The sequence below is a fragment of the Pelobates fuscus genome, chromosome 7 (assembly GCF_036172605.1).
Source record: "Pelobates fuscus isolate aPelFus1 chromosome 7, aPelFus1.pri, whole genome shotgun sequence".
In the NCBI taxonomy this organism is placed as follows: domain Eukaryota; kingdom Metazoa; phylum Chordata; class Amphibia; order Anura; family Pelobatidae; genus Pelobates; species Pelobates fuscus.
The window spans coordinates 77,173,060-77,233,256 of NC_086323.1; the positions used below are offsets into that span (position 1 = coordinate 77,173,060).

General features: G+C 40.2%; 1 protein-coding gene across 1 annotated transcript; it reads left to right on the forward strand.

Annotated features, from left to right (window-relative positions):
* Positions 1-20,985: 20,985 nt before the first annotated feature.
* Positions 20,986-53,179, forward strand: SLC25A24 (solute carrier family 25 member 24). The gene is made up of 10 exons (XM_063426089.1): positions 20,986-21,181; positions 37,495-37,621; positions 40,736-40,823; positions 41,631-41,742; positions 42,417-42,575; positions 43,397-43,546; positions 44,963-45,070; positions 47,723-47,890; positions 48,630-48,780; positions 52,712-53,179. Exons 1-10 carry the CDS (start codon positions 20,999-21,001, stop codon positions 52,885-52,887), a joined length of 1,422 nt encoding a protein of 473 aa, XP_063282159.1. The 5' UTR covers positions 20,986-20,998; the 3' UTR covers positions 52,888-53,179.
* Positions 53,180-60,197: the final 7,018 nt, after the last annotated feature.

The following is a 60,197-nucleotide window of genomic DNA, read 5'->3' on the forward strand; positions in this document are numbered from 1 at the left end:
AAGACCCCCTCCTTGCTACATAGAATATTCCCGGGATCTTCAGACGCATGTTGGAGATGCGAATCCCACACAGGCACAATAAGACACATTTGGTGGGACTGCGCACGGATTAAGCCGTTTTGGGAGGATATACAACGAGAGATGAAGACCATACTGGGAGACCTACCTGACTTCACCATAGAAATGGCCTTACTCCATCACACCGAGGGCTCAATTGCCCAATACAAGAGGTCGATAGTTCGACACCTACTAAATGCGGCTAAAGCATCCATTCCCGCTAAATGGAAGCAAACACAACCACCGACTGTGACGGACTGGCTTCAGAGGGTAGAAGACATCCACACGGCTGAGGCGCGATATGCAGAATTGCTAGGAAGGAGTACCAAACATGTAGAGGCCTGGACCCCGTGGTATGTATACCTCTCACGACCAGGAGCAGGGAGACCATGAAACACACCATTTCATACGGTCTTGGAGAGACCGAGCGTGCGCTGATGTCTGGTGCCATATCTAAACCCAACCCCTCCCCCCCTCCCCCCCCCCCTCATCCACCCCCCCCCCCTCTTCTTCTCCTTCCAACAATATACGAGGTTTCTTACTCATCCCCACGCGACCCATTTCTGGGACTCAGTGGTGGCGGCTCGGACTGCCCCAGGGAGGCCGGACCGGGGGTACCTGACTGTGAGGATGCGTGAGCTGTAGGAGAACTTTGTAGTAGAAACCAGAGAGGCGCTCCAGTGCCATCACCCCCCAAAACATTAAATAAAAAACAAAAAACTGACTACAAGGACGACTAGGACACTGAACGAACTGAACAACGACTCCACAGTATGACTCAATAGACCGACGAGGGGAAGGGAACATAACATACGCCCTGCGACACTCCAAGGCACCCCATCAGGCGTCTGACTGACGGACTTACGAAGTGGACAGACTCACCTAAACCACTCCTGTAACATGGGTAGCCACTGGAGGTTCTCCCCCAGGGGACCCTAGACTAGGACGAGGATTTGAGGGTTACACCTTTAGTGGTGCACTGTATGTGCTTGACAATCACACTCTCAATTGCTACACAATGCACTTAGCTCATCGATAAATACTCACATGTCCTCGACACTGCTCCCACTCAGGATTACGCAGGGGCCCTCAGTCCTGTATGTTGCATCTCGTTATGACTACAAATATGAATACTGCCTTCTCTCCCGGCTATTAGACTTAAAACCGGGCCACCTGAAGGTGCCACGGAATAGGGGCCCTAAGTTATCCCATTATTTAGCTTTCATTGAGAGGTTTTTGATGTTACTGGAATGGCATTAGCTTTTAACGATGCATCTATCTATATTTGTTCGCTTGTCACTTTGCTTGAGTTGCCTACGCTTTATTGGCTAATGAACAACCATATGACGCTTGTTGCATATCAGATGATCAGAAGATAAAAATGCTTACTTTTGATGTTAATTTTCGAACTGACTTGCCGTATATACACTGTTGTGGTGTATGACTGTTTGTTTCTGTACTCACCTGTTCGTCATAATAAAGAATTTACAAAAAAAAAAAAAACATTTCTGCCTTTTCTTGGTCTTTATTAAGTAACAGACCCATCTCTGTTTCCAGTGTACCTACACTTTCATCTTTTGTTTTTTTAGAATTAATGTACTTGAAATTTATTGGGGGGTTGGTTAGTATATCTGTTTCGAGTGTACCTACACTTTCATTTTTTGTTTTTTTTTAATTAATATACTTGAAAAATGTTGGGGGGTTGGTTAGTATAGTATCTCATTGCAGGCTTTTTACTGTATACACTGCCTTTGACCCCATCATCTCTGTCTTTCACAGTCTGAGTTAAAAAGTTCCCTGTTGAAAACCAGAACCATTCTCAGTTTCCCACCCACCACTCACCACCCCACCCCAAGCTCTTTATTCCATTTATAGATAGAATCTCACATACAATTTTAGATAATTAGAAATGACAGCTGCAAACACTACCTGCAATCAGAACACTCCTACAATCACTTAACCACTAACACTCAGTCATCATTCTCCTTACTTCTGCTCGTTCTGCTTTTCTGAAAGTACTTACTCATCTGAGCAATGCTCTATCTTCTCCTCTTCTCATATTCTCTCCTGTCCCTCAGCATCAAAAAATCTCCTTACACCCACTTCCCTGAGCACCACAATTACCATAACATTAATCCTTCTCTGCTACACCCCCCCCTTCTCTCATCTCATGCCCTGCACTCATTTCTCTATTCTTTCTCTCCTGCTCCCACCCAATCTCATCCTAGACCCCGCCCATGTAAAACCCATTCACACCTCCTGTCTCTATCTCCCCTACTACTTCTAGCAACTGGTGATGTCTCTCCCAACCCAGGGCCCCTCACCTCGTCTGTATACACTAAAACAACTAGAAACCACGCAAACCTCATCCAAATACCCTGCAGTTTATCATCCTCTACCAACCTTCAGTGTGCACTCTAGAACACCCGTTCAATCTGAAGCAATATTAAATCAACAGCCATACACGACCTCTTCTTCTCTAATTCCCTCACACTTCTTGCACTCACCAAAACCTAGCTGTCCCCCTCTGATACCACTACTTCAGCTTCTTTATGTTTCGGTGGACTACAATTTTCCCACACTCCCAGACTCAACTGTAAAGGCGGCAGTGTAGGCATCCTTCTCTCCCCTCAATGTACTTTTCAACCTATCCTCCCTGCCGCTGCCCTATCCTTTACTTTCTTTGAAGTTCACACTGTCCACATATTTAACCCCTTAAGGACCAAACTTCTGGAATAAAAAGGAATCATGACATGTCACACATGTCATGTGTCCTTAAGGGGTTAAACCCACTCCTTTAACCCCTTAAGTTCACATGACATGTGTGACATGTCATGATTCCCTTTTATTCCAGAAGTTTGGTCCTTAAGGGGTTGAGAATTGCCATCATCTACCCCCCGATCATCCTAGGCTATTCATTGAACACTTTCTTCCTGGCTCCCCCACTTTCTCTCCTCTAGCACTCTTCCCTCATACTTGGAGACTTACTTGCGGCCTCACACAGTGGTCTACTTCAGCAACTCATACAGCAGGAAATACTCTTGACCTCATCTTCACCAATCGCTGTACCACCTCCAATCTCTCCACTGTTCCATTTCCTTCATCTGACCACCATGTGCTGACCTTTGACATCAGCATACCTCATACCCAAATTTCACCACTCTTGACTATTTCACCCTTTTAATGCTCTCCTTCGCCCTGTTGCTCCCCCTCCTCCTACCAGCCTGTCCGCATCAAACTTTGCAACTCACTTCACTGAGAAGATTTCTACAATCAGGGAAGAGATCTCTAACCTCTCTCCCTACATCACCCAATCACCCACTCCCTCAGCAATTCTATGCTCATTTGCCCCTATTATAACAGAAGAGGTTTCTGCTCTTCTCCGGTCCTCCCGCCCCACCACCTGTTCCCTCGATCCTATTCCCTCATATTTCATCCGCACTCTGTCTCCCTCTCTTGCTCTACCTCTCACTAAAATTTTCAATCTTTCCACATTTCCCTCACCCTTCAAGCATGCAACCATAATGCCAATTATGAAAAAGCCCAACCTTGACCCCAACTCTCCATCCAACTACCGCCCTATATCGCTACTGCCATTTGCCTCCAAGATCCTTGAGAGAGTTGTGTATGCGATATTGACAGACTTCCTCGAATCCAAATCTCTGCTTCACCCACTTCAGTATGGATTCCACGCTCGTCACTCTGTTCAAACAGCTGTGATCAAAATTTTCAACAATTTAATCGCTGCTAAATCTCGCGGCCATTACTCTATCCTAATTCTCCTTGATCTTTCTGCTGCCTTTGACACTGTTCATCATCAACAGCTTCTTCTCAGTCTCCATAATCTCGGTCTATGGGATACTGCTCTCCCCTGGTGCTCCTCCTACCTCTCCCAATGCTTTTTCAGTATTTCTTTCTCTAGCTCTGCCTCTTCTCCCAAACCCCTCTCCGTTGGCGTTCCCCAAGGTGCTGTCCTTTGTCCCCTACTGTTCTCTATCTATACTGCCTCCCTTGATAAACTCATCAGCTCCTTTGGCTTCCATTATCATTTATATGCAGATGACACACAAATTTACCTGTCCTCTCTTGATCTCTCTCCGCCCATCTTGACTCGTGTCTCTGACTGCCTCTCCACAATTTCCAACTGGATGGCTGCTCACTTCCTTAAACTCAAACTGTCCAAAACAGAACTTCTGGTCTTTCTTCCCTCAAGTGTTGCTACTCCTGTGTCTGTCTCCCTCCAAGTCAACAGCGCCACCATCACCTCTACCTCGCAGGCTCGCTTTCTAGGTGTTCTCTTTAACTCCGACATCTCTTGCACCCCTCATGTCCAGTCGATCGCCAAATCCTGCCGCTTCCATCTCAAAAACATAGCTTGCAGCCGCCCTTATTTAACACCAGACACAGCAACAGTGCTGGTCCATGCCGTTGTTCTTTCTCGCCATGACTACTGCAATCCCCTCCTCAGTGGTCTTACGTGTTCCCACCTCTGCAATCTATAATGAATACAGCGGCGAGGCTCATTTTGATGCCCGGCCGCACCTCCCACACCTCCCCCCTCTGTCAGTCCCTACATTGGCTTCCAGTTAGATATAGGGCTCAATTTAAGATTCTGGTGCTTGCTTACAACAATTTAAGATTCATAATGCTGCTCCAACCTGCCTATCCTACCTAATACACAAATATGTCCTGCGCTCTGCCAAAGACCAACACCTATCCTCTGTACTCCCACATCTGATGCTCGCCTCCAAGACTTCTCCAGGACTGCACTTTTTCTGTGGAACTTCCTTCCCTTCTCCGTTAGACTTTCACCCAGTCTCCACTCCTTCAAAAAATCTTTGAAAACACACTTCTTCAGGAGGGCATAGTGGGTTCCCATCTCACCTCCCATTTCCCCCCCGATGATTCCTCTCCTGCAACTGTCAAAAATAACCTACTAAGTTCTCAGTGATTATTATTCTAGCAACCTATTTCATTACCTCTACTTCTCAGTGATTATTTTTCTAGCAACTTATTTCATTACCCCTACATATACCCTTTGTGTCACTCTACCCCACTCTCTCTACCATGTAAGCTCATTGAGCAGGGCCCTCAACCCCTCTGTTCCTGTGCGTCCATTTGCCTGGTTACCATTACGTGTCTGTTAGTCCACCCATTGTACAGTGCTACGGAATTTGCTGGCGCTAATATAAATAATAAATAATAAAATAATAATACATTACCTGTATGAGGCAGAAAAAGAAAGCTATCAATGCCTGCAACTAGGTTTCTGAGATGCCAACAGGCACAAAAGTTTCAGTGAGCACAGTAAGGCGCCTACTAAACACAGACGGTTTCCATGCCAGAACTCCATGACATTATATATATATATATGCTGGGGCCAAAATATACAAAATGCAGAATCCAGCGCACTCGCTTATTAACTAAACAGTGATTTTAAATCTTAGAGATTGTAATAGTTTTATTTAAAAACACCTCACCTAGGCAAAAAATGATGGGGGTTTAGTTACATTATATGATCATACATTGCATAAGCCTGCCAACTACGTCAAAGTACCCCATATTCGTCAGGTCCTATCCTAATAGCAGCCTAATGCTTGCTCTTATGAGATTAATCCACTTACTTGGTAAATACTTCCTTACTGGGACTCTCTGCAAGTCAAGGCTAAATAGGGTCCTGGAATGAGGCACCTGTAACAGGGAGGGGTGCAAAACCAAGGAGTTGGCCTGGGACTCCCAAATATATAAAAGAAACCAAGAGGGCTGCACTCACCTAAACATGCATACATTATAGGGTGCTGCTTGGGCCAAAATATACAAAATACAGAATCCAGCGCACTCGCTTATTAACTAAACAGTGATTTCAAATCTTAGAAATTGTAATAGTTTTATTTAAAAACACCTCACCTAGGCAAAAAATTATGGGGGTTTAGTTACATTATATGATCATACATTGCATAAGCCTGCCAACTACGTCAAAGTACCCCATATTCGGCATATATATTTTAAAAAAAGGTCCCATGACTAGTGATGTCCCGAACAGTTCGCCAGGAACCGTTCGCTAGCGAACATAGCGTGTTTGCAGTCGAGAACACGCGCGATGTTCGGTCCGCCCCTATTCGTCATGGAGGTGGGAGGGTCTGGGAGGGAGGGTCTGCTGCTGATTGGCTGGAATGTGTCTGCTGACTGTGAGGTACAGGGTAAAAGTTTACTCAATGATGATGAATAGGGGGCGGACCGAACATCGCGCGTGTTCGCGACCACGAACACGCTATGTTCGCCGGCGAACGGTTCCTGGCGAACTGTTCGGGACATCACTACCCATGTGAATCAACTGATTCTGGTGAAGCAATTGTCTTTCAGTTATAGATTTTTTTTTAAACCTGCAGATGCTGAAAAGTAATTTACATTTATAGTGAGAAATTTGGAGAGGGGTGGTAATTAAAAAGGGATCGTTTGTGATTTATTGTAGATACTAACAGGGTTATTTACTAAAGTTAGAATTCAAAGTGAATTTCAAATTTACATTGAGATAAAAAGATGAACTGATAGCAAAATTGTCTTAGAGATTTTTTTAAGTTCTGCTATATTGGCCCTCAGTTTTAAATTCAAATTAATTTCTCCCTTTAGTGAATAACTCTATAGCAAACCATGTCTGAGACAAGCTCAACCTGTAACAGACAGGGATGAATAACCTGCCCTATAGTACCATACACATAGGAGGGCTGGCAAGGAATCAGTTGCCCTCTGAGCCATTAGTATAGAAGAGCTGACTAGCGGGATGTAGGCTGCAGCCTCAAACCATTCTTCAGAACGGTTAAAACAGCAAAGGTGCGTTTGTTGGAATGCCTGTTGCCATGGTACTGCTGGAATGAGTCAACAGGTAGGAATTGCTAGCCCAACACTTCATGAGCTGGTGGCCTATGCTCTTAAAGGGACACTCCAGACACCCAGACCACTTCTGCCCATTGGAGTGGTGTGGGTGCCAACTCCCACTACCCTTAACCCTGCAAGTGTAATTATTGCAGTTTTCATAAACTGCAATAATTACCTTGCAGGGTTAAGTCCTCCTCTACAGCCACTAGAGGGACTTCCGTGTTCTTAGAACACGAAAAGTGTTTTAAGCGACGCTGGGCGTCCTCACGCTATGTGAGGACCTCCAGCGTTGCCTAAATCTCCACAGGAAAGCATTGAAAAATGCTTTCCTATGGGGAGGTCTAATGTGCGTGCACGGCCATTGCCGCGCATGCGCATTAGGTCTCCCCCACCAACTGACGTCGGCGGTGGAGGAGAGTAGTCAGAGCCTGACACAGCGCCGAGGGACATTGGTGCTGGACTCCGGTAAGCAACTTGGGATGGGGGGTGGGAGGGGAGCACTTCAGGGTCCTGCAGTGCCAGGTAAACTAATATGTTTTCCTTTAATGCTCTCCAGGCTTGGACTGGCCCTCTGAGACGTTTCCAAGTGATATGCTGTATCAGGGGAGACCAGGTTGCCAGTAGAAATTAAGTATGTATGATATATGATTTCCCTGGAGGTGTTTTCCAGTGACCGAAGGGTGAGATAAGACCGAGCTCATAACATTCATAACAACACTAGTTGTTACTGGAGGCAGTGGAGTCATGGGAAATAGTCTGTATCTCTTAGCCACGCACATGTCTCTGTACAGTTCATACTAATGGAGGTGTGGAGGGGTATATGATGTCACAACTCTCATCTCCATCTGTCAAACCAATACATTGCATGCTCCGTGTAGTATGATCATGCAGGCATCCCGAACCATCATGATTTAGGTGAGACAGCCCCAATTTTCAGTTCCAACTTCGTTCCCTGATGTCCCACTTCTTACCCTCCCCCCCCCCCTATGCGGGCCAGGAGATTTGTCTGTGTCAGCGAGTGTGTGAATGAGTATGTGTGTAAGTAATGGAATGTATAAGTGTTTGTGTCAGTGATTGTATGTGTCATTATGTGTTATGCAGTGAGAGTGGGTATGCATTAATGTGCATTCCTTAAATCCTTTGCCATACATCTACTGTTTACCTTTTGAGGACAAAAAAAAATCATATTACTTACTTCATATGTTTCTGAGAGTGGAATGCATATATATACATGCATGATAATATTTGTGTATTTTTTATATACACTAATTAGCCACAACATTAAAACCACAGACAGGTGAAGTGAAGAAAATGTGTTATATTGTTACAATGGCTCTTGTCAAGGGGTGGGTTGTATTAAGCAGCTAGTGAACAACCAGTTTGTGAGTTTGAAGCTGGAATAATTGGCAAGTGAAAAGATCTGAGTGACTTTGACAAGGGCCAAATAGTGATTGTTAGACGACTGGGTCAGAGCATCTTCAAACCAACAAGTCCTGTGAGGCGTTCATGATATGCAATATTTAATACCTACCAAGGAAATACCAAGTAAGTGAACCAGCATCAGAGTCATGCGTACCCAAGACTCATTGATAAATATGTGATGCAAAGGTTAGTATGTCTTGTCCAATTACACAGAAGAGCTATTGTAGTTCAAATTGCTGAAAAACATAATGGAACACTACAGTGTCAGGTAGGGATGTGCATGGGCAAAAACTTTGGTTCGGATTGGTTTGGAAATTCGGGTAAGAAAAATAATTTGTCAGTTCGGTTTGGCACTTCCGAAATTCTGCACGTCGGCAATTCGGTTTGGTTTGACGCTTCCGAAATTCGGGACTTCGGCAATTCGGCACTTCGGAAGCATCCGAATTGCCCGAAATTTGTCCGAATTCACATTCGGAACAAAAGGAATTGCACATGTCTAGTGTCAGGAAACCATGTATTTCTGACACTATAATTCATGCATATATCCACTGAGAATGAGTGCACGTATAGGATTTAATAATAAAATAACAGTCAATATTTCAGCCCTTCTACCGGACTTTAACCAAGACCTTAAGATGATTGAATAGCTCAATGTTGTTTCTCACACTTTTAGTAGATATATCCCAAATATAACATGCATTTAATTCATTTTGCATATTTTCTTTGGAGGTAATACAATTTAGCTTGCAATAGCTGCAGACTCAGTATTTACAGCTACTGCAAGCCCTCCCTTTTTTGACCTGATAAAATGTTCTCATCTGTGCCGGGTAGTAACCAGATACTGCACATGTGCATGGCTGTCCAGTCATAAACCTCCTGGCTGTCTGTTTGACAGCTGGGGGGACGTAACAGGATATAGTAATACAGTTGCTGATATCTATTGAAATTGGCACTTTTATAAAATAAAAGTGAACACACTCTTTACACACATAGCACTTTTGCAAGCCTTTGTATTTTATTTACACCTGTATATCAGCAGCACGATATGCTTGCACAATATATTATAGGGCTGGTATAACGTTTATCCAGGGCTGCCTTTTATTATCAGTACAGCCAGATACAATCTAGCCAGCCCTCCCCTAAAAGTACATTGGAGAATCTCATATGTAATTTCTTCCTACTTGTGTAATTACAGAGTCAATATATCTATATCGGGGGGCGGGGCCTGGCAGCCAAGATGGCCGGCAGCATGATCTCGGAGCTCCTGCTACACCGGATCAAAGAGCTGAGATAATGAGCGATCCGACAGCGCTACCGACTCACGGTGACCAGCAAAGTACACGGGACGACATAAGCCCTATAACGATACCAACCCGGCACCGAAGCGTTGAAAAACGGCTGAAATCGGCCATGCGGCCTATTCCGGAGCGGGACCTGGGGTCCGGGGGGGAGCGGCCGATCCCACGGCCCGGGACACGCTCACCAGCGAGAAAGCTTAGTAGCCCCACCACCCTCCTCCCATGGACCGGCGGGGGATATCCCGGTCCTCGCCGGGGGCGAATACCCCCATAACCCGGAGAACCCAAGCGACGAAATCCGCAAGCACCCAAGGCCTAACCAAGATGGCGGCTGAGCGGCAGACAAAGACAAGGCATACACTCACCAAGCCGCCGAAGCATATCCCGCAATTCTATGACCAGATCTGTACCTACCTCTGGTCGAAGTTGTGTGCACGGAGACAGCTCTTCAGACGGGCAATAAGAGAGGTGGAGGCATGGATCCACCCAGCTACCAGGCGCAGTTTGCGGGACTCTCTCACCCGCGCCTATGGAGCGGCATCTCGAGCGCAACGGAGCTGCCAAACCACAAGGCGGGAAAAGGCGCCATGCTCCCCAGGCAGCAATACTCCTGTTCCTGGGCCCCAAAGCAAGACACACTGCTGCACGCGACATGCCGATCACGCGGCGAACCCTACCACTGCTAAATGGCAAGGCACTAACCCACACGGGGGAACGCGTGGATCACATCGGGACACCGCTCACGACGCAGCGGAGTTGCTGACCAGGAAACCAGAAAAGCAGAGGACCCATCCACGACCAACCAGGGAAGGAGCCAACGGACTCTGGTTACTCAAGGGGACTGGTGCGGTGAGAGTGGCAATAGGGTGACCGGCGCCAGGGTGACTCAGGCTGATGCCACGTTTGTCCCCTGTCACACCTGACAACACAGCCTGGCATGGGATCCGACCGCTAGCCGTTGACATTCACTGCTTATATACTCTACCACACAGATGATGCCTATATTCTCAGAGCTGTTTATATGTTGTTTTTATGTTAGGCTCTGCCTCCTGCCATTTGGAGCCTAAGCATCAGCTGGATTTCTGCTGTGCTCATTGAAGTACCGCAGGGATACAGATGCTGGGGCTATCATGATTATTGCAGAGACATATAGCCTATTAATGTTTACCTTTCTGTTTTTATCAAACGCACTCTTTTTAACTTGCGTAATAGCTCAAACGTAACTGCTCTCAAGCAAAAGCGAGACCAAGCTCACTGGTTACCGTGCATGTTCATTATCATATATAGCTGTAACCAAGTATGTTTAGCATCAAGAGTAGCTATGGCCAGACACACTCAGTATCAAGAGTAATTGTTAGAGAGCTCAGTCGTTGTCACGTGCATTTGTTACCAGACATACTCATTACTGAGCGTATTTGTTACCAAACATATTGCTTAACAAGAGTATCTGATACTAAGCATACTCATAACCAAGCGCAATTGTCATCAAGCACACTCATTTTCATGCGTATATGTTACCGAACACATTCACTATCTAGAACAGCTGTCATCAAGCATATTTAATATAGACGCGTAAATGTTGCCAAGCATATTCAACCCTACGCGTATGTGCCACTACGCAACTTCATTCTCACGCGTATCTGTGGCCAAGCATATTCACTATCATTACCACCCGTATTTGTTGTCCAGCATAATCAATATCACGAGTAACGGTTGCTAAGCATATTCAATAGCTAGTGCATGCATTGCCAAGAATGTTTATCATCAAGCGTATATGATATCAACTGTATGCATCATCAAATCCTACCATTACAAAAACAAAATGTGCAGAATTATCTAATGCCCTATATTGTTATACGATGTATGTTTATTCTTGTGCCACCGCTGTTGGGGCAGTGCACGGGTTTGTATCATCTTAAGCACAACAAAAATAAAGAATTAAAAAAAAAAATTAAAAAAAATATCTATATCGATCAGATCAATCCCAGCCCTAAAGTCAGACAGTCCATCCTTGCCAACAGTCTCAAATTCGGCAAACCAGTCCTGTTTTCTTATTTTTTCCCTCTGGTGTCCCACTTCTAGAAATCCAAAAACAATCTCCATAAAACACAGCACGGGGGGGGGGGGGGAGCCTGGCAATCAGACTGAGCAGTTGTGCTGCACCTCAGCTCCCGCTCTACTCTACACTTTCTGGGGGTAAATCCCCAACAAAAATGGCACAATCGCCCACTGGAAGGAAGCCGTCATGAATGGGAAACCCGGGGGACTCACCCGACACAAGAAACAAGCCTGTAACCCCCCGGGGATCCGACAACACACCCTGAGGCCTGCCGGAGATCGCGCATCGGGGAGACGACCGCTCCCCGGGCTGACTGACCTGGACACTGGTCCCTCGAGGCTGACATCTCCTACCCCCCCCCCCCCCCTGGACCGACGGGGGTCATCTCGGTCCGCACCAAGCGGGCTGACACCACAGTTTGACACACCGCAACACACGGGCAGCCGAGCACATGGTGCAACCAAAATGGCGGCGGCAACTACAGCAGGTGAACCAAACAGTGAACCAGCAAAGGAGACTCACAGCGACATTATGCAGCGTGTGGAAGCTGCGTTTGCCTGATTCTGGCACAACATGTACGAAAAGCTGCACGCACACCCTGCAGCCCAGCACACCACAAAAAAAAGCAAGCCGAGTCGCCCCCATGTGAACATGGGAAAAGCACCACTGCACTGGCGGACGGAGCGCAAATATCGAGCCGTAAACGGAGGGAAGAGACGCTCCATTCCAGGCAAGGCCGCAGCCCCCAAGATACCTGCCCCCAAGATGCCGCAGAGGCTGGGGAGCTGCCGCTGGCGGCAAAGTCGCATCAAGAGCTCCGGCTGTCAAGTACCTCACAGAGACTTAGCCTCAAGACAGAGGGCCCAAGCATGCAGCCTCACGATGTCGGTCATTGATACGACCCAGAACTGGAAGACCTGCGTGCCCGACCCACACCTAGCACTACCCATGGACAGACAGGCACACACAGTCGGCAGGGACGCTCCCCAAGGAGCAGCACGGATCTATACTGGTGAGAGATACAGGCGCAGGGCCCCTCAACGATCTGCCGGAGACAGAAGCTCACTGGGGCATCAAGCCTACCCGCAAACACAGCCTACTAGCCCAACATCCAGGGCCGGCATTGTATGGCTCTGCGGGTTACACTACTCTCCACCTCCTAACCTATATTACTCCCACTGTTATGAGCAACACACTGCCACTGTTTTTATCTTAACTTGTCACTCTCAGAGCAATCCTATCGTGGATAGACAAAAGATAGGTATTGGATCAGCGCTGAGTGATCTAATAGGACTGTGAACAAATCGAAAGCTGCAACCTATGGGTATGAGGTTCCCTCTAATAACCTCAAAGGAAAAATGGCAAAAACACAGTAATAGGTCGCGCTAAATACAAATAGATGTGTAATAACAATGTAAATTAAATAAATAAAAAGATAAAATAGAACAAGAAAGACAAAAAGAATAGGAATAAAATTATTAATATTAATATAAATCCACTTGCACACACTCTAACAGTAAGGAATGGAACAGTTATAATGAATAGTCCCAATACTTAATAGTCTGCTTGTATATTCCAATAAATAGGTGGAAGGCTTGATATATAGGAATTTCCAATGAAGAGAATGGATCTTCTAATTCATGGGGTGTCTTGACTCCGTGGTATACATGGAAAGACAAAGCAAAGAAACTCCAATAGTGCAAACTGAGGACCAATAAGAGCAGGGTGAATATAGGGGAGGTATATTACTCACCTATTATTGAGCATAAACTAGCTCAAGTATAATAAGCATTCAGTGGCGTCTGCCCCCCACTGACGGGATAAGGTGAAGATAATTCCTCGGTATAAAAAAGGGGAAGAAAAACAACCAAATATAGTGCTCACTGTAGATATGATAAAAATAAGTATAAACAGTAGAAAATGCAGGTACTCACATTCGGATGAGCAGGATATACTGCTCAATCTATTCGTTTGGGTGGTATAGTCCCCACCTAGGATTCTTTAGCAGGTATCAGCTTCACAGTAATAAATGACCAGGTAAAATAAATAAATAAATAAAGGATATATGGCAAAATAATTCTAGGTAAAACCAATATTCCTTTAATAAGATAATAAATATATAAAAACAGCCAAAACGCGTTTCGCCACACAGGGCTTTATCAACTGGCAATAGTAAAAATCAGCCTGGTACATAGATGCTTAAATAAGCTAAGAAAAGACATGCTTATTCAAATTTTAGCGCCAAAATGACGTCATCAATACACAGTATAAAATACAAATACATATTAAAACAGAAAAAATTCAAGTCCTTAATGAAAATAATAAGAAAATGAATAAAACCCTTAATTATAACTTTAAAACGAGTGTTATTAAGTGAGAAGGATAAAAATGAAAAAGGGAGTACCCAATCACGTGATCGCGGATAGCCGCGATCACATGGAGTTCCCTAAAGCCTTTTGGGTAATGTAGTGCACAGCCAGGGGCATGGGAGGACCGGATGAGTGGGAAGGACAGATAGACACGTGATCGCGATCCTCCGCGATCACGTGACATACCGCAATGGGCATTGGGCAATGTAGTCTAGACGGAGGTCGGCACAACAAAGCACACCTCCGTCTAGATAAACGAGCAAGCAGCATAAAGGAATGGTAGTTTTGTCGAACTGCATGGTACAGAATGTGCAGGGAAAAATAAAAACGAACATAATGAAAATAAAAAGAGAAAAAGAGGGGAAAAAAACAAACAAACTTTGGAATAGTGAGAAAGGTGAAGAAAGAGAAATGAGTATATGTGGACAGAGTATGAATATGTAAATATGTAAAGTGAGTATGTGTGTGAGTGTAATGGATCTACAGAGGTGACAAGAATATGTACAAACTAGATAATAGCCTTATGAACAAATAGAGACAACTTCTGAGTAAGTAGTGGGAAATTAATATAAAGTTAAAAATAAATATAAATAGAATAGTCATGGAAGAAAAAAAGTAAGAGTAAGAAAAATAGTAACTTATATAGTAACTTATACTGTAACAACAGAATATGAGAAAATAGTATGAGAAAAAATATAATGAGAAAAAATATATATATAGGTAAAAATAATAAAGATAAAAATAAATAAATAATAAAGATAAAAATAAAATTAAAAATAAAATAAAAATAATAAAAAAATAGAGTAAAAAAAAAAAAATAATAATAAAAAATAAATAAAAATAAAAATAAATATAAATATGGAGATAATAATAAAAAAATAATAATAATATATAACGGAAAAATAAGTGGGTACATAAATAAAAAAATAAATAAATAAATATGGAAGAATATATATGAATATGAATGAAGGGATTTGAATATAGAGAGCAGAAAAAAGAGAAATGATGATATAGTATATTATAAAAAGTTAAAAAGATCAAATTCTGCATTGAGTCCTTGTGGGGCAAGGGTTCTGAGTTGAAAGACCCAATACATTTCTCTTTTGCCCAAGATATTGGTAATGTTACCTCCTCTCCATGGGAGAGTAACATGTTCTATCCCAATGACTTTCAGAAGTGTCGGGTCTTTATTGTGTATCATGAAGTGCTTAGAAACTGAGTGGTTGTCATAGCCCCTTTTGATGTTACGGCAGTGTTCTGCCACTCTTACTTTGAGACATCTCTTAGTCATGCCCACGTACTGTAATCCACATGGGCATTCCAATAGGTATATAACCCCTTTAGTGTTACAACCAATGAAGTCTTTAATAGGATAAGAGGTTTTTGTAATATTAGAGGAAAAATTAGTAATTTTAGAATTTGTGGTACCTTTTGTGGTTCTGCATACAATACAGTTGTTACACTTAAAACAACCTTTAGGTTTAGATAACAAATTCTTTTTTTGTTGTACACTTTTTTTTGTATAGTTTTTGGTAAGCATTGTTTTGAAATTCGGCGCTCCTCTAAATATAACATTAGGTCTATCTGGGATGTGGTCTTTTAAAAGGTCGTCTTGTTTCAGAATGTGCCAGTGTTTGTTTATGATTTTTTTTAAGGTTTTATTTTTGTTGTTAAAATCTAAGATAATAGGCAATTGTGGGGGATCAGCTTTTTTCACTTTATATGTTAGGAGCTCTTTTCTTTCTCTTTTACCAACTCCAGAGCTGCATCTATTTTATTTACTTCATAGTTTTTTTCTAAAAACATATTTTTCAATGAGGTAGATTGGGCAATAAAATCGGCTGTAGATGAGCAGTTACGGTGGAGGCGAAGGAATTGGCTTTTTGGGATGCCATCCAACCAGGGTTTATGGTGGCAACTCGTCTGATCTATTATTGTATTTGTACAAACTTCTTTAAAAAAAGTTTTTGTTTGGATGCGTCCGTCTTGGATAAAGATATTTAAATCTAAAAAGTTCACTGACGTATTGCTGAATTCTGAAGTTAAAACAATACCTCTATCATTCACATTTAAATGGTCTAAAAACAGTTTAAGAGACATTTCTGAGCCTTGCCAAATAAAAAATAAGTCATCAATATAACGGAAATAGGAAACCAGGTTTGCCCGCCAGCAGTGATCACCCCAAATAGCATCGGATTCCCAATCCGCCATGAAGAGGTTAGCATAGCTGGGGGCAAACCTGGTTCCCATAGCTGTACCCTTCTTTTGAATATAAAATGAATCTAAAAACCAAAAGTAATTGTTGGTAAGAATTATGTTGATACCTTGTATAATAAAATTGATTTGAGAATCTGGGATGGAGCTGTATTGTTTTAAAATCCTTTCTACTGCCTGGCATCCAATATTGTGTGGGATTATAGTGTATAATGATTGTACATCACAGGTTACCAGTATATAATTATGACACCATTTAACCGTAACTGCTCATCTACAGCCGATTTTATTGCCCAATCTACCTCATTGAAAAATATGTTTTTAGAAAAAAACTATGAAGTAAATAAATTAGATGCAGCTCTGGAGTTGGTAAAAGAGAAAGAAAGAAAAGAGCTCCTAACATATAAAGTGAAAAAAGCTGATCCCCCACAATTGCCTATTATCTTAGATTTTAACAACAAAAATAAAACCTTTAAAAAAATCATAAACAAACACTGGCACATTCTGAAACAAGACGACCTTTTAAAAGACCACATCCCAGATAGACCTAATGTTATATTTAGAGGAGCGCCGAATTTCAAAACAATGCTTACCAAAAACTATACAAAAAAAAGTGTACAACAAAAAAATAATTTTTTATCTAAACCTAAAGGTTGTTTTAAGTGTAACAACTGTATTGTATGCAGAACCACAAAAGGTACCACAAATTCTAAAATTACTAATTTTTCCTCTAATATTACAAAAACCTCTTATCCTATTAAAGACTTCATTGGTTGTAACACTAAAGGGGTTATATACCTATTGGAATGCCCATGTGGATTACAGTACGTGGGCATGACTAAGAGATGTCTCAAAGTAAGAGTGGCAGAACACTGCCGTAACATCAAAAGGGGCTATGACAACCACTCAGTTTCTAAGCACTTCATGATACACAATAAAGACCCGACACTTCTGAAAGTCATTGGGATAGAACATGTTACTCTCCCATGGAGAGGAGGTAACATTACCAATATCTTGGGCAAAAGAGAAATGTATTGGGTCTTTCAACTCAGAACCCTTGCCCCACAAGGACTCAATGCAGAATTTGATCTTTTTAACTTTTTATAATATACTATATCATCATTTCTCTTTTTTCTGCTCTCTATATTCAAATCCCTTCATTCATATTCATATATATTCTTCCATATTTATTTATTTATTTTTTTATTTATGTACCCACTTATTTTTCCGTTATATATTATTATTATTTTTTTATTATTATCTCCATATTTATATTTATTTTTATTTTTATTTATTTTTTATTATTTTTTATTTTTTTTTTTACTCTATTTTTTTATTATTTTTATTTTATTTTTAATTTTATTTTTATCTTTATTATTTATTTATTTTTATCTTTATTATTTTTACCTATATATATATTTTTTCTCATTATATTTTTTCTCATACTATTTTCTCATATTCTGTTGTTACAGTATAAGTTACTATATAAGTTACTATTTTTCTTACTCTTACTTTTTTTCTTCCATGACTATTCTATTTATATTTATTTTTAACTTTATATTCATTTCCCACTACTTACTCAGAAGTTGTCTCTATTTGTTCATAAGGCTATTATCTAGTTTGTACATATTCTTGTCACCTCTGTAGATCCATTACACTCACACACATACTCACTTTACATATTTACATATTCATACTCTGTCCACATATACTCATTTCTCTTTCTTCACCTTTCTCACTATTCCAAAGTTTGTTTGTTTTTTTCCCCTCTTTTTCTCTTTTTATTTTCATTATGTTCGTTTTTATTTTTCCCTGCACATTCTGTACCATGCAGTTCGACAAAACTACCATTCCTTTATGCTGCTTGCTCGTTTATCTAGACGGAGGTGTGCTTTGTTGTGCCGACCTCCGTCTAGACTACATTGCCCAATGCCCATTGCGGTATGTCACGTGATCGCGGAGGATCGCGATCACGTGTCTATCTGTCCTTCCCACTCATCCGGTCCTCCCATGCCCCTGGCTGTGCACTACATTACCCAAAAGGCTTTAGGGAACTCCATGTGATCGCGGCTATCCGCGATCACGTGATTGGGTACTCCCTTTTTCATTTTTATCCTTCTCACTTAATAACACTCGTTTTAAAGTTATAATTAAGGGTTTTATTCATTTTCTTATTATTTTCATTAAGGACTTGAATTTTTTCTGTTTTAATATGTATTTGTATTTTATACTGTGTATTGATGACGTCATTTTGGCGCTAAAATTTGAATAAGCATGTCTTTTCTTAGCTTATTTAAGCATCTATGTACCAGGCTGATTTTTACTATTGCCAGTTGATAAAGCCCTGTGTGGCGAAACGCGTTTTGGCTGTTTTTATATATTTATTATCTTATTAAAGGAATATTGGTTTTACCTAGAATTATTTTGCCATATATCCTTTATTTATTTATTTATTTTACCTGGTCATTTATTACTGTGAAGCTGATACCTGCTAAAGAATCCTAGGTGGGGACTATACCACCCAAACGAATAGATTGAGCAGTATATCCTGCTCATCCGAATGTGAGTACCTGCATTTTCTACTGTTTATACTTATTTTTATCATATCTACAGTGAGCACTATATTTGGTTGTTTTTCTTCCCCTTTTTTATACCGAGGAATTATCTTCACCTTATCCCGTCAGTGGGGGGCAGACGCCACTGAATGCTTATTATACTTGAGCTAGTTTATGCTCAATAATAGGTGAGTAATATACCTCCCCTATATTCACCCTGCTCTTATTGGTCCTCAGTTTGCACTATTGGAGTTTCTTTGCTTTGTCTTTCCATGTATACCACGGAGTCAAGACACCCCATGAATTAGAAGATCCATTCTCTTCATTGGAAATTCCTATATATCAAGCCTTGCACCTATTTATTGGAATATACAAGCAGACTATTAAGTATTGGGACTATTCATTATAACTGTTCCATTCCTTACTGTTAGAGTGTGTGCAAGTGGATTTATATTAATATTAATAATTTTATTCCTATTCTTTTTGTCTTTCTGATCTTGTTCTATTTTATCTTTTTATTTATTTAATTTACATTGTTATTACACATCTATTTGTATTTAGCGCGACCTATTACTGTGTTTTTGCCAATCCTATCGTGGACCTAGTGCTGATACTGATGTCTAGTACCTGCGTGCAGCCCTACGCTGCTCAGTACTACCCCAGCTTGAAAGTCTAACTGTATTATCTTTTTGCATGGTTAAACGTTTGTTAGTATCACTACTTAATTACAATCCTCAGATGAATAAGCATGTATTACTACAAAAAAAAAAAAGAGTGCAACGCTTCTTGACCTCACATGTTTACCTATTGTCATTCCGCATTCTGTCAAATGTCAATGTACAAACCTGTTATTCTCATTGCACTCAAAAAAAATAAAGAATTAAAAAAAAAAAAAAAACACAGCACAACCATGTTATTAAAACACTAAGCAAAGCTTTTCCAAGGTATTTCTCTCTGTACAAGAGAACTTGAATAGTGCTTTACCTATAGTGCTTTGGTTGGCTGCCCTGCAGAGATACCTGCCTTTTTGGTATGCATGTGCACACTTCATATGTGACGCCCAGAGACACTTGTGGGACACAGAGAGGCGGGAGAGAGAGTGTGTGTGTGTATTTGTGTGGAAAGGTTTGTGTATATGTCAGTGTGTGTATATATGTCTGACAAGGTGTGTGCACGTCTCTGTGTTAATAGTAGCAATATATTGTTAAATAAATAGTTGTGTTCCCTCAAAATAAAATGTCATGTCCTTGGTCATACATGTTTGGTGTATATGTGGGAGGGTGTGCATTGGCTGGTGAAGTCACCTCCCTGAAATGAGTTTTTGGATGTTGGGATGTCTTAAAATACAAAAGGGGAAAGGGACAAAATGCATCTGTGTAGCGGAAAATCCTTGCACAGGCCCTCAGTAGACTTATAGGGCAATATAAAGTAAATAAAACAAAGATTGATCTATTTATTTATAAAATATTTTACCAGGAAGGAGACATTGTGATTTCTCTCGTTTGGTAGGGAATGTGGCTATTTTGGACCAAATTTTTTAATTATTATTATTTATTTTTTTAAATCAGATTAAATTCCAGACAATTTCCACATTTTATTGAAAAAAAGAAAAACCCTGGCAATTTAACATTGTCTGGCTTGGAGTTATAAGTGCTGCAGTCCACCTGGGCTTTACCAGCTCTGTACTTTATTCTGCATTGGCAAAGGAAATTTGGGTTTACCCTTTACGTTTGTATATACAGACTGAACATTTCAAACGATGGACATAAACAGGGAGTGGCACACAGACAATTAGAAAGAGGTGTGTGATAGAACGAGGAAGGGCAACACTTATTGGAAAGATGCCAAAACATGCAGAGCGTAGGGCTGAGTTAGTGAGGAAGCAGAGCTCTATTAGTCGTAACAAGTCACCAACCCTCCCACTTTGTACAGGGAATTCCCTGCAGGGTCCTCCCAGATAGTGTAGATCCCTCCTTGTCTCTGGGCGGTGTCCTTCTGTCATACTACTGGCAGGCTTGCAATTCTACATTTCTTTTTTTGGCCTTTCTTTTCCAGCACCCCCAGACTGCCTCTTGCACCCAAGAAACTACTTTACAAGGAAGATCTTGGCAAAGCCAGCCCAGCTAGTGTGCTCTTCCTCCCATTCTAATGGAACATATAAAGAGAATGCTGCTTACCCCAACGTTCTGTGAGAGCGGTTCAGATACCCACTCCAGGTATGCTGAGCTCTTCAATAAACTGGACATTAACAAAGATGGCAAAGTGGACATCACAGAGCTGCAGGAGGGGCTCCGAGCTATGGGGATGCCTACAGGCAAAGGCGCGGAAGAGGTAAGATATACTGGGGTGTTTTCTTGAGTTTCTGCAGATACCCCTGCTGCAGGGAACTTCTGTTTGGGGATACAGGGCTGTGGCCCTGGAAAAGAGCTGATCTACCCCCAGGAGCTTGCACTCAATTCGCAATCCATTCACTTAACTCACAGAGCTGAGAATACATTTGAATCAATTGATCTGAGAGTCAAACCGTTAAAATGTTATATAAGTAAAATAATTTCTCAAAAAGGCAACTGACCTACTACATATTGCATTCCAGAAAATGGCACAAGAGCCCAATCTATTGCAAGAACGTCCGTGAAGCTTTGCCAGCGGTAAGGTTTGCAAAGCATTAGGGGAATGGTAGTTCTGCAACAGCTGGGGCTGCATTTGGGAGGAAATATGTGAAAGGGTTAAATGTAGCTTTGCTCAAGGGGTGTGGCCAGGTTGCAGTTATTGTAATGTGAATCCAGAATGGTGACCTACAGCAATTATAGTGCATACATAAATGTTTATTTTTAAACCTGTGTAATCCACTAAATATCTGGGTTGTCTTGGAGAAGTTGTTATTGTTACACTGGCTTACCAACTAAACTATGAACTGTGTTGAGCTGGCTAAATCTGTGTCAAAGTAACCAAGTTTCGAGATTTTTCCCAACTTGGTTGTTTTGATCTTTTATTTTGCAAACTGACTATAAGTTTACCACAAATAATTTTTAATTTGAGGGGTGTTCCTAGTGTCTTGGCACTGGCTGGCTTGGTTTTTTTTCTTCCCCCAACAGGCGTCTGTTCCTCCACCAACCCATCTGCGTGTTTTTTTTCCCTTTCCCCTCTGTGTGCCTTTTTGCGCCTCCCCTTCAGTCCCTGTTTGCACCTTTTACCCTCGGCCCCTCTGTGTGTGCCTCTTTGTGCATCCCCCTCGGCCCCTCTGTGTGTGCCTCTTTGCGCCTCCCCCTCGGCCCCTCTGTGTGTGCCTCTTTGCGCCTCCCCCTCGGCCCCTCTGTGTGTGCCTCTTTGCGCCTCCCCCTCGGCCCCTCTGTGTGTGCCTCTTTGCGCCTCCCCCTCGGCCCCTCTGTGTGTGCCTCTTTGCGCCTCCCCCTTGGCCCCTCTGTGTGCGCCTCCCCCTCGGCCCCTCTGTGTGTGCCTCTTTGCGCCTCCCCCTCCTCTTCTGCCTGCTCAGCCTCGCCTCCCACTATGTAGCATGGCCGAGTATGCATTGGCTATGGCTTACAGCTCATGAAAACCCCAAATCCACAATCCCCGTAAATTAGAATATTGTGAAAAGGTGCAATATTCTAGGCTCACAGTGTCCCACTCTAATCAGCTAAGTAAGCCATAACACCTGCAAAGGGGTTCTTAGCCTTTAAATGGTGGAGAAGTCTCTGTTTCCTCTACCCGGTCTGACAGGAAGTAGTTTGTTCTCAGTGAGCACTTCCTGTCAGACCGCATAGAGGAAACAGACTCTTCCGCGGTCTGCCTGCTCTGCCACGCTGCATGGAGTGACCGGCAGGAGAGGAGCGCTTTGCAGTATGCTCCCCTCATGCCGATTACCCGGAGATTGCACCGCATGGGCCTCAGTACCAAACATAGTGGCACCCCCCTACTAAGTGCCGTCTTGTGCGGACCACCCTCTTGTTAGTACACCCTACCTACAGCCGTCACTGAGAAGTGACAAGCTTGACAAAAAACACCCCCTTCTGTCAGCTGGAGCAAAATATACTGAGACAAAGTAGTACCTACTCTCTTAGTATGTCTTACTGGGTTGGAATTTCAGTGAAATTATCATACCGAATAAAATAATAAACATAGAAATGGTGCACAAATCCCTATTTTAGTGTTTACTTATACATCACATAGAATTTTCTTGTTCTTTAAAACAAATTTTTAAAACCCCCACAAATAACAGTGCAATTCTGTTAGAAAAATTCCTTCTAAAACCCTGCATTGCTACAACTCACAAGTAATGATTGGCTATATGTACCAGTCAAACAGCACCGCTCTGGGAGGATCAGACTCTTCCTTTTTAGTGGGTTCAGAGCAAAAATCCAACTCTCTCTTTTCCAATGAAATAACTTTCTATTGCAGTATAGACAACTGCTACAAAGTTAGTGCATGGAAATCAGCTGCTCTGTAGGAATACAATGTATCTGGTCACTCGTAAAAATCAGCTACAGTACCAAAATAAAGATACAAAGTATATTTACACTCCCACAGAAAAGCTCAAATGATAAAGATGACAATATTTATTGATATAAGCACTTTTATTAACTGCCAATAATATGACAGATGCCAGACACAAAGCACTCAGCAAGGTAAATGTTCTGGGGTATTCTTTCAGGCCTCCTCATTTAACAGGTGCCCTACCAGAAAAGAAAAAAGGTCTAATTAACTAAAATTAAACTTTGTTTCCCTTAAAGGACCACTTCAGCTCAATGAAGTGGTCTGGGTGCCAGGTCTCTCTAGTTTTAACCCTGCAGCTGAAAACATAGAAGCTTCAGAGAAACTGCTATATGTTTCACTGAGGGTTAATCCAGCGCTTCTGTGATTCTCACTGTGAAAATCACAGTGAGAAGACGCTGGACGTCCATAGGAAAGCATTGAGTAATGCTTTCCTATGGGCGGATTGAATGTGCGCGGCAGGGGGTGGAGAGTTCCCCAGCGTCGAGGGAGACCAGCGCTGGAGAAAGGTAAGTGGCTGAAGGCGTTTTAACCCCTTCAGCCCAGCGGGAGGGGGGCCCTGAGGGTGGGGGGGACCTAATGACCCTATAGTGCCAGGAAAACTTGTTGTTTTTTTTTTGTTTTTTGTTTTCTGGCACTATAATGGTCCTTTAAGTAGAGAAGGTTACTGAAATAGTCATTGAAAGTTGCACTGTCTTTATTTTCTATTTATTGCCTTTTTCTTTTTGCACTGGATCTCTTTATCTGAGTGCAGCCATTTTGAATTACTCTGTCCATGATGTTTGCCCTTGTGGGATTATTTTGACAGATGGTTTATGTGTAAATTAGTTTAGCACCTGAAATTGAATTTTGCTTACGCTCTGCCCATAAATGGGACAATATAGACACCCAGCCAACTTAATCTCAATGAAGTGGTCATGGTGCCATATCCCCTTTGCTTTAAGTGAACGCATTGCCATTCTGCATGAACTGCAATATTTACAGTGCAGGGTTTTAAAACTCTATTTCAATAAGATTATCTCACAGAGACCATCTGATTTGCGCAGTGCAGAGTTTTGCCACGCATGCGGACTAGACTTCCAGTGCTTTGCTATGGGAAAGAATTGGATTGGCTGAGATCCTCAGATTTACTTACCCCATCAATTATCTCAGCCAAAGAGGTGTGTCTGCAAGAGGGAGACTGACGCAGCAAGGGTTGAGGGGTAAGTAAATCTCACCCTCATAGCTAGATTAACACTATAGTGTTGGGCATACAAATCTGTACTGTCAACATTATAGTGTTACTTTAAAGTGGGACTATAGAGTGATAAGTACAGTAGAACGAAAATAAAACAGACCTCGACATCCCGTTCCAACAGTTTGACAAACTCCAGGACACTCAAGCCTTGGTTGTTGGTGATTTTTGTTGTTGTATTTTTTGAAAAAAAAAATTTAAATGCCACACGCACATGCTTACCTGCAGCAATGTCATACCCCATAGTGAAGCATAACAGATAAGCATGAAAGCCAAGCTCATTTGTATCACACACAGTGGCTGTGCTAGTGCAATGTAATATACAGATTATGCAAAAGCCCACATATACAAATAGTTTTAAATTTTATAAGCCTACTTAACCCCTTAAGGACCAAACTTCTGGAATAAAAGGGAATCATGACATGTCACACATGTCATGTGTCCTTAAGGGGTTAAAATCGCCTATCTCTGCAAACAAATGTGGGGATTCAGGTCTACCATATGGCTATATTGTACTAGGCCCACAACTCTGTCACAGTACCCCAATATCGGTGGGTCCTATATTAATCTTCACATGGGAGACAAATTAAATAGTACTAAATAAGCTATAGTGTATTTGAACTTGTAGAATCTCTTTGACCCTTATCTACCTACTACCAGCAATATACTCCCATCCTTACTAAGGAATTAAGTAGCTCTGCTCATCCTTTCTGGTACTTATGGGATAAACTAGCCAGTACACTGAATTGATGGAGAAAACGGATACAATTCTGGTTAGTTAGTTAGTTATTACCCTATCGTGTAATTGTGACCGGTGAATTCTATCCTTATGTCTAACAAAAAGACTTTGCCCAGGTTATAAAACTTTCCCCTACAGTATCAATCAGGAGTAATGAAGATATTATAAAAGTGCATGCATAGCTGCCAGAATATTCAAAACCTTTGTGTACCTGAGAAATTTCACAAAGGCCAATGGTTATCTTAAAGCAGCCCTGTCACTTCCGAGGGGTTCTTCCATATTTTTTATCTTTGCCAATAAGACCAAGTCAGTAATACTTACCTGATGCTGTCCCCCCTCAGGTACATGATCTTCAACTCCTGGTGCTTCATTAGCAAGGAGTCCACGTTCATGCTGTACTGTCGCACAGGCGTGCGAGAGTGCTACACTGATGTCTTATGGTATCTTTCAGTTGTGCTGGAATTTTATTTGCAGACCTGGGTTGGAAAATAAATATATATTTGCCAAAAAAAACTAAAAATTGGTTCAAATGATTACTTTTCAACTTGTTTTTTCCTGCTAAGGGAACTTTTTACATTTGTTAAATAGGCATCTGGAAGAATCTGTCCTGCAAGATGCCAAGATATTTCTTGGCTAATATGCTTGGAAAAGACTGTTTGTACAAACAATGTGTTCATAGATCAAATGTTTGCATTTTCTTACTTTCTCAATACTGATTTAAAGGGACACTGTATTCACCAGAACAACTACAGATGAATGTTGTTTTTCTGGTGAGTATAGTCCATCCCTGAAGGCTTTCTGCTGTAAATACTATCTTTTCAGAGAAACCGCCTAGGAACATCTCCAGTGGCCACTCCTCAGATGGTGTAATACTCTCATGAGAAAATTATTTGAAACTCAACCGCAGGTGAAAAATCTAATTGGATACTGTCACTTTAAGAAAATTATATTTTATTGAAATAAAGAACTTTAACCTCCGCAGTCTTCTGCAGCAATAATGTTTTAAAATTAATAATGCATGAAGAATGGGAATCTTGGTTAAAAGGACACTGTAGGCACCCAGACCACTTTTGCCCATTGGAGTGGTCTGGGTGCCAACTCCCACTACCCTTAACCCTGCAAGTGTAATTATTGCAGTTTTTTATAAACTGCAATAATTACCTTGCAGGGTTAAGTCCTCCCCTAGTGGCTGTCTACTAGACAGCCACTAGAGGGAACTTCCTGCTGTGCTAGAGCGTCGCTGGACGTCCTCACGCTGTGTGAGGACCTCCAGCGTCGCTCAATTCCCCATAGGAAAACATTGAAAATCGTTTTCAATGCTTTCCTATGGGGTGCGCTAATGTGCATGCGCGGCATTGCCGCGCATGCGCATTAGGTCTCCTCGGCCGGTGGGCCCACGCCCACCGGCCGACATAGGCAGAAGGTGGAGCGGCGGGGGAGGAGCATGCAGCGACGTGGGACATGTCGCTGCCTCAGGTAAGTCACTGAAGGGGTTTTCACCCCTTCAGCAACTGGGGATTGGGGGGGGGGGGTGGGAGAGGAATCCTGCAGTGCCAGGAAAACTGATTGTTTTCCTGGCACTGGAGATTCCCTTTAAGTATAACATTGTAAGAAAAATGGTAGATGGTTGCAAATGAAAATGAGGAATGCTTAATTAGCAACAAGCAGTAAAGTCCATTAAACGTCAATATAAAGTACAAAGTAACATTCTTTTAACTTGAAGAAATAAACTTGATAATGAAATATGTCCTGGTATGCAAAGTGGTTGTAGTCGTTAGACTAAAGTAGTAATAATTAACATTTGAGTAATTTGGCAAATGGCATTCAAAAGAGATAGCAAGGAGAATCCCAGAGGGCAGACTTTAGTATTCCTTATCCTCCTCAGATAACTTAAAGTAAGAACCAATGAATAATTGCAATCACTGGAGAACTTATCTTTCCTTTCATGAATGATGGGAGTTGAAGTCCTTTCCAGAGTAGAATGACTTATGGTTCCCTAAAGTAAGTGAAGAGAGGCAGGAATCTGAAGTTAAGTCTGTTCCATGAGAGGGAGAGTGGAGTAGAGCAAAGCCAGAGGTTCGGTACACAGGAAATCCAGGTTAGCAGAGTTCTGTAGCGAAGCGGCAACAATGTAGCGAGAGCACATCAAACCACAAAGATTGCTTGAGCACTTTAGATGCGGTTTGAAGGGAAGCGTGTGACGTCAGACGCATGGGCGGAGACTGATCGGCGAAACCTGGAAGTCATACAGTTAATGCTGATTGGGATGAATTCAATATGGAGGAGTTCCGAGACAATATGGAGGAATCCTGACAGATGGCTACTAGAGGTGCTTTCTGGGTCCGTCCCGGAAGGCTTTCTGCCGTAAATACTGTATTTTCAGAGAAACAGCCTAGGAACATCTCCAGTGGTTGCTCCTCAGATGGCTACTAGAGGTGCTTCCTGGGGCAGTGCTGCCCACTCTGCGGCATTCAGTGTCTCCACCCTCTGCACCTTTGAGATGCTCATTGGCCGGGGTGGAGTTTGGCTGGTCCACCCCTCCCCCCTCAGCCCGCCTTCTTGGCTGAGATAATCAAAATTGACAATCTCAGCCAATCCAATGCTTTCATATGAGAGAGCATTGCGATTTGCTGAGATGATGTCAGCCAAGATTTTACATTTTGGTATATACTGTTCCTTTATTATTTTTCACTTTTGGTTCTCCACTATTCTGTTTGTATACAGCAAATTGGGTTATTCCCAGTGGCAATTTGTAATATTCTTATAATAATAAAACACTTTTTTTATTTTTGACCTTTTGTTTCTATATCAGAGATTTAAGATTCCTCTTTATCTGGAGTAATTCTGATTTACAATTTGCTACTCATCCCAGTTTCCCCGTTTGGTACACTACGTTTCACTCTATATAATATTTTACTATATTTATGGGGATTTCGAGGGGGCTAGATAGTGTTTTTTAATACTATAGGGTCAGGAATACATGATTGTGTTTCTGATGATATAAAATGGCTCTATCACCTTGTAACTCTATGCATATTTTGCAAAGACCGGATGGTGACATTGCCACTTAAAGACCAGTGTGTAGGTCAGGTGATGCTGTCCCCCTCAGGTGCATGATCTTCTACTCCTGGTGCTTCATTCGCAAAGGAGTCCACGTTCGTGCTGTACTGTCGCACATCTTGCCTCTCAATGAGCAAAACAATGGTTTATTCCCATAGCAGTCGTTCCTACTTGGTTTTCTATATATCGACTACTTTTGAATTTAAAAGAATATAACTACTCTTTCTGATCATTTCATAAAGATTTGGGTCGTGGCAGGGGGCGATTGTTAGATTTATATAATTATCATCAAGTATTGATATACATCATCTATAAACAATGGCAAACTAAAATACATAAAAATCAAATACAAGGCTGCTCTGAAATATTAAAGGACCACTATAGTGCCCTGAGGGTGCCCCCAACCTCGGGGTCCCCCTCCCGCCGAGCTCTAGGGGGTGGAAGGGGTTAAATTTATCTATTTTTTTTCCAGCGCCGGGTGGGGGACTCTCCTCCTCCTCTCCTCCTCCTCCTTGTCGTCATCGGCTGAATACGCATGCGCGGCACGAGCCGCACGCGCATTCAGCCAGTCCATAGGAAAGCATTATTAATGCTTTCCTATGGACGCTGGCGTCTTCTCACTGTGAAAACCACAGTGAGAAGCGCCTCTAGCGGCTGTAAATGAGACAGCCACTAGAGGCTGGATTAACCCCATTATAAACATGGCAGTTTCTCTGAAACTGCTATGTTTATAAAATAAAGGGTTAATCCTAGCTGGACCTGGCACCCAGACCACTTCATTAAGCTGAAGTGGTCTGGGTGCCTATAGTGGTCCTTTAAGAAAAGTCATGAAATACCATTTTCAATACATAGGGTATGATCGAGAAAGTCAATGCTGTCTATACATGAATACATCTTCTATCATTTGTGCCTGATGACCATACTGTGCTTTTAGAACATACCCCAATGGATGGGTCACTACTACTGCAGAGGTTGGTTTCTATGAGAGAATTTAACTAGTTCTGCCATGTACCCTTGAGGATTTCCACTTTCAGAGAGATATATATCATAGAAGCATAATCAAATAAAAAGCAATGTATGCTGTTTGGCTAATTTTATGGTTATTTAGAAGGCCCAGCGCATTCACTAAACTGTGAATGCAAACCAGGGTTTCCTCACTGAGTTCTTTACATTTAAGGCAACATGCAGGGGATATCCATTTTATTTATTTGTAGTCTGTTTAGTTCGCTTTACCACTTGAAGCAGGAAGTGGTTCTTTTTATCTGTGTGCGAAATGTTCATGCATATTTGGATATATTTCTATGATTATCATTTCTTGTTCTAAAAACTGCCGAACAGAATAATTAAAAGCAATGGTAAAGAGGGGATACAGACCATTTTAAAAATAATGTTGTTTTTTCTGATGATAGATCCATTTTTAAACTTGTGCTTTAAGATATAGAGATGATGTAAGGCTTTTAAGATACAATTGGCTTATGCTACTTGATTACCTCCTTAAAGTGGATCTAATAATTAAGGCAATCTTTTTCATACTAGAACAAGGACTAAGCTGTTCTTCAAAATACACCTTGATTCACAGTATGGTAGTCTTGCCTGTTCCCACATAATTCACAATATATAATAAATCTAACTTTGTAAGCACAGGTTTACAGTGCTAAGACATGCTTTATGTAAATAGTATCTTGAAACATGGCTTTGTGCAATAGTATAACTTCAATTAATGGATGGCTGTAAATAAATTATTAAACTATTAAATGTATTATCTACACAACTCTAGAGTGATAATCCATGTATCCTCCTCTTTATTTATTTATTTATTTATTTATTTTCTTCTGTAAAGTAATAATTTTTTATTTTATTTTTAAATTTATAGTTTATTGAATTTTTTATTTCAAGAAATAAACAGGGTTCAGAAGGGAAGAAGTGAGGGGTAATATCCATGCACACAATGTGTCAATTTTTGTGTCATATCAAAATATTTTTGTACAATCTTATATTACAATTAGATATCACAATCCTGTATTACAATTATACATCACAATTGCCTTTCTCGTCCTTTGTAATACTGTTATGGTAAGACCCAGGCCTAGGAACCTGACAAATTAGGTAAGTCTGGCTACAGATTGATCATGTCTCGTATTAGTGCAGTGCTTTATTACTGCTATCGTCATCGCCCTGTCTAAAAACCTTAATATTATAGAACTATACAGCCAAAGAACAAGTTTCCGGGTCACCCCTATGTAAAGAACTGGTTCGAGTTGTGGTTCTCTGCTATGGATTGGCCGCTGGTGTGAAGATATCTGTCCACCTCTGCCAATTAGTATGTGTGATCTCTCTATGCTTAGACGTGGTGAAAGACATCCTTTCATATCTTAAAAATTCTTATCTTGTTGTATAGTTGTGTCCGCGTTGGACAATCCCTGTTCTTCCAATAACTCGCTATAAGGTTTCGTGTTGCCAGAGTAATAAGTATAAGTAATTGTTTATCAGATGGGGAGATGTGCTTTGGGAATAACAGAAAAAGGCTCATCTCTAAAGATAAGGGGCTTTGTAGAACATCCAACAAATTGCACAATGTTTGAGATTCTTTCCTCAGGGGTTCGATGTTGGGGCATTGCCATCAGATATGGCTCATTGTACCTCTAGACAATTTGCATCTCCAACACAATGGTGAGGAGAGCGGAAATATCTTTTTCAATCTGTCTGGTGTAAGATACCACCTATATATAAATTTCTTGTGAGCCTCTATGTGGGAGTAACAAGATGTGGAGCCTTTCATGGCTGTGAGCGATTGCAACCATTGATCTTTCTCGATAGGTAGCTGGTGTTCTTTGTGCCATTGATTTATAAACGGAAACTCTGGTTGGTGTGTATTTTGACCAAAGGCTGCATAGCTAAGAGATAAGGACTTAGCCTTGATCGGGTTTTTATTACATGTATCATAAATTTGGAACAAGGCCGTGCCGTGCTCCGGTACTTGTGTAGAGGTATGAAGCACCCTGTCTGAAAATATACTTTTCAATTGAATATATGGAAATATATATGACGGAGGTAATTTATATTTAGTCTGTAGTGCTGGGAAGGATAGAAAGTTCCCCTGTGAGCATAGGTCTGTAAGGCGGGTGATACCCAGTTCTATCCAACCGGTTAATGATAACCATGGTGATAGATTTAAGTGCCGTTAAGGGTGCCCATTTCAGAAACTTGTCACTATTAGCTTGCGGTCGGTGCAATTGGTCCCACATGTGTATTGTCAATTTAGTAAGTGGCAAGAGTGCGCATGGCTTAGTACGTAAGTTTATGGGTGTCCACATATAGGTTATAGCGGAATATGCTGGGTTATATGTGTTCTCCAAATCTGCCCATTGTAACGACCCTTTAGGAGCATGTAGTTTGATAGCGCTTTCTATGATTGTTTGCTTTGTGGTAGTTTAGAATATGCAGGAAGCCCAGTCCCCCTGATTGCGTTGGGGTTTGTAATAGATTGAGTGGGACTCTCTCCCCCCCCCACCACCCCATATGAATGTCGATAGATTTTTTTTGTATTTGTTTACCCAGAGTTGGTGCTAGTGGAAGTGACAACATTCTAAATATATACAACAGTTTCGGTAATATTGTCATTTTGATGGCATTGATTTTACCTAACCATGTAAGTAGTACATCTTTCCACTTGGAAACTAGTTGTTTGCACATCTGTGGCAGTGTTGAGAGATTGTGTGTTGTTATGCCCCTGATGGTGGTTGTGATCTTAACCCCTACGTACGTAAGGTGGGTCTGTCTCCAATCAAAAGTGAATTGGCCTTTAAGTGATTGAATAATGGTGCTTGGTAGTCTTTTATGGGCAGTGCTTGGGTCTTTGATGAAATATTTTTATTTTTTTAACGGATCTCTCAATTTTGTCCCTACATTGTTCTCTTCTACCCGTTGAATAGGATGGAGTGGTGGGATTTGTGTGGTTATTCCTAGATGTAAACTGGCACTGCGTGAGTGCATTGCCTCGAACAATTGGTCCAGGAACTTATTTGTTTTCTATTTGAGCTTTGTGCATTTCTTTGTTTCTTTGTTTTGTTTTTTTTTAACAAAATGCAACACATTAACAAATGCAAAAGTAAAAATACAAAAGTGTTACAATTATTACAATATTAAAAGTTTAAATGTTTACAAATGTTTTTTAATTCAATACACACCACACTGACACACAATTAGACACATCAGATGCATTGGTAGTAGTAGGTCATATATCGGTACATTTTAGTGATCACAGGAAAATACTTTCTCTAACATTATTAAAATACAGATTGTGTTGGAATAGGACAAGCTGTACACTTTATATTGCGCTAGATATGATGTATTTGTCAGAATCTCAAATACCAGTCTCTCTATACTGGCTGTCATGTACTATAACTGACAGGACGCCAACATGGAGGCACTTGGTTTCAGACACTTTTCAACATATTCTTTAATGCAATATAATGGGTAGACAAACAGTTAAAAGTAAGGGGTCAAGTTGGATGAATAGTGTTGTTGTTTTTTTGTTTGTTTTTTACATCTCTGCAGATGGTGTTGTGATTTTAATTTTAAAGTCTCCTTGGAACCTTATACTGCAGTGCCTTTGCTGCTTCAGAAATTAATTTATCCTAGAAGGTTTGTCTATAACCTCTGCTTTAATGTGCTGGCTGGTTTCTTAGAAAGGTGTAGGGGTAGTGTCTTCTTAGAAGAGAGGGAACAAGAATGGTCATGTGCAAAACTACGTATGTGACGTGGATGTCCTTGCAATGTACAAAGCTCTTATTCATGTGATATAGCTAAACAGAAATTAGCACTTTCATGGTACACATTGATCATGCACAAAGAGCCAACTTATATAGTGCAAATATGTTGGTTGTTTTAATGCAAACCGCATTCCTTTTTAAAGGTACTCTCCAGCACTCCAAAAAGAGAAGTTTCTGGTCCCCGATATGCAAACAAGGTCCCTGAAACCCATGCTCTGAGCAAAACTAAGATTGTACTAAAAGAGATTGGAATTTAGAATTTCGCAAAAGTTGTCATACCTTAAGGGGTTACACCACGTCAAATGGTTTAAAGGTGCACTATAGGTCCAGGAACACAAACATGTATTCCTGACCCTATAGGGTTAAAACCACCAACTAGCCACCCTGGTCCCCCCCATGCCTCCCTAAATATAGTAGAATCTTACTTGTATTCAAGTCTGGAGCTGCTGGCTTTGTCACTGTTTCCTTTGACCTGCCCACTGCCTGCTGACATCAGAAGTGGTAGCCTGATCCAATCACAATGCTTCCCCATAGGATTGGCCGAGACTGACGAAGAGGCAGATCAGGGGCAGAGCCAGCATGATTCAAATACAGCCCTGGCCAATCAGCATCTCCTCGTAGAGATGAATTGAATCAGTGCATCTCTATGAGGAAAGTTCAGTGTCTGCATGCAGAGGGTGGAGATACTGAATGTTTGGATGCATTTTAGGCAGCCATGACCCAGTTAGGATCTCTAACAGCCATCTAAGGAGTGTCCAGTAAAGTTATCACTAGGCTGTAATGTGAACACTGCATTTTCTCTGAAAAGACAGTGTTTACAGCAAAAAGCCTGAAGGTAATGATTCTACTCACCAGAACAAATTCAATAAGCTGTAGTTGTTCTGGTGACTATAGTGTCCTTTTAACCCTAAACATGTGCCTGATCACTTTACCCACCTTTTATTGGCCCAAGGCTTCAATTAGGAATCATTGAACTGGTCTCTCAATTCATAAAACTGAGTAAATAAGTTTTTTTTGTTTGTTTGGTTTTTTTTTAGAGGGGGGGGTTGTGTTTTTTTTTTTTGTTTGTTTGTTTGTTTTTGTCTGTGTCTGTGTGTGTGTGGCCAGTAGCTTTTCTTGGCTTATGAATTGAATGTGGGGGCATTAAATGGTGATGGGATAAGGGTTTAGGAATGAGATCTTGCATGGTTGGAAGGCAATTATTGAAGATACCTTATCTGAAGTTATTCATGTTTGTACCAAAGGTTATCTGATGTGGCTCATTGTACTGTGACTCATGCAAATACATTTAACCCCCTTTCTATTCCTTGTGTTTATATTGTTTTTTTGTAACCTTCCCTTTCTGAAAAAGATTACAAAAATTAAACAAAATGCAAACTAAAATTATTTTTATATATCAAAATGACTACAGTAAACGAGAAAACATTCAATGTAATCTATTATAATAACCATGCAGGACTGTATTTGTTTCAGTATAATATCGGATTATAGTCAGTTTGCTTAGTTTATTGCACACTGATAACACATACTATGAGTGAGTCAGCAGATTCTATTAATGAACTGGGCGTGAGTGTGAATAGCAGTTTAGTATTGTCTCTTTAAATTTACATTATATATTTTGTTTTTGTTATAAAGTACATACATTGCTAATCCATTGGCACTCCCTTCTAGAAAGTTAACATATACATTGTAACTGCAGCAGTAACTAATATGCTTACTGTATTCATTCGTCAGTTTATGCAGAGATTCCGTTTTACTTTTTTATGATGTAAAACTACAGTTGTTGGCGATGAGGCTTTATACTGTGGAGACCAGCAGTGATTGACCTCCAGGGATTATGAGGTACATGGAGCAAGTTCTCTCCAATATCCAGAAAGGAAAATTGAAAGCACAGCTCCAATGCTAATAGTACTTTTGATGGTAAAACAAAGCCGTTTTCCTGGCACTATAGAATCCTACAGTGCCCCCCTCCCTCTCGTCCCTCCTCCCATGGTGCTTAAATGGGTTAAACTTATTCAGTCACTTACCTGAATCCAGTGCCAATGTCACTCAGCGCTGGATCAAGCTCCGCCCAAGCTCCTCCCACGTCATCCGGCAGGGGAGACCTAACGCGCTTGCGTGGCAATGGCCGTGCTTGCATTAGGATTTCCCCTGTAGGAAAACCTTAATCAATGCTCTTTTATGGGGAAAAATCTGAAACTGGAGGTCCTCATGTAGAGCGTGAGAATGTCCAGCGTCAGATACCAGACTAAAGGTCCATTTCAAACCAGGAAGCCCTCTAGTGGCTGTCTGGTAGAGGTGGAGTAACCCTGAGAGGTAATTATTGCAGTTTCTCAGAAACTGCAATAATTACCACTGCAGAGTTAAGAGATATGGGACATTGCACCCAGACCAATGCAATGAGCTGAAGTGGTCTGGGTGCCTACAGTGTCCCTTGAATTCCACATCTACTGGTTTTCTTCCACTGGGCTTCAGGGTCCCTAACAGAGTTTTACTCCATTAAATGGCATTGGATATCCTCACACTTTGCCTGCACATCTTCTGTGCTCCCCATAGGAAAGCTTTGATCCAATGCTTTCCTATGAGAAAACTCCATTATGACAATCAGATTTCTCCTTGGATCAACAACCTGCTTACATATATAATGCTTACGTGGATTGATGTTAATCATAAATATTATCCTTTGTAAGCCCCACAATGTTTAGTATTTGGAACGAATGTTAAGCGTCTCTTAAATCTGTGTTTATATTATTCGTATTCATTTGCAGATTATCTCCACCCTTGCCATTACCTTTTAACTCCTCAAATAAAAGTTTTGTTTGTCAAGTAAACAATCATCGTTCCATCATGATAACTTTTTATTATTAAACAAATATACATTTTTGTTTGATATCAGGCAATCAAAATTCTAGGAGAAAGAAGAAACCTGTTTTAAAGTGAAGCATGTAGACTGTTATAAGCTGTGACGAGACCAATCTCGCCACTGTGCATTGGAGGAGCCTGGTTGCTTGCTTGCTGCCTTTTGACTATGGACCGGCATTTAAATACTTTATTTTCCTATGCAGAAAGGTCTATTCATGTATTTCTGCCCGGGCGTTCGGTAGATTCTATCTACCGAACAAACGGCAGTCTATTGGCCTCCCAGGAGCCGCGGTTAGCTGGCAGGCGCCGTTAATTGGTCGCCCAGAAGACCACCGCCAATTGACTGCCCAGAAGCCGCGGTTAACAAGCGTGTGCCGTTAATTGACCACCCAGTAGCTGCGGTTAACCGCAGCTTAAAGGACCACTCTAGGCACCCAGACCACTTCAGCTTAATGAAGTGGTCTGGGTGCCTGGTCCCTCTAGGATTAACCCTTTTTTTTTTTTTATATAAACATAGCAGTTTCACAGAAACTGCTATGTTTATACTGATGGTTAATCCAGCCTCCAGAGCCTCTAGTGGCTGTCTCATTGCTTCTCACTGTGAAAATCCATAGGAAAGCATTGTAAATGCTTTCCTATGCGACCGGCTGAATGCGCGCGGCTCCTGCCGCGCATGCGCATTCAGCCGATAACGTCGCGAGGAAGGAGGAGAGGAGGAGGAAAGCTCCCCGCCCGGCGCTGGAGAAAGGTAAGTGTTTAACCCCCTTCCTCTCTCTAGAGCATGGCGGGATGGGGGTCCCTGAGGGTGGGGGCCCCCTCAGAGCACTATAGTGCCAGGAAAACAAGTATGTTTTCCTGGCACTATAGTGGTCCTTTAAATGGCAGTAGTCTGCAGTTCACACACGGCTGGTTCATTCACGGATTTACTGAATGAACTCATTTAACCCAGATCGCTATGCCATGGAGCCTATTCGTGTAATAAGACTTTGGCTCCATGGCAATTGAACTGTATGTGTGTGTGGTCTGAGCACCATTCAGTAATAATGTGCGCTCAGACCTAAGCTATCTGGGGATATGTTGCATGTCTGTCTTTTATGTAATAAATGTAACCTTGTGTTTTTGTCCTCAATAATTTTATTATTATATTTAACATACTACATCAATCCAGTTTTTCCATGTTGATTGCCACTACTGATGTTACAGTAAATGGACACATTCTCCATTATAGTCTCTAGCGCACATATACAATCAACAAGCAAAGTGGCCTTTTCATTTTTTTTATTGTAACACAGGGCTACTAAATGGAAAGTTAAGCATATAACCATAAATAAGAAAGCTAATCAAATATTCTGCTAGCTTTCATCAATCACTATTTTAATTTAGGATTAAAGTAAATGTAAAAAAAAAAATATTTTTATGGTGAGGAATCCGTAGGAACGTGATAACCTCTATATAATGGTTTTGCTTTTTCTGTTTCACGTTTCAGAAAATAGTGGCTGCAGGAGATACCAACAAGGATGGACAATTGGATTTTGGGGAGTTTATCAAATACTTGGAAGAACATGAGAAAAAAATGAAAATCGCTTTTACAAGCCTCGACAAAAACAAAGATGGTAAGAGAACCATGAGATAGATGTCTGGGCCAGGGCTATATAATGCATAGGTTATGGCTATTCTCATAACTGTTTACTTCCCATCATATTTACAGACCATGCAAATATAGAATACAGTCTATATAATTACTGAAAACCAGCTACGAAAAATACTGCATGACTAATATTTTAAATCTATAAGATTTCTGTGAACGTTTTACATTTCAGATGTAAAAAAAAGAAATTTGCTGCCAACTGCTCAACTATATTTGCCATAGCTTTATCTCCCATATGTATATAAGATGAGTTTAGGCATTCTTGAACAGAAAGGACAGGTGTTTGTGTTTTGTTTTTTTTTTTACTTGGAATTCGAACTAGAGATTTAGACATTTAAGAGCACAAACAATATATATATTTTTTGTTGTTTTGCTTATTTTTAATCCAATATCTATAGAATGCAGTAGAAAAATAATGGTGAATTCCAGCCTGCATTATCCCTTTAAGTTGGGCCACTAATCCATAGGTGATTGGTCAACATTTTATGAATTCGAAACAAACCCCTTTTCCATGGGGTCTCGTGGAGTTTGTGGCTGTTGTTTCATTTAACACTAATATCACCAAGTGACGTCACACCAGTACCTTGTATTTTTGCACTCCAGGCTGTGATGAAATCCTTGCCACCAATGAGGCACCATCCAAAATCAGCAATCCACAGACTGCAGAATTTATACTCCTGAACTGCAGTATATCAGTGCAACCAATCTAATGGCTATTATTCACTGCCTACAATAAGTCATATCTTGCTTTTCCTTGGATCTTGTTGACTACGGTTATGGATGACATTTTCTTGTGTAAACAAAGTATTTCTTTCACTTCCTGGGATGTTTTTGTGCCGTTGGCAAAGTTTAGATCTCCCAAAAGGCCTTCAAGAGAGTAAAATGCTTAATGAGCAGTGGATGAAAAAAAAAGCGTATTTTCTGTGCTCTTATTCTTGAAGTATAAGCAATGGTCCAGGCACTCAAGATGAAAACCAAGTGGCAGTTTTATTGGAGCAAGAAACGACAACGTTTTGATCCAACGGGACCTTTGTCAAACTTCCACTTTGGTTTTCACCTTGAGTGTCTGTACCACTGCTTATTCTTCATATTCATAAAGTGAGGTTTGGCAACCTCTGGTCTAGTTGCACCTTGGGGACCAGGAGAGTGCGTTATCCTTTACTTTATTGATGCTTCTAATTCTTGAAGGCATGGGAGGAAGAGTAGTGCTTGTGGTGAGCCAGTGAGTTTAAGTGTTTTCCTAAAATTGTACATTAAAAACAATAAAACATAAGTGCAATTCTCAAGTACGACCCAAATGGTTTTATCATTCTTATTACTTCTACACCTACAACAATGAAAATCATTAAAGCCGCTCTGTCACTAAAAGTAAACTTTTTCTAATCTGTTTATATATAGCTCCCTGGGTCTGAATCCTTTTTGGAATTTTTTAAATTTAATTTACCTATTTAATTTTCTTGCGCGCTCTAGTTGTCAAAGAATACATTAAGAAAAGTAGCTATACTTTTTTTTTTTTTTTTTTTTGTATAGCTGTTAACGTGACAATAGGTGAAGCTTAAAGTAAAGTTCTGATTTGGTTGCCAATTTACCCACAATCCATCAGTAAAACCAGTTCATTAGAAGGCCAAACAGCAGACCTCATGGGCAGAGGAGAACAAAATGGAAGCGTCTACTGTATATATTGAGATGTAGCCCAAGGTAGAAAATATAGTCAATATAAATACAGGCAAGGGGGTAGAGTGTAATCATTATAGAAAGGAAAGGCAAAATGGGGAAAATAATGCATGACTGCTTTAACAGATGACTGCTTTAATTTAGCACTAAGTGCAGAAAGTACTGTGAAAAACAACTTCATATTTAGTGATCCATTTCTAGGTTATAAAACTGTAATGGCATCGCACATGGATCAGACATGGTATTGATCTGGGCCGCATCATTTGCCAAATCCATCTATCTCTCCCAACACAAGTTACATTAAATTTTCCTTTAGTACAGCTAATTTTCACATTTTAAGAGAGGTATGTTTTATATAATTATAATAAGCTGGTACTCAGAAAACCTCAATGAATCCAATTTATAAACAAAAGCCAAATAAAAAGTTAGTGTAAAGCAGAGACGGTAACTATAAATTGGCACCTTTTTAAATGAATCTGGTTACACCTCCCTGGCTGTCAATCAGACAACTGGGGGGAGGCACCTGTTTTGCAAAGACTCCTCACCTGTGGCGGGATAAGAAGGGGAGGGCTTGCAAAGGTTTCAGGCGAGATCTGCAGCTTTTGCAAGCTGGTTTAGTTATAATTCCAATAAAAAAATAAATAAAAATAAAATGGATGGTTAAATGCATGCCTGTCTTTCATCTATCTAATAAAGTGATTTTTCATTTATTTTTTTGCATTGGAGTGTCCCTTTAAATAAAACAGGCATAACATACTTACTATCATAAAGACCCTCAAAGGTTGCTCTTTGTGACTATACCGAAGCAGCAGAGGTGGGTGGAGGATTACAAGTGTAGTGATGGAAAATATCATAAAAAGGACAATTTATGGGGTCAGTGTTAGACTTGTTCAGAATTAATTACAGAGGCTACTATTTTGGTTGGTTGTACTACTTGCTACCACTTGCTAAATTCTACTGTCATTTAAAAATCCTTTTAAATCCACACTCAGTGATTCAATACATGCAATATTTACCTGTCTTAACCTGAGTCGTATTTATGGAGCAACCAAAAAAGTAGCCACTATAATTCAACTCAATGTTCTCATTAATTTAAATATTAGGGTTCTTTGTGCTGTCCTTTTTAGAATATTAGATACTTGAGCCAATAAATAGACCAGTTATATCAATAACGAGATGTACGTACATTTATGATTATATATTTTTAAATTATGTGCTCAAAAGTGAAGGTGCGTATGGTTATGGTGAGTAAACGCTGCTAGTTTGTGGATATTTTCACCATTTGCTAAATAAAGTGTATAATGTGGTGTTCATTTGGTGTTGGCCAATTACAATCTACAGTCGTATGCATTATATTTATTGCAATGTAACCTTTCATGTGGTTTTTTACATTGTTTATTTACAGGAAGGATTGAAGCATCTGAGATAATGAACTCGCTCAAAACCCTGGGGATAAACATTTCTGCAGACCATGCTGGCAAAATTCTACAGAGGTCAGTGATTACAGTGACCTACGTGATTTTGTATTTTCATTCGGCTTATTGCAAACTTATTATGCATTCATATAGAATATCTTCTACATTTTTACTTCATCTAAAGCTGCATGAAACTCTGCTGTAGGTACATTAATAACAGTAAGTAATGCATCAATGATCACAACTGCACACCCAACCCTGGTTTTGCAGCTAAAGCGCCATATATTAAGAACAGTGAAGTGGGCGTATGTCTCTGTAGGGATTCGTTTCAGCATAGATTATACCATTAGTGTGCTGCTAACACAGCACTTTAGAATGTAGATCATATTGAGCATGGTATTATCTTAAAATGTGTTAACGGCGCTGTCCAATTGTATCATTAGATCGCAAGCTAATATCTCACAGACATTGAATAAAATAACATATCTATTAAAATAAATACAATATGAGTGATTGTACCGAAGACATTCAATTGTTTTGTGAGAAGTAGCGGAGGTGGGGTGCGGTGCTTGTCAGACCCCAGGTAAGAAGTCAAACCATTCAAAACTGCTTTGACTACTTCTAACCACTCCTGGTTCCATAATGGGGGCTGTACTTGTGATATTGCTAGGGTGTTCCTTTAATTCAACCTTTTTATAGTATTTTGTTTCACTCCTTAGATTTTATTTTTTATTTTGAAATGTTTTTATTCCATGTGAGCTAAAGTAGCAACGCTTAGTCTATAGTCTTAGTTCTATATGTTCTGTAACACTGGGCTCATCCAGAGTTGCACAGCGAGAAGTCTCGCACCATCCCTCACTCTGTCATATCACTCTCGCCCTACAGTATGGATGCAGATGGAACCCTAACAGTGGATTGGAATGAATGGAGAGACCATTTTTTATTCAATCCAGCAGATAACATAGAGGAAATTATCCGCTACTGGAAGCACTCAACTGTGAGTATTAGGAAGCAGGAAAAACGGGGGTTGTTACCTATGGGATCTAGAATAAAACCGTTGAACATTTTGTGACCGGTAAAGGGTATTTTTCCTGGATTGGGAAGTGCTGCATGCATTATTCTCAGCAATTTGAGTTAAAACTACATTCTTAGAAGGATACTGTGTAATAAGCCCAGAGGTGATCTAGCAAGGTAGCAGGAGATATGCCTTATGCTATTCTCTGTTACAGACAGGGGATGGGTTTGTAAGTCAACGTGCTTGGTTTTTCTCCATAGACCAAATGGTGTAAGTGGAGCTTCATTGGTTCTGGGCCTCTTGAAGTTTGGTTAATCTAGTTACAGAATCCACGGCTTTCCCTGTTATTTCTCCATTGAGTCATGCCATTGATTGATATGACATTTTTTGATGTTTTGCTGATCAAAACTAAACTTATGTTTATTTTTTACATCTGTTGGCCTGTCGTGTCATAAACACAAAATGACATTGTTAATTCATACAAAAGTATAGTGTCTGTTGTTTTTCCCATTTTATTATGGACTCTTCCAAATGGAGTACTTAATATTCGTTATATTCTGACCAAAATCAAAACCTTTAATACAAGATACCAATTGTTAATTTCATGAGCAATCGAATTCAGATTAATTCAAGTAATATTAGTTTTATTTCCTCAGGTACTAGATATTGGAGACAGTCTCACAATCCCAGATGAATTCACAGAGGAAGAGAAGAAGACTGGCCAGTGGTGGAGGCAGTTGTTGGCCGGAGCGATGGCTGGAGCAGTGTCCAGAACAGGAACTGCTCCTCTGGACCGTCTTAAAGTCATGATGCAGGTACCAAATCCGGACTTTCAGTCTTTGGCCTGCTATTCAAATGTTATTCTTCCTACTGCCAATAAAATGTAAACTTATGTTTTTATCCTATGAATGGCAAATGTCACTCACAAGTCTTATATATGCCAAGAGTACAAACAAGTACACATGGAGCACTTGGTCAAATCGACTGGTTGTGTGGCCCATCAGTGTTTAAGCATAAATAGATAGACTGGAATTAATTCCTAAAAGATGGTTGAACTACTTTTCATGATTCATAAATGCCTGCTGGGAGGGAGAAGACCATTAGGTAGGTTGTCTAATTACACCTTTAGTGTAAGGGAATCGGAGGGACCATATCACTGGGTGTCCACTGGTTCCTAGGCCGTAGTGGGGACCCTCCTTTTGGCTTTATGTATGTTTCAACTATTCACTGAACATCTCAATGTGTGCCTTGAACCTTGCCAGTTTGAAGACAATTTGGTAAATTACTAGTGTTTTGATAAATGTCCACATGCCATACATTGTGTGGAGTTTTCTCCCAATTTCTTAGACACAGAATTATGTTAACCTGGGTGAGCACATTAGGCAGACTTCCCTGGATTATATTTAGTAAATAAAAAAAAAAATGGAAAAAAAATGCAATTCCAGGAAACATTCAGAAAATTTCACTAAATGCTGTAAATTCAAAGGTACATTCGAAGTTTAGCGAATAATCCTGTAAATGTTGATTTCTAATCCCTACACGTATCTGTCTTAACATCCTCCACAGCGCTTTGTTCTATGCCAGTTTATATGTTTTTATAGTTGAAACTTCCATTGTTCTATATTCCCTTCGGTAGGTGCACGGAAGCAAAGGAAACTCTAACATGCTGGCGGGACTAAAGCAGATGGTAAAGGAAGGAGGTATCCGATCCTTGTGGAGAGGAAATGGGGTCAATGTCATTAAGATTGCCCCCGAGACAGCCATGAAGTTCTATGCATATGAACATGTAAGTTGGATGTCTGTAGGCTGCCATATATTTGTATCTTTGCGAGAATTCCAATTTTCACTGAAAGATTTTTGGGATAAATTTTAAAGATCATGCGTCCTCTTGTTTTACATTTGCCTAGTGCGGGGATGGGTAACTTTCAGCCCTTCAGATGTTGTGGACTACATCTCCCTTGATGCTTTGCCAGCAGTATGGGAAATGTAGTGCAGAACATCTGGCGGGCCGAAGGTTCTCCACCCCTGGCCTAAGGGTTAACTAGCGGTTATAGTCTCATCTACCCAAGTCAAAGATCGAGATCAAGTCCTCATTAGTCCTGTTAGTGATTGGTCCTTTGATTATTTTTGACATGAATTGTGCATGGAACACGGAACTACCAGCAGTACAGCCAGTGTGGGTGCTCTGGGTCTCGCAAGCTTGGGGACCCATGAGTTGTCCTTTGCACTTGGACACGCCCATTTGGCATCTCTGCTAGGGCTGGTCAGTCACTGCTAGCCCTTTAATTTCAGAACTGGGCCCCTGTTAGATCTGCACAACTGGGAAACAATTAGTTCAGGTAATGTCTTCCCAGTTTACAAAGCGGAGAGACAGTGGAAGAGTCGCCAAAGGAGGGAGAGCAGTTGAGCGTTGCTAGTCGCTGTGTCTGTAGAGAAATCGTGTCAGTTCCTCTCCAAACTCTGGGAGGTGGTGCTGACCTCATTTGGCCTATCAAAGTGCCTTCACAGGAGGTCCAAGGAAGTGCTGGTTTTATGTTCATGAGATGTCCAGTTCTCTAGAAACTCTCATGGCGTTTACCGTTTATATTTGCGAAGAGGCATGCCTTTTGGTCCTCCTACTTTCTGTTGAATCTGCAACCAGTGCGCATGTTATGCTTTTGTTTTCTTTACTAGTTACAATATACATGCACTGTGTCCTTCCCCCCTCCCCCGCCTTTTCCCCTTCTTTGTGTCACCGACTAATATCCTGCTACTTTGACAATATCCATGATGTATACCTGCACAAAAAAATAGAAAAATAACAATTCTAGCACCTCGGCCCTATTTACATTAGTTCCCTCACTGACCGTCCTTTGTGATGTTGCTGCCTTTGCACCTGTTGTATTATCCCTTTTTCTTTTTCCTGTAATATTAGAACTACTTTGACCGTTTTCCCCCCAAAGATTTATAACTGATTTTATAGAATCAATATTTAGCTTATTTTACAATTATTTCTCTATATATTTTTTTTCTGTTACAACACTATATTAATCCTGTGGGCAGCTCTTTGCCTGATGTTGATAGCCCATGTTTCAGCCTAAAGGGAAATGCTGCAATGTTTTAGTGGATTCCTATATACAATTCTGAAGCAATGTGTTTGTGTTATGTATAATGTATCTACATGCAGTTATGCATGTATATTGACCTCTGGGTTCCTTTCCAGTACAAGAAGCTGTTTACCTCAGAAAGCGGCAAGTTGGGTGCTGCTGAGAGATTTGTCGCAGGGTCACTTGCTGGAGCAACAGCTCAGACGTCCATCTACCCCATGGAGGTAACTCGCACTGATCAGCAGATCCAATAGAATGTTATCCTTTTCACCGTCCTATTAATGTACAAGGAATAGGACTGGTGGTTTGGAGAAATGTTTTATAGGCTAGGCATGGAATGACCCTTAACATTGTTAGAAATGTGTCATTATGATTTTTTTTTTTTTTTTTTATGTGGGTCGAATGGTAAAACCTGCGCTTTTAGTTTTTTTTTAATTCTTTAATTTTGTTGTGCAGGAAATGAGTTATGCTTGCAATGCCACAATAGCTGTAAAAAGCACTTCAAAAACATACATGGTCATAGCATATGGAGAACAATTACGCAATGTTTTAAATCTAGTAAACGAGTAAATACAGGCTACATGGTAAGGTCGGGTACTCATGGCTAAACAAGATCTAACATAATAGCTTATGTGCAGATAATGTGTTTAAGGCACGAGCGGTTTCATAAACCTATGCAAGTAATGAGAAGCATGTTATAATGTCGTTTTAAATCAAACTGAGTAGCTGTAAACCAAGCTAGTGATAGACAGTGCTACTAAAGCTCAATTGCTATCTTATGCCATATGTAGGCCATGCTAGACAGTCTGCCGCCATTCCTGGGCTGGAAAAATTGAAGCTGCATATTTTCCTTCTTATTTGGGTAATCTAATAGTTAACATGCTAGGCAAATCTTTCTTGGTATAAATGAGAAATGGTAAAATAAACAGGCTAGGTCTGTATTGGCTAATCTATGGTTAATCCTGCTGTTTTTGATCACATTGAATGGGATTAACCAACCGAACGCCTGCACTGAGCCTGTTTGAGAGAGACTCTCCTCTGTGTTATAAGAATCCTGCTGCAGCCCATAAATCCTTCTTGTCAAATAACGTTTCCTTTTAGCAGGATGGGTTATCTAGCCGCTGAACTGTTTTAAATTATAAAATAACCCATAAGATTGCGTTTTGAGGTTTGTAGTTGTGCATGATCAATTTGTACTAGACTCTGCACAACGAATTGTCAGCAATTATGGTTTTAACCTACGCAATAAATTGTAAGCAACACAGCTGCATGTGTTAAACAATATTGTTAAATCTAGCAAAAATCGTGGGAATAAAACCATTTTAATTGGACTACACCTATCCAGATATGAAGGCAGGAGTGTATGAAAAGGATAGCAGACACAGTAACACTATGTATAGAGACCATGGCAGACTGGATATATCCGACTACATAATATGCCTTTATTGTGTTGCATAGGTAATAAGGAATGGTGAGTGCGCTTACAATAAATAAAATACAGTGTTAATCACACTTAAAAAATCTGAAGGGCATATAACACATTTGATTAAAATGCAATAATACCAAAGTGCTATAGTGCTTTAAGAGATTTACAAAATATGTGAAGTGCCAAAGTGCATATATGTGCAGACAAGGGATATCCAATATAAATAAAAAAAGGACTGATATACTTGCAGAGCTTCTGGAACAAATAATACACGGCTCTGTAATACAAATGATACAACAACTAGTGCAATATGTTTGTACAGTGCAAAATGAACAATAAATAAATAGGTATCTCACTCACAATGGTGGAGTGGTTGAAGTACCACCCCAAACTATCAGGCTCCAGGGAGGATCAGCCCCCAGTGATCGTGGGATCCACTCAGTGTAGAAAGAACGTGGGCCAGTCCGGATATGTGTAAACCAAGAATTTCTTTATTACCAATGCATAAAAATATAAAACACCAGTCTCCTGCAACCTGCTACCGAAAGTCCGAGAAAGAGAGAGAAGGTCTATAATCAGAGTGTCCTCCTCGCAGCTCAATCCTCATGGATACACGGATACACGGTGTAGGTGCAAAAACTTCCGGATTGTTCAGATGCTTGAAATTGTGAGTGAAATTGTGAGTGAGATACCTATTTATTTATTGTTAATTTTGCACTGTACAAACATATTGCACTAGGTGTTGTATCATTTGTATTACAGAGCCGTGTATTTTTTTGTTCCAGAAGCTCTGCAAGTATATCAGTCCTTTTTTTATTTATATTGAATATCCCTTGTCTGCACATATATGCACTTTAACACTTCACATATTTTGTAAATCTCTTAAAGCACTATAGCACTTTGGTATTATTGCATTTTAATCAAATGTGTTATATGCTCTTCAGATTTTTTAAGTGTGATAAACACTGTATTTTATTTATTGTAAGCGCACTCACCATTCCTTATTACCTATTTAGCACTTAGGAGATCTCACCAGGACTCCCAGTGAGTTGCAGCTATTTGTTTCTATTTATATTGTGTATGTTCGCTATACATATATATTTTCCTCCTTTTGCGCCATTTAACCTTCTGTCGATCTTTATTATGTTGCACCAATTTGAATGAGAAATATGAGCCCCAACACCATGTATCCTAAGGTCGGAAGATATATTTCATTGGAGAGTTAACAATACCTTCCAAGTTAAAGCAATCTGAGGTGAGAAGGACACTAAAACACTTTTTAGAATACAAGGAACTTTTCTTGAAAGGCATTTACGAAAAATTCTTTAGACAAGAATTTTATGGAGCAGTGAGAGTAGGATTTGCAAAGCACTGTTAATGAAAAACACACTTTAATACACAATTGTTCTAAGTATAAGATCTAAAATGTAGTCTATTTTTTTCTTTCTAGGTAATGAAGACCCGTTTAGCTGTTGGAAAAACCGGGCAATACGATGGCATGTTTGACTGTGCCAAGAAGATCCTGAAGAAGGAAGGTGTGCGGGCTTTCTATAAGGGATACATACCGAACATCTTGGGTATCATACCTTATGCTGGCATAGACCTTGCTATATACGAGGTAACACTTTTTTTTTATTTATTGTATTCTGTATATTTTAGGACTAGCACAATATCTGATCTGATTTCAGACTACCCTGGAAAAGGAAGCCTGATGTAAGGTTATATTATATATATTTCATCAAATGAGACCTTACATTTCCTTTCAATTATGTTCACAATCTCAATTTTCAGTAGCAAGTTACATTATACGCTTGTTTTTGTGTTTTGCTCAAATATCTTAAATATATCTTGTCATTCAATTGATAACTTTGTTAGATGACCTTGAAGAGAATATGCAGTTACAATTTGTAATATCAGCTCTTATTGAGTAGGTTTATTCGTATTAGGTCTGCAACAATTTATTTCCAAATGCAAATTAAGTGTCATTTGTTTATTTTTTTTAATGTGTACTGTGTTTAACTGTAAATACAGATTGAGTTCTTGCCCCCTTTAACCCTTTAAGGACCAAACTTCTGGAATAAAAGGGAATCCTGACATGTCACACATGTCATGTGTCCTTAAGGGGTTAAATCTTACCTTTTTATATTTTGAAAATATATAAGCTGTACTCAGTTGTTTTTAATACTATACCAACTCTTACTTTTTGTTAATGAAAAGATTAAAGGTCCCCTCATCAATTCTAAGACTTGGTGTCAGCGGTAGGATCACTGACTCCTTGTGAATTAAATGAATACACTTGATACCTGGCACCTCTGTCAGGAAGTAACAGCTGGCACATTCTTCCTATCTCCTGGCAGACTCTTAAGAACTATTGGCTTCAAACGTATGCAACAGATTCTGCGAACCCAGGGGTATTGGTCCTGCTGGGCTGTGGCACTGCATCCAGCACGTGTGGTCAGCTTGCCAGCTACCCTCTGGCCCTCATCAGGACACGAATGCAAGCACAAGGTAAAAAAAAATCACATTTAAAGCCCTCTGTTTATTATTTGGTTGTATTTACACTTGGAGTGTATTTTTTTTTTTTTTAATGCAACAGCATAGTGGGGAAAAATACTGGCTTTTCAACTGTAGATTTTGTGAGTTATTAACTTTAAAAAAAAAAAACCAAAAAAAAAAAACTTGTGTTTAGATGTCTTCACCTCTCTAACTGTACACAACCAGCCATTTTCATTTGACAAGTCTCCTCACTCTTGTTTAGTCTGCAGTATCACATAAGCTAAACTCCAGGGCCTGCTTGTTAACCCCTTATATTATGAACATTTTAACAAGTTATCTGTTACGAAATGTCTGGCATCCTCTGCAGAATGAAAGTTATAGAACTGTAGTTTCTCTCTTAGAAGGATGAGCTGTAGTTTAATATGTAAACTTTTTTCTAGTAGTTGGTTTTATAGCTCTCCGCTATATAACCACAATATTTACAATACAGATTCAGCCTAAAGTCCCTTAACCCCTTCAGGACGGAGTCAATAGTGCACGTTCTGATCAAAACAAAACGTAAACAAAAACTAGAATTTGCGCTATATGTCTGTTTACCCGTAGTTCCCCTCTTTCAAATTATATGCACCCACACTTATTATATATCATTTTGTTCAGGAGAAACAGGGCTTTAATCTATCATTAACTATTCATGTATGGAACATAATTTATTATGAATAAAATTGAAAAAAATGTGAGAAAATAAGATTTGTTTTTACATTTGCATTTCCGTCTGACATTTTAACTGTGAATGTCATAACACTGTTTATTGTTTTACTGCAAAAAAATGCACATATTTGTAATCAACGATGTCTCACGAGTACAACAGTACCCCCCATTAACAGGTTTTATGGTGTTTTGGAAAGTTACAGGGTCAAATATAGAACATTCCATTTTCAAATAGAAATTTTCCAGATTAGTAATGTTACCTTTGAGACGGTGTGGTAGCCCAGGAATGAGAATTACCCCCATAATGGCATAGCATTTGAAAAAGTAGACAAGCCAAGGTATTGAAAGTGGGGTATGTTTAGTCTTTTTTAGTAGCCACTTAGTCACAAACACTGGCCAAAGTTAGCGTTCATATTTGTTTTTGTGTGAAAAAAGCAAAAAACAAATATTTGGCCAGTGTTTGTGACTAAGTGGCTACTAAGAAAGACTGGACATACCCCACTTGCAATACCTCGGGTTTTCTACTTTTGCAAATGGTATGCCATCATGGGGGTAATTCTCATTCCTGGGCTACCATACGCTCTCAAAGGCAACATAACCAATCTGGCAAATTTCAATGTGAAAAAAATGAAATGCAAGCCTTATATGTGACTCTCTAACTTTCCAAAACACCATGAAACCTGTACATGGGGGGTACTGTTATTCTCGGGAGACTTCACTAAACACAAATATTAGTGTTTGAAAATGGTAAAACATATTACAACAATAATATAGACCATAAAAGTGCCGTTCGCTTGTAAAAAAAATTCGAAAAACGTCACTTTTACTTAAAATATCATCGTTGTAATACAATTTACCAGTTTGAAACACTAATATTTGAGTTCAGTGAAGTCTCCCGAGTAAAACAGTACCCCCTATGTACAGGTTTTATGGTGTCTTGGAGAGTTACAGGGTCAAATATAGTGCTTGCGAATTAAATTCTCTGCACTTTCTCCCTGTGTTGTCAGGCATGTCAATCAAATTTTAATTAATCCAGTCACATAATTACGTTAAAAGATTATTTAAATATACACGTAGAATTTTAATATATATGCATTTATAGGTATTTAAATTCTACGTGTATACTAATGTAATCTTTTATGTAATTATATGTATTTATTTATCTATCTATCTATATATATATATATATCTATATATATATATATATATATATATATATATATATTTATTTGCGGTTGTATTTTATATATAGATAGATATATATATAGAATGTCATTCTAAGTGTATTTTGTTACATATATATATTAATAACAAAATACAGTTAGAATGAAATTACATATGCATATATAATTTATATTAAATTTTGTTTCAATATATTAATTTTATTTATTTATTTTAATTATACGTATTTATATATAATATATATACATCTATTATATATATATAATATATACATATTATATATGTAACGTCATTCTAAGTGTATTTTAATATTAATATATACTTATATTAATATTAAAATACACTTTGTATGACGTTACATATATATATATATATATATATATAACATGTATATGTATGTATATATGTATGTGTATGTATGTATGTATGTATGTATGTGTGTATATATAGATATATATATATAAATTTTATTTTTAAACCTGTATTTTTATTCTTCCTACCAGCAGGGGGACTGTCTGATATTTTAGACAGTACCACTGCTGGCAGATCCATAGCCAGCTATAGGGGGCCATGTGATCGCTCTTTGAGAGCGATCACATGGCCCCCGGGGGCCTCGTTTGCCGGAGGGGGGCAGCCTGGGCTCTCAGGCAGCCCCCCAGAAGAGGATCGCGGCAGAGGTGAGTACACCTCACCTACTGGGGCTGCAAGCCGTTACGACGTACCATGCCATCGCAACGGCTTTAAAGCCCATTTAATGCAGGACGGCATGGTACGTCGTAACGGCGTTAAGGGGTTAATGATGTTATGACATGTCAATACGTCCCAACTATGATGGGCTTTAATGCCATTAGGTCCTGCAGATTTAAACAGGTTTAAATCTCTGCTCACACCAGAAATTTTGGGGCCCCTAACTCCGCTCAGGGTCTGGGCCTCCAAATCCCACCCCCAGGATTACACACACAGACACACACACACACACACACACACACACACACACACTGATACAAAAGGACACAGATCTACACACACACAGATACATACTAACAGACAGACATACACATACTGAGACATACACACATATACAGACACATACTAACATACATACAGACCCACATGCATGAGGACATAGACACATACATACACACTGACATACATACAGACACCGACATACATACACACATACATTCATAATGACCGACCTACATACATACATATATATACAGACATACTGCCATACAGACATCCATACACACAGACATACGTTCATAATGACATGCATTGATACTGGCAGACATACATATATACATACATTGATACTTGCATACAGACATACATTGATGCATACGCACACACACACACACACAGCTCATTTTCCAGCCACCCTCCTGTTTCTTACCTTTTCTGTGTAGGAGGGTGGCTGGGGATGATGGGACTGGGAGTCGGCACGGCTCTCCCTCACTGCCGGGCGCGCACTCCTCCCGCGCGGACTGAGCTGGGAGGAAGTGACCACTTCCTCCCAGCAGCACTTGCTGCGGCTACGTAAATTTTATTTTTTTAAAGGGGCCCGGTCGTGCTATACCACAGCCACAGCGCTGACCGGGCGCCTTAAGATATAGGGCCCATTGGGTGGCCCTAAGTGCGTGGGCCACCAGATGGGCCCCATCAGTGTGCGGGCCCCGGTGCAACTGCACCTGCGGCAGTTGCGCCGCTACATGTGGGGCCTGGGCGGTTGTCACCCCCTGATGGCAGCCCTGCCAGGGAGTGCAAGGTAGAGTTTGCGTAAGCATTGGGGAAGAGCTTGTAAAGGCGCTGCTTAAGGGAGGGGGGGTGCCGGTAGTTGCTTTAGTGCTCACAAACCTGTTGCTCAAATTCAATGTTTTGTTTTGGTTCAGAACGTGGACAATTCCCTTGGTCCTTAAGGGGTTAAATAAGGTAATTACGTTTGGCATAATAGTGTTTCTGTTGGGACAATGGGCTTCTTAAAAGCAGGAACCATTTGAATTATCTATTGATAACTAAATTGAATTAATATTTTTATTTATTTCTATTGCAGCATCCATTGAGGGAGCCCCTCAACTCAGCATGGGAGGCCTTTTCCGCAATATTGTGGCCAAGGAGGGTTTTTTTGGACTCTACAGGGGTATTGCCCCCAATTTCCTGAAAGTGCTTCCTGCTGTTAGTATCAGCTACGTGGTGTATGAAAAGATGAAGGTTCGGCTTGGCATCTAATTGATCACTCCGTCCAATTTTCTTACTCAGGAACATCAGTGTGTGCGCGAGAGTAATTCTGGTGAAAATCTCAACATCTAAACTCTTCTGCTGCCATCTTGTCTTACTGTGGAACTCACCAGCTGTGAAGCAGTTAAAAAAAAAAAAATGCCAAAAACGATTTTTACATTTTTATTTTTTGTGATACCAACGTTTCCTTCCAGTTTTTATTTTCTTTCTTTCTATATTCGATTAATTGGAAAAACTATCAAGCCTTAGAATCTGTCACGGGCTGGATCATGGAGCATTATTTTTCTTGTGTTTGTTTAGGCTGATTTGATATTTTTCTATATTCATTTTTTTTTCTTTTATAGACATGAGTACTGAAATATGATGGCATGTTCAGCATGTAAACATATTTTGTAACAATGACTGGAAAAAACAGGATTAAGAAAAGTATGTAGATCCAATGGACCTTTACACCAACCTTTCTTGTACAATGAATAACCGTTGTAAACTGGTGCCTGGAATTGTGATCATATTGTTTATCATGACTTACTCATTGCAGCCTACAAATCCTTTTCCACTCCTACCACTTACCTGCATCTTCTAATTACCCACCATCATTACTAGTTAGTAAAACTCTCACATATCACTGGTGCATTATAGCCTCCTGCCTTGAAGACAGCCAATGATAACGCGCGTGTTAATAAGTAAAAAGGTACACTATAGGCATCCAGACCTCGGTGCAGTGTCCCAGGCCCCTTAGCCCTACAATTGTAATTACTGCAGCTTTTGATAAACTGCAAAAATTACATTCCAGGGTTAACGCCACCATTAGTGAACAGCCACAAGAGGGACGTACGGGTCATTAGGCGACTTTTAGTTGCCTAACTGACGCTAGACGTCCTCAAGCACTGCATGAAGACATCCAGCGGCACCCAAAACCCCATAGGAAAGCATTGCACAAGGCTTTCCTATGGGGATTCCTAATGCATGTGCTTTAGGTCCCTCCTGCCGGCTGACGGAGGAGTGGAGGCAGCACCTGAACCATTGCTGAGGGACATCGGCGCTGGAGTCTGGTAAATGGCAGAACCCCTTCTGCACCATGGGAAGGGGAGAGGGGGGGGCAAGAGACGGAGGCACTATAACAAAATATTTATATATACTTTTATTTTCATAGCACTATAGTTTCCTTGTAAAATTTACTCCTTACCTGGACCTGTAGAAAGTTTGGTCGAGCATATTGCATGCTCAACAACAAATGCCGCAACACAAACCATGCATACACGTCAACAGAAGTCCAAAACGTAAATATACATGCACATCAACAGGAATTGTTCCCTGGTTAATTATTTGAGTATGTAAAACTTTGTCAAAAAACAATCTCATATCACATAATGTCATACTATATATTGGTTTGTTGTCTTCGACCAAGCAATTTTTCATTGTCTGCAATATATAAAGATGTCTGTACAGGCCACACTTTTCTATTGAATGTAGCTAAATGAACTATATGCAGATTACCCATAGATGATCAAGGGGAGAGAATGTCTTCTGGGAAAACCTGGAGATGAGGTTTAAAAAATTGGGTACATACAGAGCTTTAACCCCTTAAGGACACATGACATGTGTGACATGTCACGATTCCCTTTAATTCCAGAAGTTTGGTCCTTAAGGGGTTAATGGAATTGACTGCTGATATGTTCTAAATATAATGCCTTATCCTTTTGAATGGTTTGTATTTTTTGTTGTAATCAGGCCGAAGACTTTTTTTTTTTCTATCACTTCTACATTTTATTTTGTATAAACCTAAAATATTATTTTATGGTGCGTGGTGGTTTTTTTTTTTTTTTTTTCATATAACCTGTTCTATTATGATGTTTTAGATAAATGTTTATAAAGTTGCACAGCAGCAGTAGTTCTTCTAAATTACAATTCTCACCATTAAATGTGTCTGTGTGACATGATTTGTATTAGACTAAATATATTTAAGCCCACACTGTCATTCAGAAAGTGGAAAACTGCAATTCCCATTAAGCTAGCCTACAGTGAATGGGATTGCAGAATGAAAGTATTTGTTTCCATTATAAAGGAGTCATTCCCTCCAAAATACCGTATATACTAGAGTATAAGACGAGTTTTTTTGGCACATTTTTTGTGCTGAAAACCCCCCACTCGTCTTCTCCTCGAGTCACTGTCTGTATTATGGCAACTAACATTGCCATAATACAGACCAGGACCGCCGGGCTCATTACAAGCCCGGCGGTCCTGTTGGGGGCTGGCAGCGAGCTGTAACTTGCCTTTCCTGCAGCTCCTGTCAGCTCCCTTCTCCTGCGTTGTGGTCAGCTCCACTGTAAGTCTCACGAGAGTTGTGGTGTCAGAGCGTTGCCACGGATAACCGTGGCAACGCTCCACGCGGCACTCAGACCGCGAGACTTACAGTGGAGCTGACCGGAACGCAGGAGAAGGGAGCTGACAGGAGCTGCAGGAAAGGCAAGTTACAGCTCGCTGCCAGCCCCCCTCCTACACAGCCCACACCACTGGACCACCAGGGAATGAGTCCCCCTCCCTGGCCATATATCCAGCAGGGAGGGGGGGCAAAAATAAATAAAAATTTAAATAATATAATACAATAAAAAAATGTAATATTAAAATAAAAATATTAATAATAGTAAAAAAAACAAAATGTAATATTATAATAAAAAAAAGCCCATCCCCCACCAAGGTTACACACACTGCACTCATACATACACACACTGCATTCATATATATACACACACACACACACTGCATTCATTATATACACAAAATAAATGTTGAATTGATGTAATTTGTTTGGGATCTAATTTTATTTAGAAATTTACCAGTAGCTGCTGCATTTCCCACCCTAGTCTTCTACTCGAGTCAATAAGTTTTTTTTTCCTGGTTTTTTTGCCAAAATTAGGGGTCTCGACTTATATTTAGGTCGACTTATACTCGCGTATATACGGTATACACTATTGGTAGACTGCTTTATAATCCAGTGCAGCTGTGTAATAAGTGATCAAACTCTGCACAACTCTCCCCGATAATAGGAAAAACATATCTTTTAATCAAACATCACCATATTCATATTGGCTTTAAATATATAAAATGGGACCTAGGATGCAGTTTTAAAAATAACAAAGCAACCTTTTCAGGAGTTTGGGTGAAGAGGAAATGTTACCCTCAAATATTTTAAATATGCAAGTTATTATCCCTCTCAACACAGATCCATATTCATAGCTTTACTGTTCTCTGTAATATTTGTAATGCTGATTGCATTCTGAGATTCTCTTTAAATACTCCATATTAATTGCCATCTGGAGGGACATAAAACTACCTTTCCAATTGTGGCCTCGCATCCTATTTGTGATGACGTTTACCTGTTTTTTGTTTTTGTTTTAGGACTTCAATCCTATGTCTGCTTAAGTCTGTGTGAATCATGTTCTTATTTAAGCCCACTGCTGGGTGGCAAGCATATTATTTTCTAATGACCTGAGCTGTCAATTGACGCACATGTCAGATGACCTTGCTACATCCCATGTGTATACTAGCAGTGAAATTGGGCAATGCCATTCTTCTTGGCCGTACATTAATGGAACCATATTTTTATTGCACTTCAGCCACAAAAGCGTCAATGCTATTGCACACTTGTGCTTTAAAAAACAAAAAAATCTGGTCCTTTAATAAAAATGACATTCCCCTGGGATTCCTGAATGTTTTTATAAGTTTATCGTTCTAATATTCGTTGTATAAGTGATTCCAGATTCAGCATTCTCTGAATCAACCTAGCAGATTTCTGTAATTCTCCGTCCATATCAGTCTTTTTCTCTATTCCCCTATTTTGTCTAAGAAAAATGCAGCAGCGATTTATTTCAGGATTATGAATACGTTACAGTTTACATGCTCTGTAAAATAGGCTCACCGAAGACGAGTCTATTTCAGCTAAAACAGCTGGTTTTCTATTACATTGCTCATAATGCTTTGCCTGACTAATTGCTGGTGAAGAATTTTGTGATTTGTTTGGGGTAGAATGGGTAGTGGTTTATAGGGACACTGTAGCCACCCAGACCACTTCAACTCATTGAAGAGGGGGGGTGGGGAGGTGGGGAGGAGAAGAGCACGGCAGGAGCCTATAGTGACATAAAAACTGTTTTCCTGGCACTACAGAATCCCTTAAATCTATAACAGACAGAGAACCTGCTGCTAGTGAAGATACCGACCGGCAAAAGCCACTATTAAACCTCCTTGTAAATGTGTCTAGATTTACCTCAGCAGTTTTCGAATATGAAAATAATTGGAATTATCTGCCTCAGTTTGATTGTGTCCTCAGAGCTGTGAGTCGGATTCTGTCTGTACTACAATGGCAGCAAATATTACCTTTAGTTAAGTATTGCAGTTTCATAGTGCTGATAACTTTGTGTGAACATTCAAAGTCTAGCATTTCATGTGTACAGTAAGTAGCTCCACCAAAGAGAATATAAAATTCACTATATTAATGGTTTTGAGAAATGCATTTTCTACATTCTTATTAACTTCTTAATAAAATCCTTTTATCCTGTGATGACTATTGATTATGTATCAACAAATGTCCTCTTTATGTCCTATCATTTCATTATGGATGTCACAGATCTTATATGCAACTATGCCCTAGCCTAGACCTAACCCTGGGTTTTAACGCCACTCTCATTCTCAATGGACAGTCTGAGTTTGATGTAAACTTGTATTAAGCCACATGCTAAAAACCATTGTCACTGCATTCAGGGCCGGATTTACCATTTGGCAGAAGAGACACCTGCCTACAGGCATCAGTTTTGTAACAGGCGCCTGTTTTCAGCATTTATGATATTGATATACCCTTTTTGTTGCATTAAAGACTGCTGGCGAGAGAGAAGTATCAGAAGCCGTGGCCAGTGTCCTTTGTAGTCCAGTCCGCCTCCGATGTCTGATGGCAGAGCTGCAGGAACAGTTATAGAGGGTTTAAAACATAGTTTTGTCCCAACTGATCCCGTCGTATAGGGTGTAACGGACCGTTTCACTCACAAGAGGATAAAAATCGTTTAGGCGATAATCCCCTTTTCCATAGACCAGCAGCTACTGCAATCACCAATCTCCCGAACTCCAAACTGTACAAATTCACCAACTCCCGAACTGGAAAACACACGATCCCTGGAATCAGCCGAACAGGAAAAGCATACAATTCTCTTACACTCCTGCATATACTAGAATCTCGAGTCTAGTCACCCACGTTTCTTCGGTCTGTTTTCTCAGGAGGGGCATCCGCTCTGCCATTCGAGCCAGGATTCGCTGCCTTCTGCTGCGGCGCCGATCCCCTCACGAATACTGTACTTCCTCTAGGGCTTCATCCCACAGCCCGGCTCTGGCAGACTCTCTGTACATCAACATGTCCTCCTCTGACTCTGCTTCAGACCCCAGGGATACGTAACAGTCCAATCTATCCTGCAACTTCTCCTCCATTTTCTGAGTTCCTTTGTAGATAGGGTCGCTGTACGGGTACTAGCGTTGCCCTCAATTGTAATCCAGGAATGGTGTTGTCTGTAGCTGTCCCTCTGGTTGTAGGAACGATCCCGCCGCTTGCCACCAATTGTAACGGACCGTTTCACTCACAAGAGGATAATAATCGTTTAGGCGATAATCCCCTTTTCCATAGACCAGCAACTACTGCAATCCCCAATCTCCCGAACTCCAAACTGTACAAATTCACCAACTCCCGAACTGGAAAACACACGAACCCTGGAATCAGCCGAACAGGAAAAGCATACAATTCGCTTACACTCCTGGCAGTAAGCATACAATCCAATTCCCCCAAAAAACGAGACGACACATCGGTTTGAGGGTCAAGCAGAATCTGTTTTACTGAGGGCTACCTGCCCCAGTATTTATGCAGGTCCCCCACCTGGTGGACACTCCCCTAAGGGACCAATGGGAGACTGAAACAGCAGACAGACACAATACTTTCCCACAATGCATCCTGGCTTCCTCCCCTCTGTCCTGGAGATAATTAGAGAAGTAATTCAATTATCTCCCAGGACAGAGGCAAGACTCCATTATGCACGTGGTGATACAAATACAATATATCACTTTAAAATATACAATAGGACAAATGGTACAGAGAATATACACATTTAACATATCCCCAGATAGCTCAGGTCTGAGTGCACATTATTGGGTGAATGGCACTCAGACCACACAAATACAGTTTAATTGCCATGGAGCTAAAGTCTTTAATTACACGAACAGGCTCCATGGCATGGCTATCTGGGTTAAAACATTCACATAAAATAGTAAGTGTGTCTATTGAATAATCAATAGTAATAGCAGGACTCTGTGGAGATAGTTATTAAGGCAATATGAGTTCACAAAATAGCAATATTGTGTAACAAATGTCTCAGCTTTTTGTATCTTTTCTTCCCATATGTGGGCAAGAAAAATGAAACAATAGCTTAATAAAATTAATCTAGTAAAGGTTTAACCAGTACACTGAAAAAATAAATGAATTTTGGGAAAGATATGTATTATCCCACTGTAGTAGAAAAACTGTGTCAATTATATGTGCAGCCGACAGATTGCTTCAAGTAAAAAAAAATTTTATTAGCAATAAATCACTGTCAATAACTAACACCTAAAATATAAAAGACAATAAAAGTTCCCAAGTTTGGAGAGCAGCTTCTGTCAAATTAAAGTTTTGAGTGTCCAAAAGATGTTAAAAATCTTTCTCACCGGCCGGATGAAATCAGATCTGGACCTCTTCGTGTTGCAGACAGACTTGCTGACAGCCGCGTGCATTCCACTGCGGCTCAGATTTGCGTTCCAGCTCACTCTCCTGCTCACTCTCCTGGGAAACGAAATAGAATGCCGCCTTACGCGTTTCGTGATCGTAGGATCACTTCATCAGAGGATGGCATTCTCGGTTCTCTCTTTTGTTAAATACACTCTGGTCTAATTACTTTATTAAAAGATTAACCCCTTGTTTGCTGGTGCATCATTTGTTAAACAGATTTCTACTACATAAATCATTTTTGCATATAAAACGGAATGCATATGATAAGTCACTTTACATATTCAAATGATTATATACAATACATCACTTTGCATTTTAGATGAGGCAAATGCAAATAAGCCCATAATTCCTTATTAGAGAGATGTTAATTAGTCAGCTATTAACATTATGTTAAACATCCCATTATGGGTAATAGTAATGGTTAAGAATTAAAACATTAAAAATCAATATGAATCTATAAAAACAAAGAATGAGAAAAGGATCTATAAATAATATTTGTTTTTAT

What these genes read in the sequence shown, in the direction of transcription:
- SLC25A24 (XM_063426089.1), top strand. Translation starts at nt 20,999, where the DNA reads ATGGAACATATAAAGAGAATGCTGCTTACCCCAACGTTCTGTGAGAGC. An exon ending in GTCTTAAAGTCATGATGCAG is followed by an intron (nt 42,576 to 43,396) that starts GTACCAAATCCG and finishes TCCCTTCGGTAG; the next exon opens with GTGCACGGAAGCAAAGGAAA. An exon ending in TAGACCTTGCTATATACGAG is followed by an intron (nt 47,891 to 48,629) that starts GTAACACTTTTT and finishes ATCTCCTGGCAG; the next exon opens with ACTCTTAAGAACTATTGGCT.